This window comes from Phoca vitulina, unplaced genomic scaffold (assembly GCF_004348235.1).
Source record: "Phoca vitulina isolate PV1807 unplaced genomic scaffold, GSC_HSeal_1.0 scaffold21, whole genome shotgun sequence".
Lineage (NCBI taxonomy): Eukaryota > Metazoa > Chordata > Mammalia > Carnivora > Phocidae > Phoca > Phoca vitulina.
Window position 1 is genome coordinate 8,794,579 of NW_022589724.1, and position 72,089 is coordinate 8,866,667.

Here is a 72,089-nt window from a genome sequence, read left to right on the forward strand (position 1 = left end):
CTATGTATATATGCAATGCAGGTGTTATTAAATTCTTGTTTCTCTCTTGTTAATCTGCCTTTAGTTGGTCTAATCTGCAGGGCCCTAGCCAAGGAACCTAAGATGGATGGAGGAAAAAAGTTATTTTTCTCCCCATCAGTGTAAAAGAGGAAGTCGCCAGGACTTTTAAAGGCTTAGATTCAAATGGCACAGCATCACTCTCACTGATCTACTGGCTAAGGTCCTGCTTTTGATGTGGGAGGGGACTATACAAGGATGTAGTGCCAACAAGCCTTGTTCATTGGGAACATTTTTATGTAACTATTACATCACCCTTTTTGGTTTTCCAGAGTTCTTACGGCTTTTCTTTTAATCAGATTATTTTGAAAAGATTTGGAGGAGAGAAAAAAATAGTGAATTCTTCATTTTAATTCACCATCTTCAAAGTAGAAGTTGAGTATGTGCTTTGAAAATGGCTATGTACATTATTTCGGGGTATTTATATCATTCTCTTTTTATATATATGTATTTATATCATTCTCTTTTTATACATATGTTTTGTGTAATACAACATTTACAATAATCCTCATTCTCCAATCCTGTCAATATCACTTAATTGAAAAAATATTTTTTCTTTGACAATGAAATCCCTTAGAATAAGTATATTCAATTCCATAATTCAATAAACATTTTTTAAATGCCTATTATGAGCTGGCCCTACAATTAAGGTGCAGGGTAATATTTCCAATTCAATAGTCAGTAACTACAAAGCATTTATTTTTTTTAAGTGCATTGAACTCTTGTTAAATGCATGGTACTGAGGGATATAAAGGATTATAAGACACAGCACTCTTCAAGGGGCTTTGCAATATGGAAAATTATCAAATGTAATAAAAGTGAACATCTAGTATCCACATGCAAAAGAAGGAAACTGGCCCCTCCATAACACCATATACAAATTTGACTCAAAATGGATCAAAGACCTAAACATAAGATCTAAAACTATAAAACTTTTGGAAGAAAACATAGGGGAAACCTTCATGACATTGGAAGTGACAACAATTTCTTGGACATGACACCGTAAGCACAGGCTACAAAAGGAAAAATAGACAGATTGGACTTCATGAAAATTAAAGAGCTTTGTGCAACAAAGTACACTACTATGGTCTGAATATTTGTGTCCTGTCAAAATTCACATGTTGAAATCCAAACCCCCAAGGTGATGGCATGAGGAGGTGGGGCCTCTGGGTGGTGATTAGGGCATCAGGGCAGAGCCCTCATGAATGAGATTACTGCCCTTATAAAAGGGACTCTGGAGAGAGCTCTCATCCCTTCCACCATGTGAGGACACAGTGAATGAAAAGACTGCAATCTATAAACCAGGAAGTGGGCTCTAACCATGCACTGAATCTTCCAGTACCTTGATCTTGGACTCTCCAGCCTCCAGAACTGTGGGAAATAAATGTCTTTTGTTTATAAACTACCCAGTTTACAGTATTTTGTTATCGTGGCCCGAATAGCCTGACGGATACTATTAATAGAACTAAAAGGCAACTCACAGAATAGGTGAAAATATTTCCAGATCACATATCTGACTAAGGATTAACAACCAGAATACATAGAGAACACCTAGAATTCAACAACAAAAAACACCCCAATTCAAAAATGGGCAAAGGAATTGAATAGACCTTTCTCCAAAAAAGGTACACAAATGGCCATGAAGCACACGAAAAGATGCTCAGCAGGATTTGAATTCTTGAGAGGCAGAAGTGATTTGCCCACCACATTGGCAAAAAAAGGAAATTACAGAGCCTATTAAGTGTTGGCTCGGGCCAGGGGAAAGTGGTCATCTCAAACAGTGTTGATGGGAACATACATTGACATGGCAATGTGGATAGAATTTTGGTAGGACCTATTAAAAATACACAATCTCTACAACCCAACAACTTTACTTCTTTGCATTTTTCACAGAAAAATTCTTCTTCTTTTTTTTTTTAGATTTTATTTATTTATTTGACAGAGAGAGAGACAGCGAAAGAGAGAACACAAGCAGGGGGAGTGGGAGAGGGAGAAGCAGGCTTCCCACCGAGCAGGGAACCTGATGCGGGGCTCCATCCCAGGACCCTGGGATCAGGACCCAAGCCGAAGGCAGACGCTTAACGACTGAGCCACCCAGGCGCCCCTCACAGAAAAATTCTTAGACATGTGCACAGAGGAAGGAAACTGAAGCACAGGAAGATTAAGTAACTTGATCAGAGTCATCTCATAATTGACATGAGGGTTAAAAGTCAATCTATTAGGCATTTAGAAAAACACCTGGGCACATAATAAGCACTACTAATTGTATTTTTGCCATGAATTTTCTGTATAAACCTTTTATGCTTTTGCTTAATTGGATCACAATGCATTTTTTTCCAATTTGTGAGTAATTTATATATTAAGGATATTAAATTTGTCACATGTTGGAAATATTTTCCAGTTGGTTGCATGCTTGTTATTCTGTTTACATTGCTATTACATGATGAGGTCATGAAATCTTTATGTAGTCAATTCTATTAATTATATATAATTATATATATGTCTACATATAATTATATATATAGCTAGTTTATATATAAACTAGAAACTATAAAACCAATTTCATACAACAATAACTACACAAGAAAAGATGTCAGTGGGACAACTACTATCTAAACTTCAAACACTTTGGGTCCTGGGGCTCTTCTTAATTAATATATAGTGTAACAACTCTGCAAAACACAAGCGGGCATATATTGCAAAACCAGAAATAATCAACATGGGTCCATGGAAAAGGAACCCACACTTTCCATTTAAAGTTTAAAAAAGATGTTCTTTAAATGCTCTAAATAGAGTTTCTTCAGAGAAGCTCATAGAATTATATTAATTTATTCATAGTTTCCTTTATGACAAGATAACATTCTAATTCTAACACAATTTTCAGAACATTTGGCCAATACATAGACTATATAACTGGCTGTGGAAGAGAGAGCTGAAAAGATGCTGAGTCCCTGCATCCATCTCCCAGCCCACCCAGAGTTAATCAAGCTTCACTGCCTTCCTGAAGCCTGCCCCAATCCCAACACATCACACAGCTCCTTGCTTGTTTCTCCTAGTAATCTCTTGAGGGCAGAGACAGCACGAACTAGGTAGGGCCTGGCATATAACTGCTTCCCAATGAATACTGGAGGATAAATGATAATAAACTAATTAACAAATAAACATGATTTCAACAAAAAGCCAACTATGATTTTTAGCTCCAAAGACAAGTCAGGTATACTTGAAATAAACCCATGAATTAAAATCAACTTTAGCTGGAAATGAAAAAGCCTGTCAAATGAGAAACAGAATGTTGAGCTGGGAAAAACGCGAAAACAAAAGTACCAAAACTGTTTAAACATATTGGACTTTAGCAAAAGATCTATTTCACAATTTATTGCTAACAGTTTTCTTAGTCTTGCAAAACTAATGAGAAAATCAGTTCAAATGAGAAAAAGGAATGTTGGGGTTGTGTAAATGATACTGTTTAAACATAAAACATGTGAATGCCAGGCCTTTGCCCCACTGGCTGGGTGACTACACCATTAAATCAACTTTTCAAGTCATAGTTAGATAGATAGGCTGAGGAAAGTAGTTTTGGAAGTATTCATGTAGAGTGTATGAGAACTGAAATTTGAGAAGTTAAGAACCAGCTATATAGCTAAATGGCTTTCCAAAAGGTTGTAAACTCACTAGCAAACTATGGAAACATCTTTCCCACACACTTTTGGTATTTGGGGAGGTTACGGAGTCTTAATTGTTAATTTTAACACAAAAGTATCACCTTGTTTTAATTTGCTTTTATTCATGGGTGGCTCATTTTCCCTTGCATTATTAATTGAGTTCTGTTTCTGTTTCCAGGCACTTTTCCTGGTGCTTAAAGTATGTGAGAGAGCAAAGCAGACCAAGAGCCCTGTCTTCTAGCAGGGGAGACAAACACTACACAAGAAACACAACAGATAAATAAAGTAGCATGTTAGAAGACAGTAAGTTTAATAAGGGAAAAAAGGAAAGCAGGGTAGGGAGCATGAGAATGCTGGATGGGGAAGTGTGGGGCATTTTGTCATATTAATAAGTAGGATAAAGGGGTCAGGGATAGGTTTCACTGAGAAGGTGAAATTCAAACAAAGATTGGAGGAGGTGAAGGAGAGGGTTTATCTATCTACAGAAGGGTGTTTCAGGGAGACAACAAAAGACCAGGGTGGGAGTGGACCCGGCCAGTTCAAGGGACAGTAAGGAGTCCAGTGCAACTGGAACACAGTGAACTTGGGGAAATGCGTAGCTAACAAAGTCAGGAAAGTAATGAACAGGAGGAAGGGCATTGTAAAGACTTGGGATTTTACTGATTGAAGTGGGGAACCATTACAGGGTTTTGCGTGTAAATGAACTCATCTGGCTACTGTATTTAGAATAGACTTTAAGGATGCAAGTGTAGAAATATGATGGGCACGTGAACGGAGTGACCATGGTGGCAGAGATGGAGACTAGGCATAGTCTCTTGGCATGAACTCTCAGTAAGGCTGATCTAGTTACCATCACCTCTGAATATCTAAACTGCCAGAAATAGAGACCAGTATTGAATTCTCAGTATAGTACTATTCTTTAAATGATCAACCGGCCACTTAGTGGGAAGTTGACTGTGTTGGGCCATTTGCATACTGGAGGGCCAATTTGTTCTCACAAGAATAGACACTTATTCTTGGTGTAGGTTTACATTTCCTGCCAGCAGAGCTTTGGCCTGTATCATCATACAGGAGTTTACAGAGTACCTGATCCACAGACACGGAACCCCACCCATCATAGCCTCCAACCAGGGGGCCCACTTCACAATGGAGGTTTGGGAATGATCCCATGATCATAGGACCTGTTGGTCTTTTCATATACCACCCTTTCCAGAAAAGCCAATCTGAGAGAGCTTGGTGATGGTACAGCTGAACTACCATGTCTGAGGCAATACTGTGCAGGAGGGTTTCATTCTCCAGGATGCAATCTGCACACTGAATCAGAGAACCCTATAGGGCACTCTGTCTCCAGTAGGAAGACCAGTTGGGTCTAGGAACCAAGGCAGGGAAGCAGGAGTAGTTCCATTTACCACTCCCAGTGACCCACTGGGTACCTTTCTGCACCCTTGGAGGGGCACCCTACAGAAGCAATGACCTTGTATCAAGAGCACTACCAACCACAAAGAAGAATAAATTCCCTAACTTCACTCTTTTTGCTCATTCCTATGTCCTGCAAGGACTCCCCAGGAAGCCAGTTGTGGTAGTCCACATAGGTCAGCCTTCTTGGAACCAATTGCTGGGCAAAGAAGAGGGAAGAAAGAATGATGGGGAAAAGAATGAAAGCCATCTGGCACCATTCTCTGTAGCAACTCCATTTCTTCTGAGCACTACTGATCCTCTTCATGTGCTTTTTAAAAAAATACCACTTATCACCTGATAGATTAAAAATATCTTTGATTTTTAGTTCATTATCTATTTATCTACCATCCCATGAGAATATAAACTCCATGAGGGCAGGGACTTTGTTTTCTTCCCTATTGTATCCCCAACACCCAGAAGAGTTCCTGGCATGGAGAGTCTCAATAATTATCTGCTGAATGAATGGCTTGAAGTCTGGCATTTTTGCCCTAGTATTTTTTAAGTCAGTAGTTGCTACATCTCAGCTTGCTCATCTTCTTCCCTGAAATCATTTGACTGATTTCCAAAAACACAAGCAAAATTACCTGGCTTGTTCCCAAGTACTTGGAACCAATGACTCCCATCCATCTTTTTATCTTGGCCCAATAGCTCTTGGAGAAGCCCAAGGCCTATCCTACAAGGCCTTGCTCACAAGCATCCTCACCTCGGTGGCCTTTGTGTTGGGAGGGTCGGGGGTGGGGTCCTATCATCTGTCATGTGAACTATGAGACTCTAGGTAAAGGCAACTACGTCTAACAAGGAGGCATACAGCCGGTCCAACCTGAGCTATTGGGCCAAGAGTGGTTATGTCTGGCATACAGTTTTACCAGAAATTAAAAGAAAACAAAAACAACTTTTTATCTGAACACTGTACTTTAGAAAATGTATCAGGTGAATCTTTCAATTGGCATTTAAAATCTACTGTTGCCACAACTATTTGGGGGATACATTCTTGTACATACCTGAAATATGTCTAAAGACACTCAAAACAATTATTATTTCTAGGAAGTGGGCAGGGGGATTTATTTTCAATCGATCCCTTTCTATACTGTTTTTTATTTATTTTGCCATGAGCAAAAGATTTTTAAAATATATACACTAATATATAGAGAGGCATCTCTCACCTCCCTTTTTCTGCAGATGGATAATAGCAGTTGTAGCAGAAAAAAGTTTTAATATTATAACAAATAAAGTTATAATGAAATACATTTAATATTATAAAAATAAATGAATTCTAATTTAATTATAATAAATGAATTAAATTTATAATAAAACTATAATAAATTATAAAATGGTTTCAGATAGTTTCTTACAACTGTTTAAATTTCAACTAAATTGACTCATTTTAATTAAAGTGACTTCACTATTTTTTCAGCCAATGTATATTAAGCATTCACATTGTGCTAGACTCTAAAGATAACCATTCTGAACAAGATTGACATAACACTTGGTCTCATGGAGCTTACAACTGAGTTGAGGATTCAGTCAACATACACTACTGAGCACCTGTGTTCCAGGCACTGATCTAGGTGCTTGGGAAAGAGCCGTAAGGCAAGTGAGTTCCTCTCCCCACAAAGCAGAGAGGGAACTGAGTAGTAATGTGAGACAGACCATAAACAAGTTGAAAAATAGTAATTTCAGGTAGATCCATGAAAAAATTAAAGCCAGGGTAATGTTGTACCTATCTCATGGAGTTTTGTGGGGGCTCAAATGAGGTTGTCCTTGTAAAGTGGATAGTGCCTCACCTAAAGAGTTAATATTTATCATTTATCATTTCAGTTATTGAAGAAGTCCTCTCTAAGGAAGTAAAATATGACCTGGAATTTGAAAGATGAAAAGGAGTTAGCCATTTGAAGATGTAGGAAGAGAGAGTTTCAAGCTGAAGTGACCTCAACTGCAAAGTTCCACAGGTTAGAACCAGCTTAGCCTGTTTGAGGTACGAAAGAAAGGGAGGTGCAGAGGGATGACGGTGAATGAGAGGGAGAGAGAAGAAAAGAGATGAAGCCAGACAATTTGGCAGGAGTCAGATCATGTGTACTCTTCAAAGCCAGGTAAAGAGTTTGAACTGTATTCTAAAGTGTAATTAGGTATTAAGAATAGATGGGACATGATTTGAATTATGGCTGAAAAAGACTACTCTGACTGCTGGGGAGGCTGCTGGGGGAAAAGAGTAGAAGCGGAGAGACCAGTTGGGAGGCAGGTGAAGCATAATGATGGATTAGCCTAGGGTTGGTGAATTAGAAATGGTGAAAATGGCTGAATTTGGGATGTATTTTGGAGAATAAAATTGACAGGACTCGATAATGGATTACATGTGGTGGGTGAGGAAATAGGAACAGAGGAGAGATTTACCAGGGATGATGACTAGATTTCTGGTCTGAGCACCTGGGTAGATGGTGGTGCCATGAACTAAAATGGGGGAAAACTGGTAAAGGGGCAGGTTTCATGGGGAAGAGAGGTCCAGAGAAAAATCAATGGTTCTGTTTGGCCATGGTAGGCCTCAGCGCTTGTTATACTCTAAGTGAAGGTATTATATAGGTAACTGGCTAACTCTATCTACAGCTAAGGGACAGGTCCAGGCTGGAGGTATTTCAAAACAAAGGACAAGAAGAGATCACCTGGTGACCAACAGTAGACATACAGAAGTGCAGAGAGCAGAGGATTAGATATTGAATTACAATACAGGGACATCTGTGCTGTGAAAGGGGAAATGCCAGGTTAGTGGAGAGGGAAGTTGGTCAGGGAAAGTTCCATGGAAGGATTATACCTGAGCTCTTAAATACAGGAAAAACCAAGCAGTGACACTGTATCAGTCAGGATGATGGCACAAAGATGTAATTTGCAATTGGTCACATGGTTAGTGATCTAACTGTAACTTTCCTTTTGAATCACCTTATGTCAAATGGTACCTTAATAAGAGGCAGAATAGCCCAGCACCTAGGAGCACATGCTCTAGAGTCATTCTGCTTGGGTTAAAATGCTGGATCTGTCACTTACTAGATGGGTGACTCCAGGCACATTACTCAGCATCTCTGTATTCCACTTTTTTTATCTGTAAATGGGCATACTACAAATAGCTAACTCCTTATGCGATTCTCACTGTTCCTTGTCTTTATATACATTATTCAATACCCCCCTCCAATAATCAATGGAGTTGAGTGCTATTATTATTCCTACCTTACTGATGAGGAACTGGAAACACATTTACCCATTCCACTAATATTTATTGTGTGCTTGCTGTCAGACACGTTTCTCCATGCTAGAGATACATCGGTTAACACATCAAAATCCTCGCCTTTGTGCAGCTTCAGTCTGGGGCTGGGAGGAAAAGATGACAAAGATAATAAATATCTGTATTATATGGTAACTGGAGGATGATAAATGCTATGGACATAACAGAATAGGATAATGGAGCTAGGGAAGCTGCGGTTTTAAGCCGAGGATCAGGATAGACTTCACTGAGAAGGTGACATTTGAGCAAAGATTTGAAGGAGTTGAGACAGTGAGCCACCCAGCCATCTGGGTAAAGAGGACTCAGAAGCGGGTACAGCAAGTGCAAAGGCAGGCCTTTAGGCGGGAGCAAGTGCCTAGTACCCACCAACAACCCCAAGAGCCAGGGAGAGGAGGGAGATGCGGTGAGGCTGGGGCTATGTATCCAGTTCCAAGAACTGTGACTTTGACTTCTCCGTGACAGGAGCCACCGGACAGTTCTGTCCACGGAGGAGTGAGAGAACTTGACCTCCTCTGTCCGTCCTTCTACTTAGGCCCAAGGTCCACCTAGGCAGTCCGGCACTGGGGTCTGTACTCTCAGGAGTAAAGAATCAGAGTCGCCACCACAAAGGCTCATCCACATAGAAAGCTCCCGGTAAGCTCCGGCCCAGTACCGTGGTTACCACGAGCCTTTCTCTTAAACCCCGCCCCAACCTACCGCCCTCCAGTTTCCCCAGCTCCAGATTTCGGCATCCATTTAGCGCGGTCTCCACGTAGCGCTTCCCCGGCTACGGGTTGCGCAACTCAGGGAGCCGGGAGGAGTCTGGACGTAGGCGGAGCAGCGGCAGGCGGGAGAACGCCCCGGCTGCAGACGCCACAAGGAAGCCCCGAGAGCCCTCCAGACGCCCACTGACTGCGTCTGCGCACGCCCGATCCAGGCCACCGACATTCCAGAGCCGCAATCCGCCCCGCCCCGATTCCGGGGCGGAGTTCTTGGCCGCGCCTGCGCACAGCCTCGCCGCACCCTACGCCTGCGCGGTTCGCCAGCCCGTTCCCATCCCCCAGATTTTTTCGGGTGGGGGAGGGGGCGCGTCTCGGCGAGTCACGTTGATGGCGGCCACCAGCCTGTGGTGAGCTAGCGGATTCTCTGCTTGTCTCGCAGAGCCCCTCGTGCCTCCTGCAGACTCAGTGGCCGGCGCCGGGCGCGTGAGGAAGCACGGCGGCCAGAACTCGCGAGGAAGGCCGCAGTCGCGGAGGGAGCGGCGCGGCCCGGGCCCAGGGCTGGGGGAGAGGCCGCTCCGCAGGGCGAATGTGACAAACCCCCACCCCCACCGCCTTCCTCCCTAGTGCGCGAGGAGCGCGGGCGACCCCGGGGCCCCGCCAGGCCACAGACCCCGCCCAGCGGCCAGCACCCGGAGCAGGCCCGGCAGCGGAGCTGCGCCCCGGCACCATGCTGGTCACCCTGAAGACCCTCCAGCAGCAGACCTTCAAGATCGACATCGACCCCGACGAGACGGTGCGAGCGGCGCGGAGCGTGGGGCCGGGCGGGGCGGAGGCGGCCGCGCGCGGGCCGCAGGGAGCGCGAGGGGCCCGCCGGGCCTGGGCGGGAGGCGGTGCGGCTGTTCTGTGCCCTGGGCCCGGGCCTCAGCCCCGGAGCAGGGCCCGGCAGCGCGGCCGAGCGGGGAGAGCCCTCAGCACACCCGGGAGCGCGCGGCGAGCGTAGGGCTTGGGCCCCGGGCGCTGAATAAGGCCTCCTGGTTCTGGGCACGGGCAGGGCCCGGGGTCCCGGATCTGGCGGTGTGCGGCCCACCCGAGCCTTCGGAGTTGGCCGCGGGCTTTGTGGCAGGAGTAAGGGGAAGCGGTGGCCGGACGCCGAAGCCCTGGTGGCAGATGGCGTGGAGCACACGGCCGCGGGGCACAGGAGGCCTGGGCCTGAGAAGCTCTCGGTAGTGGGGCCGGGGGGGAGGGGAGGTCAAGGCTTCGTTGATGATGGTAGTCGGCCTTTATGGGTCCTTAGGTGCGGGAGGGAGATGTAGGCGTCGTCACTACCCGAGGTGGATCCGGTTAGGAGCTAAAGTCTAGGACGTGGTAACTGGAGAGAATGAGCTTTAAAAAAAGATAGCCGGTTCCGTCAGCCCCAGAGTGAAAGGTGAGTGGTGAGTGGAGAGGGGTGTTGAAAATGAATGATTTGCCCCCTCCTCCCCAGAATTGGTGACCCTTTTATTCGCATATGCTATCTTGAATCCTGTAGCCGCAGTTCTCCCGCCACCGAGCCCACACCCACACGTAGATTGCACTTCCAGGCCTCTTTGGTGGTGAAGATTTTTTTGTGTTAGAGCCCTTCATATCCAGGCTCAAACTCACCTCCAGATTAAAGACTCCTCTTGTGTTATAAGTCCTGTAATGTAGGTACTTACCCTGCACTCTTCCCCCAGCCCCCAAATAATAGCATTTCGGGGGAGAAAAAAAGAAAATAAAAACTTTGAATCTTTTCTGCAGTTAAACCCTCGAACACTTCAAAAGTCCACGTGGTAGATTTTCGTGCCATCTTCTGTATTTGTGACTGCAAAAGAGCCACTGTGTTGAAGTCAGTACAACTTTATGCCAAGAATCTAAATATGCCACCGGTGTACATCAGCTTTTCTTTTGGAATTGTGGTTCTGTATATCATTAAGATTGTCATGTTTAGTTTAAACCAGCTGCTTTCTGCCCATCTATATTAAAAAATAGTTGATTCTGGCTTTGGTGGAGATCAGGGGTCTTGGTGTTAAATAGATCAGTTCCATTTGTGCCTCTGTAACTTATTTGCTATGTACCTACCTGCCTTTCGGAGATGTGAGGATTAAATGGTATTTAATTGGTGGTCAGTAAATGAAATCAGTGGTTAACGAACAGATACCTTTGGGTGAGGATATAGTGTTATGTTTTACCTGTCTCATTTAATCTGAAGTTTTTTGTCTCTTCAGTTATTTAAGAAACATAGTTCCCAATCTTTTTGGAACTGTGGCACAAAATAATTTTATTGCAAGAATATGTAGAAGTATGCTTTGTGATAAATTCTTAAAGGTACAGGAGATAGCAATTATAGATGAGAAACTTTTCAGTGTCCTCAGAAGTAATTGACAATGCCCTGTGGATTGATGTAATTAATAGAAGTCAGATTTTTCTTGAATTTTTCTTTATTGCCAAGTGTGTACTAATAAGTTAAAGGATGAAAGTTTAAAGTGCAACTGTTTAATGTTCTCAGACAACACTTTTCATAAAATGTCTATTTGACTTTGGTTCTTTGCAGTAATATTGGTGCGGCAGGAACTTTCCCAGCTTACGGTATTCAGAATTAACTCCAGAATTATTGAAACCTAAAGGAGTTTTTGTAAATACCTGTGGGTTTATTGAAGTTATGCAGTAACTTTTCTACAGCTCCACTGAATGTTCTATGATATTTGGATAGCTCTTTCGGCACTTCGTGCATTGATTATCTTAGAGCCAATATTGTATTTGTATATACTCAATATATTTGTTGTTTACTGGTTTATTTCTAAGGAATATCTTGAGTTACAGGATTTATAAATATACTTCTAAAAGTGTATTTTCCGAAAGACCATTGTTACAGAAAGTGACTTCAGCTTCTTATTCCTATTTGTCTAAATATATTTTTGTTCTTATTTATATAAATATAAAAACTAACATTGTTAGTCTGGAGCAAGAAATGAAGACAGGAGCATTTACATTAAAATGACTTGTAGGATTTCTTTTTTTTTTTTTTTTTTAAGATTTTATTTTTAAGTAATGGTCTACACCCAATGTGGGGCTCTAACTTACAACCCAGAGATCAAGAGTCCTGTGCTCTACGGGCTGAGCCAGCCGCCCCTTGTAGGATTTCATTTTAATGGACTTAAATTTCAGAGATATTTATAGTGGGTTTTTTTGTTTTGCTTTTAAGGTTTTATTTATTTATTTGAGAGAGAGAATGAGAGAGAGAGAGCACATGGGGGGGGAGGGTCAGAGGGAGAAGCAGACTCCCTGCTGAGCAGGGAGCCCAATTCAGGACTCCATCCTGGGACTCAGGATCATGACCTGAGCCGAAGGCAGTTGCTTAACCAACTGAGCCACCCAGGCGCCCTTTAGTGGTTTTTTGAGTATCTATTTTGGATACAGTATTTAGGTAAAATTTCTGTAAGAAAAGAAACAATGAAAGTTAAAATAATATAAGGAGACTCTAAGTGTCCTGTTGTGAAAATTTGTTGTGAAAACTAGGTAACCAAGGATATTAGAAATAGATCTAAAATAAAGAGGAGAAAATAGGATTTTAGTGAGACCTGTAGGGAGTTCCACATAAAGTGAAGAACAGTTTTTGCTCTCAGAGACCTTGATTTTGGCTCCTCAAAGGTTTGTCCTTGTTTGATTTTTACCTAGAAGGAACTAAGAAAATTAAGTAACTTGAAGTGGCCAGCATAGAAACTCTGGTGAGCTTGAGATGAGCAGGAACAAAAATGAATGCAAGAAAAGACTGAGATAAGAGGAATCATGGGAGTGATTCATTTGTTGAACATGTGTATGTTTAGCGGTCTTTTGAGTGTCAGCACTGGAGGAGTACAGGCACATGTGGAATGTGGTGGGTCTTTTGGGAGCCTTATTGACCTAGTAGCTCAAAAGCTATAGAGCAGATGTACAAAGTGGGGAAAGCAATGGAATTTGTTTTTATATTGTTCGTGTTTGCTTTAGTTTTTGAATGCTGAAAGTCCTCTCCCCCTTTTTCAGCTACCAAAATTTTCTTAACACTTACTAGCCATTTTGTATCATTTACTTGACCATTCCCATGCACCACCTTTAGTGTAATCAGTGCAAGTCTTTTTACTGTTAACGATAGTAATCTGTCTCCTCTTATAGTCAAACAATACAGAAATAAAATGAGAAGGTTGGATGGGAAGACCATTGCTAAAAGAGAATATTCTTAATTGTGTGGTTTTATTTTAAAGACATTTTTTTATTTAAAAAAATTGGAGAAATTTAATCTATATAAAGCATTCTGTGATGTCTAATAGACTACTACTTGTATAAAATTTTAAAAAATTCTGAAAGTTGGTGATGTGATGGATGGACATATAGAGGAAAATGGAGTACACAGTTTTTTTAAAGCTCAAATCCAAAGGCACTTAATTTCGTTTTGCGATTACTTCAACCCTTAATTAAGAACAAATATATTAAAAAACAAAAATTGAGATGATTGTAATACATTGCAGGTTTTATTGTATCACTAAAAATGATGACAAGAAAGAGTTATGTGATACTCAGATTTAATTCTTCAATATGCTAACCCTTGTCACTGTTGTGTGCTTTCAATAAGTGGAAGAACAATAGTAAGTGTGAGATTAGACTTTAAATGAAGAAGCTGAAATGCAATTATAATAGTACGTAAGTGACATCAAAGCTATTGTATGTATATGTTGGAATTTTGGATAAAAGAACTGTAAAGATATAGTAGTTTTAATTATAGAAAGCACATTTAGTGTACTGTAATGTGTAAAGAAATACCTTGCTTTGTGGTTTATTTGTATAATATTGGTGATTATACTGTAAAATATTGTTTAGTACTTTTTCTGTATATGGTATTTGTTAGCCGTCATTTATTAGCAACTTGTTCCTGTTGTGGTTTACTGTATTTTAATATAGTTGTGCTGGAGATAGTACTTTATTATAGAAGTTTCCTAGATTATTAACACATTCAGAGTAATAAATGTATTAAAATACTGTATTACAGGGGCATCTGGGTGGCCCAGTCGGTTGAGGGTCTGACTCTTGGTTTTGGCTCAGGTCATGACCTCAGGGTTTGGGATGGAGCACCGAGTTAGGCACTGTGCTCAGAGGGGAGTCTGCTTGAGATGCTCGCTCTCTTTAAAGCAAATAAATAAGTCTTTAAAAAACTATATCGCAGAGATGAAATGAAGGTTTCTTGGCATATTGGTAAAACATAATACGGGAAGTACCTGGGAAATCAGATACGGTTTCTGCCAGACTTTTGCTCTTCCTATACCTAGCACATAGTGGGCATTTAATAAACATCTTTTGAATGAATTGAATGCATTCTTTTAGTGATCCCTCAGTATTTGCATGTTGATTTTTATTTAATATTTGTTGAGTACTTACTAAACTTTCAGTCCTACTGTCACGGTGCATATGTTACAATGGAATAAATCCGTTAAAAAAAATTTTAATAACTAGATAATGCTAAGAGCTATGTAGAGAATTGAAATAGGGTGAGGTAATGTGATAGTGTATGACTGGGTGGCTACTTTTAAATTGACTAGTCACTGAAGGCCTTTTTGAATACAGTGACATTTAAACTGATATCTGAATAATAATAAGTACTCAGATGGGGAAGAGTGTTTTCTGTAGGGAAAGACCTTTAAGAGTGTGTTTTGGGACTCAAAAAAGGCTTGTATTGCTAATCTAGTAGGTGAGGGAGAAGAGAGGTAATCAGAGTTAGCCAAGGGGGGTTTTCAAGGTAAAATAAGAAGCCTTTGGGGAATTTTAAGCAGAAGAGAAAATTTTCTTTTATGATTTTAAAGGTTACTTTGCTGTATGGGAAATGGATAATAGGATGAGCAAGAGGAATAGCAGGGAGACCAGTTAGGCTTGTATAGTAGTCTTAAACAGTCAAGGCTTTAACTAGGGAAGTAGGAGCCACAGATATGAAGAAAAATGGATGGATTTGAGATGTGCTTGGGAGTGTAGAGTTGAGAGAATTTTTGATGGGTTGGAGTGGGGAAAATTGAGAAATTGAAGATTAAGCCTAGATTTTGGTTGTATAAATTGTGTGAATACTTATGGTCTTTCCTGAGATGTGGAGGGCTGGGAAGGGAGTAGGTTTGGGGTTGTGGTGGGAACTCAAGATTTAAGATGCCTATTAAGCATTCAAGTAAAGATGACAAGGAGATTTGTTACGAAGCTCGATTCCAGAGAGAAGTTTGGGATGGAGATAGAGCCCTGACGATAGGCAGCCTATGTGGTTGACTTCAGTCCATGGGACCAGATGAGATCATCTAGCAGTCTTTTTCAGTGTCCATTGCTTGTGTAATTTGAACCCTAAATTATCCACTATATGTAATTAATTGTATTCTACTAGAATTGAAGAACCATGGTGAGAATGTAGCTAGGTAATAGAATGGGGCCTGGGGTTGAAGCCTGTATTTGGAGATTGAGTAGTGAAGAGGTCAGTCAAGGAACAATCTTTGAGGTAGGAAGAATCCAAGAAAAGAAAATGTTTCAAGGAGAAGGAAAGGATCTAATGTGTCTACTGCTTGAGAGTTCAAGAGACATGCCCTTTGGTTTTGACAGCTTGGAGATTATTAGTTACCCTGACAAGTAATTTCCATGGAATGGTGGAGCCAAAAGTTATGTTTAAGTGGATTGAGGAATGAATGGGAGATGAGGAAATGTAGATAGTAACTATGGACATATATTAGTTATCTTGACATTGTCATTTTCCCTGATGTAGCTGCTTTTATCTTTGTGTTAAAAACATGTGAAAATGATCACAATTCTGATCTTCACAGCATGTGGTAGACATTGTTTAAAAAAGACATCCACACCAGAATTGTGGAAAATAATGTATTAGTGTATGTTTTAAAAAGAAGAAATGAATGCCAGCGTGATTAGTAACTTGCTGCCATCACACAGTCAATGGCTTTGGTAGTTTCAGTATCTATGAAAGATGGTCTTGCCTCATACCCTGGTCTTGTATTCCTTAATCTCTCATCCAGTGATATTTCCTTCTACACTACCTCAATTATTCAGTCCCATGACTGGTAACTAGATCGTACTGCCAGTAACTGTAGCTATTCCCCCATCCCCAGTAATCTGTTTTTAGTAACCTACTTTACCTTTCTTCTGATTCCAGTTCTTATGAGACCTATAATTCATTTGATCCACACTTCTTTTTGCTGGCTCTCCCTTCATGTTATTGCTTCCACTCTTGCCCAGCTAAAATAGGGTCAGTGATTATAATCACTCTCTTGCAAGGGTCAGCATAGCATGTCTCTTGAGCCAGGCCGCCTGAGTTTCAATCCTGGCTGTAGCACTTGCTCTGTGACCTTGGGCTAGTTACCCAATAATATGTCTGTTTCTTCATCTTAAAATGAGAGTACTGCCACTGGCAGTACTAACCTCACATGGTTGTTTGGAAGGTTTTACGAGTTTGAGAGCATACACATAAAACCGTGACCGTGCTTGACAACATGGTCCCAATCTCACTTCATTGTTTTTTCTTGGAAAACCCCAAATGTGATTAAATTCTGTTTTGTTTGTACTTGGCACTTGTGTAGCTAGAAGACAAACAAACACATAGCCACATTGATTTGTCTCACTTAAAGTTTGTGAACATTAACTGTAATTGGGCCCTTTGTACTGCCTGTTAAGTGTACTTTACTAGTGTACACTTTACTAGTCCATCCATTCACTCTTCCACTGTCATAAGCAGATTTCATTGAATGTCCTCATTTTCAGCCAATAACCCTAGCTTTTAGATTTTATTGAGATTTTAGATTTTATTGAGAATATAGAAACAGTCGGGACAGAACTTTTGCAGAGTCCTACCAGAGCTACCTACTTCCTATAGTCCCCTTTTGTTGGGGGTTGGTATCTATTAGGGGTGGTGCTAAGGCTGGTGCCTCTACTTTTCCACTATACCCTATACTTGGTCGTCTGTGAAGGACCTCACTCCATCTGTTCTCCTTTTCTCTTCTGCCTCATTGATTTTTCCATTCTAGAATATTCAGATATTTTCCTTATCTTAAAAAACCCTCCCTTGTCTCAGTATCCCTCTTTGGCTACTGCCTCATTTCCTGGCTGCTCTTCATAGCAAAACTTAAGGGTAGCTCTTGAGTCTGTTTACTTGTTTTTATATCTTGCTCACTTTCAAATACATCACACTACGGCCAGGGGTGAGTTTTTTCCCATTTTGTATTTGTCCTTTGTCCTTGAGCACTTAAATCTTTTTTCTCATTAGTAAAATAGGAGTATTAATAATTTGCCTGCCTTTTTGAGTTGGTGTGAAAATCAAATGAGATCATGGATCTGAAAATTTTTAATGAATTGTGAAATTAAAAATAAACGTATACAATTTTTTTAAAACAAATCCTGCTTTTTCATCGGTTTTCCATTATTTTGATCAATGCTTTCACTATTTTAAAAAGATTTGTATAGATGTGGTTTCCTCTCATTGTGTCAACTTGATATAATCACCAATTTCAGTTTTTAAGAGTGGTGTTCTGCTTTTTTTTAGTTTGGAAATTGTGAGATGATTTGATAGGTAATGTATAAAATTTCTGTTACTTTTGTAAAGAAATGTGCTAAATTTGAGCCTGCCATAGCACAGAATCCTGCTGAAGGACATCACACCATCTGTTCCCTGTAAGTTTGGATAAATTCCTTATATAGTGTCTCCAAGAGCTAATTTTATAACTCAATGAACTTTATAAAACCTTTAAACATTACATAAACCTTTTCTAGCAGAGGAAGTAGACTGGCTACAAATGACTAATATATATGAACAGATCCTAAATACTTCAACAGGTGGATAAAAATTATGTGTCACTCCCTCTCTCCTTTCCCCCTCAAACTTTTGGTTGAATTAGGTAGGTGGCTTTTTTGTAGTGTGTTAGATCCATTCTCTGCCTATATAGAAACTTTAAAACTTATAGGTATCTTGAGATTTCTACTTCTCTACTTAGTTTTCAAAGTCTGTGTCTGTTTTTATCTTGTTGAAATCATACCGTTAAGAATATATTTTGGTATAGATTAAATTGGCATGAATAGTTTGGCTTAGGAGCCTAAATATCATAGTTTCTATGGGAAAAATAGATTCTGGATTTCAAATTACATTTTTTTCAAAGATTGTTTGTTTGTTAGTTTATTTATTAGAGAGAGAGAGTAGAGTGAGATAGAACATAAGTGGTGGGGAGGGGCAGAGGGAGCGGGAGAAGCAAGTTCCATGCTGAGCAGGGAGCCTGACAGGGATCATGACCCCTGCTGAAGGCAAAGGCTTAACTGACTGAGCCACCCACATGCCCCTCAGAGTATATTTTAAAATCATAGCCTTTTGGATCATAATCATAATTTGAGAATTGATGGCTTTTATTTACTGTCTACTCACATATTATTAATACTGTACTCTCAGTAATAAAAAATCTCTTTTGCTACATTTTTCCATTCTGTGGGTCTAGTGGGAAGATTTTTCCTGTTGCACTAGAGTCAGCTGATTCTTTATAATCAATTCTATTTTTAGAATTAGCGGGAGACTACTTTGGGGGAGGAATCCAGGAAATACTCCTTGGTGCCTGCCACTTTCTCAAATGGAAGTATACCACCCAAGGAATCCCCCCCCCCCAAAAAAAATGCATTGCCCACAGTGTAAATCTGTGAAACCCTTTTGCTTTGGGACTCTCCTTTTGCTAATGGCTAATAGCCAAATTTTGGTTGCTCTTAATTATTTTTCAAAAATTTAGCTAGGTATTAGACTACTGCCTCAGACCTTTCTCTTTTTATTTTTCTTTTTTAAGTAATCTCTGTGCCCAGCGTGGGGCTCAAACTCAAGACCCTGAGATCAAGAGTCGCATGCTCTACCAAGTGAGCCAGCCAGGCGCCCCAGACTTTTCTTTTTTAATGAAGACTCCTCCCAAAATTGCAGTGTATTCTTTTTTTTTTTTTTAAAGATTTTATTGATGTATTTGAAGTAGAGCAAGCTAGAGAGAGAGGAGAAGCAGGGGGAAGGGGCAGAGGGAGAAGCAGACTCCCCACTGAGCAGGGAGCCTGATGTGGGGCTTGATCCCAAGACCCGGGGATCATGACCTGAGCCGAAGGCAGACGCTTAACCGACTGAGCCACGCAGACGCCCCAAAATTGCAGTGTATTCTTGTATAATATTAGTAAGCAATGGTTGAGAGGGGGTGCAGTGATTTTTTTTTTTAATTTTTTAAATTTTCCCTTAAATTACTAAAATAATCCAGGCTTGTTACAGTTAGTAAAGTGTATAAAAAAGCAGAAGGCTTTATGCTCCTGGTCCAGGTAACCACTATGGACTCTATATGCTGCTAGACATTTTTTTTGTGTACATGTAACACATAAACATAACTACACTGTTTTTTAAAAATCAACTAGCTTTTGCCCCTTAAAGATAATTATAAATGTGTCATTTATTCATATGTGCATGCATTCAGTGAATACCTTGCATGTATAGTGATTGTTCTTGTATTGCATTGTATTCAAATGAATGTACAATAATGTATTTTACCATTGAATGTTTAGGGTTTTCAGTATTATAAACAGTAGTGTGGTACACATATTTTGTTCATGTATCTTTGAAGTATTTGTGTGAACATGTCTTTAGCCTTGATTTCTAGATGTAGAATTGTTGGATCAAAGGCGTCAGTTTGCTTCAAAATTGCCTGCATCAGTGCTCACAAATATCATCTTCCACATGAGTAACTAGCCAGTATTCAAATAAGAGATGTAGCACAGATTAAATGAGTTAAATATTGTGAAGCTCTTCATATACTGCCTGGCATGTGGTAAGTACATAGCACCCATGAGCTGTTACTCATTCAGCCACTGTATTTCAGGGCTACCCATTAAAGCTTGCATAATTTTTTTTTACTACTTATAACAGTAATAAGGAACAATACAGTTACAGCAGAAATAAGGAAAATATACTGTAACATTGAGGAAGCTGGGTTATCATATGAATATTCAATTGCTAACCTAATCAACAAGCTGTAGTCCTAGAAATCTTGTGCAAAAGTGCTGTGTAGGAGGACTGAGGTGCAAAACATTATGTTACTGTCATGGGGATATAATTTGTAAGACATTTTGATATCTGAAACATAAAACTTAAATTTGTTGAATGGAAAAGACTACTTTTAATGGTTATTGGCCTGGACTAGGGTAGTGCCAGGGGATGCAATGTAATATTCACATGGGGAAATAATTAGGTGGTAAGTTGGAACCACTGGATGAATGATTTGATGTGAGGAATGTGGAAGAGACAAGCACCTCATGGGAATGGGATGAAAAGGGATAACTGATCAGCTTTTGTGTTGGCACTTTTTAATAGACTATTATTATTAATTGTGATTGTCTCCCTTTTGGGGGGGGAAAAAGCCATGTCAACCATGTTTAATGTTAGATAAAGAATATGTTTTTCTTTTGAAATGCACACAATTTCATAAGAGAAGTATGCGGCTAGGAAAAAAGTTTGGTTTCTTGATAACAATGCTTTGTTGATGGTTGGGTTGATGATAAACTCATTCTTCAGGGGGAAATAAACAGCAAAATGAAAGTTTAGCAAAATGAAAGGATAGCCTTCGTTATTTATTGGGACTGTGGTGATCAATTCTAGATCCATCCTGTTTACTACTTAATGAAATAGGAGCACTGGCATGGGGCTCAGCGCAGTTAGAGGAGTCATAACTGCATGTGTTGCTGGTCATAACTTTCCCAAGACAAGCCATGTGCACAGGTGCTACCTCTTCTTTTTTTGCAACATCCAGAAAGAAGACCTTTCTTAATAAGCTGTTTTAAAGTGTGTTCAATTTGATCAGGTTAGGATTTAGACTTACTAGTCTATAGGCCATCTTTCAGCAAATATATTATGGTTGAAATGCCTATGGGATAAAGTAGAGACTTAGGTATGCATGGCTAAAGTTGACAGGGCTAAGAAGTGACACCTGGATGTTTATTAAAACTAAAGGAGATGGATTATCTGGGAAGTTTATATAGAACAAAAGGCAGCCTTGGGTATAACCCTGAGTAGCACTTAAAGGGCTAGCCAAGGAAGAGCATTTCACAAAGCCGTAAACAGAGAGATAGGAGGAAATCCAGAAGAGCATGGCCTTACGGAAGCCAAAGGAAAGCACTGTAAACAGGAGAAACAGGTTCAGTACTGTTTAATGTGACAAGTCAAGTAAGGTAAGAAAGGACTAAGAAGTGTCTGGTTATGATTTTTGCTGAATTTGGTGATAACTGGTAAGAGCAGTCTTATGGAATCCTGGGGATAGGGAGAAAATAAGCAGCAGAATGAGAATAAAGTCCATTCTTTTGTCAGCACTGTATAGTTGAGTAGTAGGTCTGGTGTTACCAGTAAGTTCTACAGTGTGTGTAGTTAATTTTTTGAAAAATGCGTGAGACTAAGGGGAGGAGAGTGTAGCTGACAAGAGATATGGGGAGTTGGGAAGATTTTTTTTTTTTTTTTTTTTAAGATTTTATTTATTTATTTGACAGAGAGAGACATAGCGAGAGAAGGAACACAAGCAGGGAGAGTGGGAGAGGGAGAAGCAGGCTTCCCCACTGAGCAGGGAGCCTGATGCGGGGCTTGATCCCAGGACCCTGGGATCATGACCTGAGCCAAAGGCAGACGCTTAACGACTAAGCCACCCAGGTGCCCCAGTTGGGAAGTTTTTGTTTTGTTTTGTTTTTTTAATTTTTTTTTTTTTTAAGATTTTATTTATTTGACAGAGAGAGAGACAGCGAGAGAGGGAACACAAGCAGGGGGAGTGGGAGAGGGAGAAGCAGGCTTCCCGCGGAGCCGGGAGCCCGATGTGGGGCTTGATTCCAGGACCCTGGGATCGTGACCTGAGCTGAAGGCGGATGCTTAACAACTGAGCCACCCAGGCGCCCCTAAACACTTACAGTGTTAGTCTGTGATTACTTTTTTAGCCAAATTATATAGATAGTGATGTCTATAGAGTTCTCATTGTTATATTCTTAATATTCTTTAATCACCGGTTTGGTTTCTTTGGAGCAAAATGATTGGAGGTGTGTGTTGTTGTTGTTCTGCTTTTTTTTATTCAGACATGATTAGTCCAGTGTACCATCATGCTTCACACCCAGCATGGGGCTCAAACTCACCACTCTGAGATCAAGAGTCACATGCTCTACCAACTGAACCAGCCAGACACCCCAGCAAAACTCTTTAATGTTTGGCTTAATAGAAGATAGATAGCTTCTCACCTGCTTCTGCATTCAGTCTTTTGTGGAATCACATGCTTTGTAACCTCTGGAAAACTCAAGTATATACTTGTGAGAAAATTAGAATGGAAAAAGGCAAATAATGTCTTTGACCTTGCAGACCACTTGATAAGGTCTTACGAACCTTTATGGCTCCCTGACCACACCTAGAGAATCATTGCTCTAGGCGTTAGCATCCATAGCAGTGCAGGGATTTAGTGAAATGATCTTTAAAATTTATGTTAGAAATTTGGATATATCGTATCTTTTATTTCCTGCTCTTATCATGAAGTGCTAGTTGAATGTATAGGTAAAATCAGAACTGTCAACATTAATTTAAAGCAAGGGCCGACTGTAGAGTTATTGAAGTTGTGAAGTCTTTGTTCTTCTTTATTCTGAAACACACATAGCAGAGAGTTTACCATATGATAAAGAACATTATGTGAAATTGAATAAGGCCATGGAATTTATAGCCTGAGTTTACTGATGTTGAGATCAGATTCTCTGAGTGCCTTTTTTTTTTTAAGTTGTTCCTTGTGTTCATTTAACCTTTGAAATTCAGAACAATAGAAAATAGTGGACTTAGATTCTTGTGATGGATTTCTGCTTTGGGGAACATCAGAATAGTGGTGATGCTGTTGACTCATTTCAGGAAGATCAATGCAGCAAGGGTAATTTATATGGTGTGTGCAAAATAACTCTGCTTTAAAGCTTGAAGTCAGAAAGCTGTTTTGGGTTTCAGCTACTACGTAGTAGCTGTGTGACCTGGGGAGGAGATTTAACCTTTCTTCTCATCTATAACATTGAGTGGATGATATTCCCATTTGTCCCAGAGTTTTAAGAATTACTTGAAATTGTGTATGTTAATGTACTTAAAGCTGTATAAGCATTATCATCTTTTTTTTCTTTTGGAAGATACATTGTTGCTTTTTAATTGTACAAAGGGACCTTCTCTTTCTCTCTCAGGCGATTTTTCATCTAAAGCTCAGAACTATCAACTTAGACAATTTTCAGAAGTATTCTGGGAAATTGAAGGAAATGGAATTTTCCCCTTTGATTCTTGTGTCTTTAATGAAACTAGTACTCTCTCTTTGTATCCCTATCAGGCAGTCTTTCACCTAAAGCTCAGAACTATCAACTTAGACACTTTTTAGAAGTATTCTCGGAAATAGAAGGAATAGAATTTTCCCTCTTGATTCTTGTGCCTTTAAAGTAATGAAACTAGTTCCATTATGTCTTCTTGCCTCTTTTACTCCTCTGCCACCCTGCTTTCTGATCAGTGTCAGAAATTGATTGGACTCATTTTCAGAATACCTTATAATGAGCCCATTGTCACGTAATTTTAGGAATCAAAGAGACCATAAAGATCATCTGTTTCAGTCCCTCGTACTTCGTAGATGAGACTGATATTTGAGAGAAACCGAGCTACTTGTTTAAGATCATTTAAGTGGTACAGTGGTCCTTGGCCAAGGCTGAACTTTGGAACCACCTGTAAAGCTTTAAAAAAAAATACAGATGTTCACGCCACATCCCCAGAAATTGTTTTAATTAAAACAGTCTTTTATGAAGATTTATGAAGATTTATGAAGGTCTTTATGAAGCCCCCTCGGGTGTGATTATAATGAAATGTATCCCACTTTTAAAGTGAATCATTTGCCATTTAACATTCATATTTAACTTCTATTATTATTGTAGAAGTGACTATTTCATTTCTTAGGCCTTTTAGGTTAGAGAGTTTTTCTTTACTTTTTTACTCTGTGGGAAATAAGGCCATAAACTATAATGAGAATCAAAACTTTCTGATGTTGAAATCTTTATTTTGAATGGATTTATCAAGTCAACTGGTAAAGTTTTTTCTTTTTATCTGTGTATGTCTAGCATCTGTGGTAAAACAAAGTTTATACCTATTATGCCTAGCGATATGTATTTTTTTTTTTTTTAAGATTTTATTTATTTATTTGACAGAGAAAGACACAGCGAGAGAGGGAACACAAGCAGGGGGAGTGGGAGAGGGAGAAGCAGGCTTCCCGCGGAGCAGGGAGCCCGATGCGGGGCTCAATCCCAGGACCCTGGGATCATGACCTGAGCCGAAGGCAGACGCTTAACGACTGAGCCACCCAGGCGCCCCTATTATGCCTAGCGATATGTATTAAGAATGAGTTTTTTTGATATAATATTGTAAAGACAGGATCTTTAAGTTTTTGGAAGTATATTTAATAGTTAATATGCATAAAATTTTACCTTGCATTATTTATTCAAATTCTGGATTGTCATTTGTTGTTTAGACTTTTTAGAAAAAAATCTTTGTTTTTCCTGTAGGTGAAGGCACTGAAAGAGAAGATTGAATCTGAAAAGGGGAAAGATGCCTTTCCTGTAGCAGGTCAAAAATTAATTTATGCAGGTATGAATTAAATATTGTAAGTAATATGCCATCTTCTTGCTTACAGTGACAGTCTTTGGTTTTAGAAATTGTCATCTTATAAATTGTGTATACAGATTGAGTCTTTCAGAAATATATACGGTGTTAAAGCTCTTAAGATGATGTTTAAAAAAAAAAGGAAATATATACGGTGTTTGTGTTTGATATCTTTCAGTCAAATGTTAGTGCCTTTTTACCCGACTATATTTCCGTTTATATTTATCTTGGCTGATTAGTTAATGTTTTTCTTTGGGGAAAGTATTAATTGATAGAATTGACATTGGTGATTATTTTAACTTCAGTTAATGTGTAAGACAAAGGTTATGGGGCTTCAAATAATGTGTTCTTTTTTTCTTAATGTACTAGGCAAAATCCTCAATGATGATACTGCTCTAAAAGAATATAAAATTGACGAAAAAAACTTCGTGGTGGTTATGGTGACAAAAGTGAGTTTGAGCCTTGTTCTGTATATCTTTATGCATTTGAGGGTTTTTTTTTTTTTGGGTTTTTTTTTTTTAAATAATGATCCCAACTGTGTATATAGTTTGTGCACATCCATATGGCAGGTACTTAACTGTTAAAAGGTTTTAACAGTCTACTTTGAGTCAGCCATAAAGTTAATTATTTTGTACATTTATAGCTTAAACATAACTTTAAATGAAACAGATAATAAAAGGTCATGTAAAAATTGTTAAGTTTTGCTGGAGTAGTAAAATCGGTAATTAAGTAATTTAAAGTGTGATTCTTAGTAATTGAGTAAATAGTTCTTATTTTGTGTTTTTAATAAGGGTGCCTTAAAGGGACTTGCTAAATTATGTACTAGGTCTGACTGACTCCTCAGGCAGAAAAGACATGTAAAATCATAATTTCAGTGATATTCCTTAGTTGAGGGGGTAGATTTTTAGATGCTAAAAAAGGAAAAGGCAGCTGAAGAAATGATAGAATGATAGTTGTGAGAAAGGTTTTGGTTTGGTGGTGTTTTTTAGAGGGGAAGGGCAGAAGGAGAGAGAGAATCTTAAGTAGGCTCTCTGCCCAGTGCAGAGCTGGACGTGGGGCTCAATCTCAGGACTCTGAAATCATGACAGACCAAGATTCGGACACTTAACCAACCAACTGAGCCACCCAGGCGCCCCTTGAGGAAGTTTTTTAAAGGGAATTTTTTGTGACTTGTTGGATTGAAATATATTTGGGACAGTTTATAAAAGTCAGAGTTTTTCTCTAAGGCAGAGAATGAATTTGGGTTCTTTCAGAGGTTCTGTTATATTTTTGTTTAAAGATACATAAGCATGCAGTGGAGAGTTAAATAGGGATGTGGTGGTACTCATGACATGAATTTTTAGGATTGAGTTGTCGTAATCTGAGAAGAACAGTATACTTGTGACACTGAAAATAAGTTTAAATAAGTAATTGAAAAACAGTTTATCAAAGACTGAAAGAATAAATGAGGATTTTTTTTTAAGTTTAAGGTACTATATGCAGTAGAAAATAGTTGAGCAAGTAAATTTTAATTAACTGCATATTTTTGTCCTGAGAAAAAGCAGCTAAACATAGGTATTGGATTTAAAAGTTTTTAATCCATTAAGAACCATAGTGATTTTGTTATATTAAAGCACTTATACTCACTAAATGTTAAACTTTACATATAGAGGAACAGAATCATGTGAGGAAACTTTGTCTCAGTCTAGTATTTTTAACTGTGATAAAATATACATAACACAAAATTTACCAGTTTAACCATTTTTAATTGTACAGTTCAGTGGCATTAAGTACATTCATGTTCTACAACCATCATCACCATCTGTCTCTAGAACTCTATACCCACTAAATGGTATCTCCCATTTCCCTCGCCCCCCAGTCCCTGGTAATCACTATTCTACTTTCTGTGAGTTTAACTACATACTTCATATAAGTGGAATCATACAGTGTTTTCCTTGTGTGACTGGCTTATTTCCCTTAGCATAATGTCTTCCAGGTTCATCCATGTTGTAGCTACATGCCAGAATTTGTGTCCTTTTAGGGCTGAATAATATTCCATTGTCTCATCTAGTTTTATCATGTATAGTACATAATGGAAAATGTGGTAGCCACATATTTGGATAGGTATGTTATTGGTGTTATTTCCTTTAGTATTATAATAACCTTGATTATTTAGAACATAGCTAAGAATTAAGCAGGATAGGTCTCAGAATAGATCCATGCATTTGAAGAATAGCTACTTAGAGCCAAACCTTTTCTTATTTTACATAGGATTCTAATGATATTTGTGGTTATTTTATTTTCAAGTTAATAGAAGCCAGCTATTAGAAGGGGAAGAATTGGGCATTATGGAAGCAATGAGAAATGACCTTATTATAAAGAGACAGGAAAAAGTTATTTAGATCAAAAGTAAGCAGAAAAACTTCAAAAAGCAGATGGGTTTGATACCATTTAGAATGAGGCTTAAATAGCTCTATGGCAACAGAGACCTTGAGGGCATGGAATGTGACTGTATTATATTGATCACAAGTAATCTTAAGGGAAATAATAAATGAGCATAGTAATGCATTTAAATTTCATTTCATCTAGACTGGAGTTTTAGAACATTAATAATTTGCAGAGTATTGGCAGTTTAAAAGTTACAGGGCCAAACACACAGAGACACAGGTCTCTTAGAATAAAGAAAGGAGGGAATGAACGCTGCTAGTATTTCTTTTAATTCCCCTGCCCTACCTTGGACAAGCCACTCTTTCTCCAGTGTGCTCTATACCAGCTCAAATCAAACAAGAAAGTTATTTTGGTGACGCTTTTAAATGACAATAAATACTTGAAAATTATAACCAAGGAACTTAAAGTGTAATGCTTGGGGGTGGTGGGACAGTAATTATATGGTTCTTTTCTCAGTACACATTCTGTATATTTCTGAGTAGTGGCTGCTTTTGGTTCTTTTTCATATTAACTTGATAACAAAGACTGAAACTATTAGCTAAAGCTAATTAAGGTTGATAGATAATATATATGCTGTCACTGGCTTTGAAAGAGTAACGTTAAGTAGTGATTCAGATGGATAATATTGATCGCTTATTACGTTACTTTATGAAATTATTTTCAAGTTACAAGTTTGTGTTAGTGTTAGTTTGTAGCCTCCTGTAACCATACAGTCTGCTTAGAGATCAGGTAATGTATTTTATCATAATCCATTGTTTTACTTTTTTAATGTGTTTAGCCCAAAGCAGTGACAACACCAGCACCAGCTACAACCCAGCAGTCAAATCCTGCCACCACTACCACAGTTAGCTCCTCCACAGCCCCAGCTGTGGCTCAGGCCCCAGCCCCTGCTCCCACTCTGGCTCCCACTCCTTCCCCTGCATCCGTCACTCCAGCACCAACGACAGCATCTTCTGAACCTGCACCTGCTAGTGCGGCGCAACCAGAGAAGCCTGCAGAAAAGCCAGCAGAGACACCCGTGGCTACGAGTCCAACAGCAACTGACAGGTAAGACCTACAATCTAGGAAATCATATCTCAACACAAGTTCATGACAAGAACTTAACGCGAGTATTTATTTTGATGATTGTTTTGATCAAACTTTGTTTCTGCTACGTTAAACTTTTTCTAAACATTGAACTGTGACTAAAACAGCATGCTTGTGCCTGTTTCAATTTCCATAATCCAGATTTGTATACTCTGCATTTTTTTCCCGCAGGGGGAGGGGAAAGAGGGTCACAGTCATTATTTATTTTGTGTAGAAAAATTAAGAAATACAAATGACTTATAAGAATAAAAATAACTTGCTATTTTATTATAGTTTGACATTATAAATAATTTGACCTTGACCCCTAATCATTATTTATATTTGATCTATATTCTTTTCTGATCATTGTCATTTATATTGTAAATATCCTTCCATGCCACTAAACATTTCCAGTTGCTGTGTAGCATTGTGTTTGGATCTGACATTTGTTGGCACTTAACCTTAGAAAAATAACATCTTTGGGTATTTTCCTCATCTGTAAAATGTGGATGACATGGGGTGCCTGGATGGCTCAGTCGTTAAGCGTCTGCCTTCAGCTCAGGTCATGATCCCAGGGTCCTGGGATTGAGCCCCGCATCGGGTTCCCTGCTCAGCAGGAAGTCTGCTTCTCCCTCTCCCACTCCCCCTGCTTGTGCTCCCTCTCTCGCTGTGTCTCTCTCTGTCAAATAAATAAATTTTAAAAAAATGTGGATGACAATAGGACCTATATCTTAGAGTTGTTGTAAGGATTAAATGAAATAATGTAAAAGCTGTGAAATAGCACATGTTCACAGCAGAGTTAAGTATCAACTATTGTGCATAATAACCTACTACCTTTTGTTGAACATATGGATTGTTTGAATTTTCCACTGTTTTATCTATATTTTTGTGAACTTTTGTAGAAATTTAAATTTTACCAGTGTAGATCTTTAAAACAAAAGAAAAGGTGCAGGATATTTGAGGAGCAAGAAATATTTTCTTGTGGGAAGTTGGCAGGAGTATTGAGTAGTTTATGACAAAGGTTTTTTTCCCCCCAAGGATAAATAAAATAACCAAAACAAGTGCTTTGGTTCTCTTGGGTGGACGCGTATAGAGAATTTCTCCTTTATCTGAGAACATGGGTAGTATTAAGTCCAGTGTGCACTGGCACTGTTTGTCTTTTGTGACTTCAGTACAGCTTGGGACCTCAGTGGCAGTAGTTAAAGTCCTCGGAATCAGAACCAGATGGAGTAGAGATTATACAGGAATTGGAAACACTGATAGGAAAGCATGTTTGTGATAAATACAATGATTAGAAAAAAATTAGGATCCTTCATTTTAGTGTTTGCCTTTATGTCTGGTTACTGTGTCTGACGCAGTCCACAGTGTTTGGAGAGGTTTGAGTGATCTGATTAATTGGTCACTTAGGGCCTCTTTCCAAGGAATTGATTCCCTACGAGGAGAGCATAGGCTCAGGAAATAAAATACTTCCCCTATGCCTGCTTGCTGAACTTTGCTTTAGGCATTCTGAGACACTGTTGCCTAACTTGATGCTTCTCCCATGTATATTTAGAAATGCATTCAACACTCTTACCTAGTGGGAGAGAACCTAGACTCAGGTTAAGCTGTTCTATCAAAAGGTTGTTCGTCAGTTCTGTGTATGGGAGGGAACTGAACAAATTTAACACATTGGTTTTCCAGATCATATAAATATTGTAACTGTAATTAAATATGTCTTCATTCAGTGCAGTATATTTTATTTTCTTAAATGTTTTCAGCTTTTTGAAAAGCTCGTAGTGAGAATTTCAGAATTGATGAATATATTTTAATGTGCTAATATGATCTATCCAAATTTCTTTATTATCTCTTTTTAAAATTTCTTTCTGGGGGTACAGTTTCATTTACCCATTCTCAAGAGTCAGTATTACGTTTTCAGACCTACAGAAGTTGCATAAATCAGTAGATGGTCAGTGATACAGAGAGCAGATGCTAGAGTTACTTACTTGGTTTGGCCTTATACACCAACTGCTTACTTTTATTTCCCCACATTATCACCTTAGAGAAGGATAACATGGGAAAGGAATGATGAGAGAAGCTCAGAAAACTGGCTGCTTAAATGTGCCTTAGTCCTTTCATCTGTATTGTACAACGTGGAGTGTCCTATAAAGCACGAAACTTAGTGAGATAATTGTCGAGAGACATGTTGGTATAAATTTGAGGGACACCAGAAAGTTTATTCATCACCACTGGCCTGACATTTCATTAATAGGCGTTTGTGTCTTTAGGCCAATTTTGTTCTTTAAAAACCACCAGTTACAATGCAAATTCTACTAGTTTATCTTTACCTTAGAGAAACTGCGCATGTGCACAAGACTACATTATTTATAGTTAAAGGCAAATTGGAACCAACCTAAATACATTAGTAAGGGAATGACTTGACCTGTAATTTATTCATATTAGAGAGCAGTGCTACTCAAAGTGATAGTAAGCAGCATCAGCATTAGTGGGAGTTTGTTTGAAATTAAACCCCTGACCTAAATTAGAATTATCTGGGGGCGGATCCCAGAAATCTGTATTTTAACAAGCTCTCCTGGTAAATTCTTGGGCTTCCTAAAGTTTGAGAAGCCCTAATGTCCAATACTACTGGCCAGTTAAAGTATGTAGTATGTATCATATTGAGTGAATGTGGTTTCAAGGCTTTGTTATCAAGTGAGAAAAACAGATTACAAAACAATATGGGCAATAACCATAAACCAAGCAAAAGCTACAAAACAACATATTCTATGGCTGTGTATAGTAATGTGTAGAAGAACAGTAGCAACGGGACAGCACACTGATAACTGCAGATGGGGAAGGAGAAGTGGTGAGGTGGAATCAAGGTTGAAGAATTGTGGTTCGGCCATACCTCACTCTTATCTGAGATATGTAAAAAGAAATTTCAAAGCAGTGTGCAGAACAGCACAAATTATCCTGTAAGAGAACTGGAATGAAGGAGATTAATCCTGCCAGGTAGTAAAGTGTATTATACATGGTGGTAATGATTGCAATAATTTACAATGGCTCTTATTAGAAAGACTGCTTAGGTAAATAGATGGTAGTCTAGAAACAGACCAGAATACATACCTGGGACTTAATGTAAGATAAAGATGTAATTTCAAACCACTGTGGGGAAGATGCTGTTGGGATTAATGCCTAGCCAGATGGAAGAGGGAAGATGGATCACTTACCTTGTACTCATAAAAATAAATTCTAGATAGAGAAAGAATCAACATAAAAGGAAACCATAAACTAGAGAACATGGGAAAAATAAAAATAATCTTAATCAAAAAAGTCATAAAAGGGACAATTGATAAATTTGACTACAGAAAGAATTTAAAAGTTGAGAACCAAACTAAAAATTCCCTATGAATAGCTTGATTTGGTCAATTAAGTGGAATACTGTGTGTCTGTGGGGAAAATTTGAGGTCATTGTTATGCTAACATGAGATGATTAAGTTAAATAAAACACACCCAAAGGTAAGACATAGTCATTGTTACATAGAAACTGGTAGTAGTGATTGTTCCCTGGGTAGGGGTCTTGGGCAAGAGAATTATTTTTTCTATATATAATTTTTTCAAAGTTTTGCCTTCTATATAAGTTAGCTTTATTATCTAGTTAATGAAGATAATTTAAAAATTACACCAGAAAATTAGTTTAATCATATTGGATGTTATGATGCCAGGCACTTTGCTAAACACTTTACCAGCAGTAACCCTACATACAGCACTTTGGGATACATGGATATTATTGTTGACATCATTGTATTGATGAAGAAACTGAGGATTAGAAAATAATTTATGAATTCAAACTTAGATATATCTCTTGCTCTTCCTGTGCTACAGGTTGGGGGGGGGAGTGCGGAGGAAGAGGGAGACAATCTTAAACAGGCTGCACGCTCAGTGTGGAGCCTGACATGGGGCTCGATCTCACGACCCTGAGATCATAACCTGAGCCGAAATCAAGAGTTGGACGCTTAACTGACGGAGCCACCTAGGCGCCCGTACTGTGTTTTATTTTTTAAAATTGGGACAGCGGTATAAGTGTGTGTTGTGTTGTATGTATGTTTTAATCTAAACTGCTAGCTGCTACCTTTACTACTTTGTAAATTTCAACTTATTTTTCTTTGGCCTACTCTTCATGGTCTTTCATAATCTTGTTTTTGTCTACTTTGTTTTCCAGACTCATCTTCTGCAGTTGCCCAACAGAAACTTAGTCCTTTTAAATTGGTTTACTTTCGGTTACAACTTGGATTTTATCACACCTCTCCGTTTTTTGCTTTTGCCATGTTCCTTGACTTGAATGTCTTCTTTCAGCTCCTGTGTTGAAAACTTACCTATAAGACCTAACTGAAATTCTGTTATGTAAAGATTTCCCAGGCCTTTCCAGCCTAATGTGGTTTCTACTTCGGCTGTTTATTGTGTACAGGTTCCCCCCACTATTGGAAAGTAGAGCATTCCTGTGAAACCTTTTGTAAGCTGAAGTGGCATAAAGCAAAGAAGCAATTACCATAAATTTATTTGGAAAAAGTTTTGATCATTCCCAGACCCATAAAATAACCTCTCAGGCTTTTCGGATACGTTAGAACACACCTTGGTAATGGAGGCACAAAATAAATTTAGATGAAGCACAGATGCTCACAGACACAGCTCAGAATTGATGCTGAGATGCTAAGTACAGTTCTGGGGAAGGAGCTTGGGGGCTGCTCTTGCTTCTCAGGGTGTGTTCCTCTATAAAGGCTTGCCGCAAAACAAATGAAACACTACTTTCACTTTTCTCATAAAAGCAGAAATCCTCTTCAGAGAAAATTCTCTTCAGATTTCTTCTAGTTAATGAAGACGGGTACTAATGTAGATCTTTTGTAAAAGCAAAATGTGGTGGAATGTGAACTTTGGAAAAGTGGAGGATACTTGTACTGTTCGGTATTTCTTCTATTGTGACTTGACTTACAGATTATTTAACCTATCATTGTAAATTCTTTTAGGGAAATAGTTGTGCATTACCTTTTTTGTATTCCTTAAATGGTAAGCATTCTGTTCAGTTGTTATTTTATGTCATTGGACATTTAAAATGATGCATTTGCAGAACAGTATGAATATAAAGATTGAAAATTCTTCCCAAGCCATAAATGTTATGGAAAAAGCTTTGGGGTTTAATGTAGAAGATGGTTTAAACACTGTAGCCAGACCTTTACATTTAATTAAAATCAAACAGTCTCTTTAAAATTTGGACAGTTACTAAACTAATGTAAGTTTTATATACTTTCTGATACAGTTTTCTAAAAACCTTTTGCAGTACATCAGGAGATTCTTCTCGGTCGAACCTTTTTGAAGATGCAACAAGTGCACTTGGTAAGTATCTACATTGTAAATAACCTTATAAGAGATAGGGAAGAGGTTCAAATTTCTTTTCTAGATCATGAAAATGTGTTCATTTTCATGGTTGTTTATAATCAAGCTGTTAAAATGATTTAGATAATTATTCGATTAATGTTACTAAAGACTTTGTGAGTTAATGTGTTATATATTGAATCCTTTAAATTGTACTATTAGAGTTAAGCATATTCTTTGGGTTAAAGCAGATAATTTTCCAAATGTGAATGTTAGACGAGGTCTTAACAAAGTTTGAACTGTGTACAGGTTTATTACAAAATGTTTGTGAAATGGGTATAAAATGTTACTAAATCTGTCTTACACTTTATCTTTATTCCAGTTTGAAGCCCTTTTGGGTCCCATCTCTGTCTTGTTGCTTGTATGGTACTTGCAGTGAACGTACCTTTCTGTCCCAGCTTTAACTATTGGATAATGCTTTTTCATCTCCCCTTCATACTTAGTCTGTCAAAATCAGTTTTGTTTTTTTCCCTATTTTCCTCAAGAGAGCCTCATTAGCTCTCCCTTGTGTTGTCCATTGTCTCTAGTTTTCCTGAGTCATTTGCCCTTGTACTATTACGATCTGAAGAGTATCATACTGCTTATAGGCATTTCTTTTTGAGTTTTATAACTTGATTAATTAGGCATGATTTTAGGAGGTGTAGCTTGATGACTAGGTGTGGGAGCTCTGTACTCTGACAGCCTGTTAGTTTGTACCATGACTTATCAGCCACTGTTAAACCATGATCACAATAAACCTTTCTCATGGAGTTATTGTGAGAATTAAATGAGAAACATCATGTCAAAATAGTGTAGTTCAGATGCTCCACAGCTCTTAATTTTGTTTATGTTGATGCTGATTTCTGTACCTGGGAACTAGATTACTGAAAGGGTATTGGCACTTAAGTGACTTTGTGCTAGAATCATATGAATGGGTAATTAAGAAATAAAAATACATTAACAAGTCCTTTATGGAAGGGGAGAGGAAAAATGATTACTCTAAACAAGATAAAAAATATCACATTTCCTCAATGATACTTAGTTTTTTTAAAATATACTTTCATAGCTATTAAATGCCTTTATTGAAAATTTTGCAGAAAAAAATAAATCATTCACCTGTGCCAGGGAAATGGTGATGCAAAATGACAGGGTCCCTTTCACAGTTGAACTTTTCATTCACATGGGGGAAAGAAAGAAGGGTGAAACAAAGTAAATTGCAAATCATGATTAATGATTTTAAGGAAACTAATGGCTTCCATAAAGAAAAATGGAAGGGGGGCGCCTGGGTGGCTCAGTTGGTTAAGCGACTGCCTTCGGCTCAGGTCATGGTCCTGGAGTCCCGGGATCGAGTCCCACATCAGGCTCCCTGCTCGGCGGGGAGTCTGCTTCTCCCTCTGACCCTCCTCCCTCTCATGCTCTCTGTCTCTCGTTCTCTCTCTCTCAAATAAATAAATAAAATCTTTAAAAAAAAAAAAAAAAAAAGAAAAATGGAAGGTACTTATACTTAGGATAGTTAGGTAGTACATCTCTGGGATGTATTCTCAGTTTAAGTTGAGAACTGGAGCCTGCGAAGGAATTGACCCTCAGAGAAGCTGCGCGCGCGCGCGTCTGTGTATGTGTGTGTGTAAGTGTGTAAAGGTTCTGGGACTGGTTCTAAAAGGTATGGCTTGTGAAGTGAACTGGAAAACATCAGCTTGGTTGGAGTGTGGTGTACAGAGATTGTTGAGTATTGGGAGCCCAAAATGAGATGAGGTTTTCTTTTTAAAAAGCTTGCTTTTCCAGCCGGCAGAATAGATTATAGGCTCGGGGGCAGGAGAGGAAGCCCAGTGTAATCCAGATGAGAGATTGTTGTGGCCTGGTCTTCAGTGAAGGCAGTGGACAAAGAGGGAAGTAGGTAATTTTGCACTGTAATTCAGAGATAGGACCTAGCAGATACGCTGGTGGATAAAGTGTGGAAGGGAAGGGAGAGGGAACTTGGCAGTCACCAGGGTTCCTGGCTCTTGTGCTTGGGTGGATAGAGCTGCTAGTTATTGAAAGGGAGAAGTCATACTGGTGGGGTACATCTGAGGGGGACATCTTTCGAGATTCAAAGTCACGTGTCAGTATTGACTAAGGAGTGGGTGGAATGTGAGAAGTGGACACAGCCTGTGCAGATAGCTATGGCTGGAAGGGGAAGGCAGCAGACAGATGGACCAGTTCCTCAGAGAGGAATTGAGATGCGACCAAGGGGGTAGGCTTCTGTTTTTAGGATGACATTCTAGGGTATAGTTAACTGCTGATCAGGATAATTAAGTGGAGAGTGAAGGATGGGAGGTGGACAAGAGAGAGGATAACTAAAGGGTCCAGTTCTTTGAGGAGACAAGAAAGGGATTGGTACCCAGAAGAGAAGTAGAAGAAAAAATGGTTTAAGTGAGGTAAGTTTAGTGTAGAGAGTTGGCTTTCTTTTGGACTGTTGTCCGTGGTCTGCCATTTCTGTGAAGAGCGAGTTTGGGTTGGAGACAGCCTGTGGGAAGTGACTTCCTGGGATAGTAGTGCTTGGGGCATTGCACCAGCTCTGTATGGTATATGAAAGTCTGACTTTACTGCTTCTAGCCTCCTTTTTTCCTCCGCTTTGATAATAAAAGATATCAAAGGAAAACTGAAGTTGTTGCAGTAGAATCGACTGCCTGAAACGTCCCTCCTACTTGTTTTCAAAAATTAGTTCATCTGTCTCTTCCAGGTTGCCTTCTCTGACCTGCTAATTCTGTTCTATATTTGTCATACATTTGTATCTGATGTTTTTATTGTACTTACTAAACATACTATGTTAATTTTCTGTTGCTACTATTATTGATAACTTACCACAAACTTCCTGGTAGGAAACAACAGATTTATTATCTTAAGGCACAGTAAGTTAGGAGTCTAACATAGTCCTCACTGGACTAAAATCAAGGGGCTAAATCACTGGGCTACCATCCTTTCTGTACATTCTAGGGGGAGAATCTGTTCTGTGTCCTTTGAACGCTTCTGGAGGCTGCCCGCCTTCCTTGGCTTAGAGCCCCTTCCTCTGTCATCAAAGGCAGCAGCATAGCATCTGTGACCTTGCTTCTTTCCTCTTGTCCTAACATCTGTTTCTCTGACCCTCCCATCTGTTTTCCTTCTACTTCTAAAGACCCTTGGGATTACATTGGGCCTACACAGATAATCTGGGATAATTTCCCTATCTGAAAGTCAGCTGATGAACAACCTTAATTCCACTTTGCCTTGTAACCTATTATATTTATAGGTTCTGGGGATTGGCAGGGGGGCATTATTCTACCTACCCCATATATGTTGTAGTTTGTGCTGTTATTCATCTTTGTACCCCTAGTCCTGTAGTGCCTGAAACATTACATACATATACACTCAAGAAATAGGCGGGAAGTGCATATTTATTAAATGTTTCCTTTCTTTCCCTTCCTCCCACCCCACACACCTTTTCTTAGTGACAGGTCAGTCTTACGAGAATATGGTAACTGAGATCATGTCGATGGGATATGAACGAGAGCAAGTGATCGCAGCCCTGAGAGCCAGTTTCAACAACCCCGACAGAGCAGTGGAGTATCTTTTAATGGTGAGAAATATTTCACTTTGTTTATTGTAGTTTAATACCAAAATATCAAAGATTTTTAAGGAACAATAACAGTTCACAGGAGAATGAGAATATATGCTAGTAATTTACGTAATGCTTTTATTTTTCTTAGTTTGTTAATATTTTGTGTTGGTAAAATGTAACCTCTTCCAAAAGATTTTGATGTGATTTTTAGTTAGGAAACAACATAGCTAAATGAGTTGTAAAATTGGCTGTTTGCTACCCCATTCATGTTATCCTCAAAGGATGACAGTTTGTGTGTTTGGGGGGTAGAAGGGGACAGATTTTTTAAATCTAATCTACCATTTTAGTAGCTTTCTTGATGGCCAGCATACTCCTGAGTGTACTTTTTTTTTTTTAAGATTTTATTTTTATTTTATTTGACAGAGAACACAAGCAGGGGGAGCTGCAGGCAAAGGAGAGGGAGAAGCATGACTTCCCACTGAGCAGGGAGCCCGATGCGGGACTCGATCCCAGGACCCTGGGATCATGACCTGAGCCAAAGACAGATGCTTAACCAACTGAGCCACCCAGGCACCCTTCCTGGGTATACTGTTGAGGGCAAAAGTATCAGTTGGAAGCCCAAGCCCAATTTTATTTGTCTTGTACTGTATACGTTTTTGTAATTAGTCGGCAGCTTTTAAAAATGAAGAGATTTCACTTACAAATTCAGATAGCTAAGAAAAAGAAAAAAAAACTGACATCCTAAATAAAAACTTGGAAGAGGGGTGCCTGAGTGGCTCAGTTAAGTGTCCGACTGTTGATCTCAGATCGGGTTTCAGTCTTAGGGTGGTTGTGAGTTCAAGCTCCGAGTTGGGCTCCACACTGGGCGTGGAGCCTATGTAAAAAATAAAAAACTTAGAAGATTAATTAATTAACTAATTAATTAATTCAGAGAGCTGGTTTGTCTGGACAACTTGGGTTCTGGATTTTTGCAAAGGTTTAGGAAAAATTTTAGATCATAGACTGTTTAATTCATTATCTTCCTCCCATCCATTTCCTGTTACCTGACATAACATCGTTGCATTTAATTCAGTGTGTGATGTTATTTGCCTGGTTCCATTGGCATTTGAGTTGTTAGCTTATTTATTGTCAGTAGTAGTCAAGGGATTCTCAGAAACATTTGTTTCTAATGCCTGAAGTGACATCTAATGCCGGCAGCCATTACCCTTAATGTGGCTCATTATGCATAATTTGTTATATGTTTATGATTTTGACTTCTGATTTATTGGGAAATGGAAGCATTTACCATTATCATCTCTTACCCAAATGTAATATTTCCTTCTTCATTCTCTTCCTTCACAATCTATGTGGATTTCATAAAGACTTCTTTAATATGTTGTATATGAAAAGTCTTGTAAATCATGCATCAAAATAGTGTTCCAGAAGTCTCAGTGCAGTTTTAAATTCTAATAACTTCAGAAGACAAATGCTATAAACTTAGAAAATATTGAAATATTTAAGGTTCTTATATCTATAACTTTTGTAAATTTTGAATAATCAACGTTCATTTTTTGTATGGGATACTTTCTGGAGGACGCTTTCTCAGAACCATGGATCAATAGAGGAGATCCTTCTTGCTTGGCCACTGTTGCCACCTGCTCTGTTTCCATTAGATTTTTTTCCCCCAGGGTTCATTTCAGAACTGTACATGCATCAAAACCTGTTTCTTTGGATAATTTTAAGCCTAGGGTTACAAATGCAAACCTTTCTATGACAGAGCTGGTGAGTTTCTATGAAATTCAAAAATTAGAGTAATATATAGCGTAAAAACCAAATATATCCAATTTTAATAAGGTTTGTATTGATATTTAAAAAATTTTTAATAGCCTTTTAAAGATGTACGTTATTCCTTATATACAAACTTAGGATCTTTGATGTTAGATATAATGTGTTGCTATATGTAAACATTGTTTTATGCATGTTTTAAATTACAAATCTCTTTATACCTTAGATCTGCACTGTCTAGTAAAATAGCTATTAAGTACTATTGAGGACAATTAGCTATTTTAATTTAAAAAAATTAAAAGTGTATTAAAAATTAGTTTCTTTAGTACAGCCACATTTCAAGTTCTCAGTAGCTACATGAGATTAATGAGTATTTTATTAGACAGCACAGAAACGGAACATTTTTGTCATAATGGAAAATTCTGCTGGACAGTGCTGCCTTCCATTATTGCAGTATGGGTTCTTCTAGACCACGCTCATGTCATTTCTAATGTAATTTGAATATATGCAGCTTTCAGATTAAGTCTTAATCCTTTACTTTTAATAGAAGCAGACATCTGTTTGATGCTTTTGGAAATTAGACAAGCACGTTAAATAGATCAATAAATCTTTTACTTTGTATAGTATTGAACTAACTTTGAATGACAAGCTATTTTAAAGCAGGGAAATTGTATTGTAGGGGATCCCCGGAGATAGAGAGAGTCAGGCTGTGGTGGACACCCCTCCTGCGGTCAGCACTGGGGCTCCTCCGTCTTCGGTGGCGGCCGCTGCGGCGACTACGACGGCATCGACAACCACAGCGAGCCCTGGAGGTTAGAGTGGGCTGGGGCGGTGCGGGGCACAGTCCTGACTTTCTCGTGTGAGCTGAGGCTTTTTCCTGGAGCATCTGAAGGACTCTTCACACAAGTTTTCTATCCATTGATGTTAGAGAAGGGCCCAAAACAAATTCTCTCCAGGGGCTATTGCATACCTTCTCACTGAGACCTCGGCGCCATAGTTTGGGCAAAGGGCACATTCTGTTTAGCCTGTTCTGAGGAAGAGATGCTTCCCAGTTCGCATTTTGTGTTAACATTCTGAAGTGATTTAGAACGTTTGCTCACCTTGTCTCTTCTCTTTCCCTATGAATGTCATAAAGTATGTGTCATTTCAAAGCCAGGACTATCTTAGTGGCTATTATATAGCCAAAGAAATAAAGCACTGAGAAGTTTGAAGACTTGGGTCTAGAGGTGAAAGCCAGTCTTGAATTCACCTCTCTTCACTGGTCGGCACCCACCCTTCCATTGCCGAAGGTGTGACTGCAGAGGAGGCCCTGGAGCCTGTGGGGGGCCCAGGAGTTACTTCCTTCTCCTTCAGTCTCCGTTCTGTGTACAGTAGTGATAAAGTAATTTAAACTGATAATTTTGAAGAGGCCCTTCTTTGATGCTTTTCCTAGCTCTTCTTACGACCGTCAGCTCTAGTTGACAACAAGCCCTGAGCATTTTGTGTACAGTCTCCCAGAGGACAGGCTTTCATTTCTATGGAATTGGCATAAGAATGGGAAGAAGAGGCCACTGCTTTGGTTCAGATACGGACTGCTGTCCCATTTAGCAGCCCTTAATGGATTAGTTTAGTTTCTGAGTCTCATTTTCTTCATCTGTAAAACCAGTGTCACAGAAGGAAGGGTACTTCTCATACTCATGTGGCCATTTTAATTTGGATAATTTAGGAAATAACATCTAAAAAATTCTCATAATTCATTAGTAACCTCAAAAACATAATTATATGCAATTTAGTATAATCAGACAACCATCACTACCCCCAAAAAGTTGCAAGTTCTATCTTGGCATCCTTAATATTTATTATTGTCATGGGATTTTGGACTAAAGAGTTCTAAATGTATTAGTACTAGTTTGATTTATAGTTTATTTTATTTTTTTAAAGATTATTTATTTATTTGACAGAGCGTGTGCTCACAAAGCAGGGGGAGTGGGAGAGGGAGAAGCAGGCTCCTCGCTGAGCAGGGAGCCCCATGCAGGGCTCCATCCCAGGACCCTGGGATCATGACCTGAGCCAAAGACACTTAACGACAGAGCCACCCAGGCGCCCCTACTTATAGCTTATTTATCTCAAGCTTTTATAGATTATAAATGTTTGAAGTTTAATGGTAATAACCGAAATTGTTTTTCTAATTGTAATTTAAGTTTGTATTAATAAAACTGCTTCTGATCTGCATATCTGAACTCTTTTAAATATTATCTTTCATTTATTTAGTTTAGAATTTCTCAGGAATTCAAGCTCAGATTGTTTTTGTTTTGTTTTGTTTTGTTTTTTTCCTTAAAGGTTGGGGTTGTATTATAGGTGGATTTTTTGGTTTTGTTAGTTCTAGGTATATATTTTTCTTAGGAACAGTATTAGTACTTTTTATTTTGATAGAGTGCATGCAGGTCATAAATTCTCATTATTTGATGATATTGACGCCCGGGACAATTGTAGGAAAACTTCGTTCTTTCAGTGTTCTGTACTCTCTATCTTTGCTAATAGGAGTAATTTCTATACTATAAGACTTGGACGTTTGTACGGTTGAAAGATTTTTGTCATTATTCATTTTTATATACATCTGCGAACTCATCATATTTTTTACTTGTCAGTGTTTGCTGTCTAATATTATGATTGAACCAGCTCTTTGTATATTAATTGCTGCTTTTGTTTAAAAATGTTTATGTGTTTTTTAGGACATCCCCTTGAATTTTTACGGAATCAGCCTCAGTTTCAACAGATGAGACAAATTATTCAACAGAATCCTTCCCTGCTTCCAGCATTGCTACAACAGATAGGTCGGGAAAATCCTCAATTACTGCAGGTAACTATTTAATCAGAGTTAATTTCAGAAGTGGGTTTGTAGAGTATATCATACTTTTTTAAAGTCCATGTGTACTCCCTTCCCCTCCACAAGCTCTAGTAAACTCTTCTTCCAAGGTGCACTCAACAGAATATGCTGTAGATTAGATGTACTAAAAAAAGAGTGGGGGGGGGAGGTTAATTTAAGTTGGTCAAATAATAATTTGGGGAAACTATTAAAGAATCAGAGAAACTCTTTATCAAAGAAACCGTTTATAAAATCTTTTTTCCCCAAACTTATTATAGTGGAGCATTGCCTCTTAGAGACATACCCATGGGTTTATTTAATGCTCAAGTCACGAAGTATTCTGAGTTTTATACAGCGTTGTACTACCTACTAGTGTGGAAGATACAGAAGTTTTGTTTCTTTTTATAGTCCCCAAGTAGTTTTTTAACATTGATTTGGGGGGACGGGACACATTTATGAAAGAGAATTTCAATTCTCTTATTTCTTCACTGTTTGCCTCACTGAAAAGTACCGAGTTTCTTTAATAGTATATAAGAAATTACATCCTTCCAAAGATTAAATAATTCAGAATCAGTCTAAAAATAAGGCAGTTACAAAATTCTAGCTTTCTCTCCTATTTGTATTTAGAATTCTTAGTTTCCTGAAGATACTTTATATCATTGTATTGTTGTTCTTGTTTTTTTTCCTGTCCTTCAAATTACCACAGCAAATTAGCCAGCACCAGGAGCATTTTATTCAGATGTTAAATGAACCAGTTCAAGAAGCTGGTGGTCAAGGAGGAGGGGGTGGAGGTGGCAGTGGAGGAATTGCAGAAGCCGGAAGTGGTCATATGAACTACATTCAAGTAACGCCTCAGGAAAAAGAAGCTATAGAAAGGGTGAGTTGAAGTAAAACTGAAAATTTAGTTCCGTAGTCCACTAGCCACATTTCAGATGCTCAGTAGTCACACGGGGTTGGTGGCTGCTGCGTGGGGTAGCACAGATACACAGTATTTCTGCCCTTGGAGATAGTGCTGTTGGACAGAGCCAAATACAGCATTGTCCTAAGGATTGCTGTAAAGACCATGTATTTTCATCCCTGCTCTCACATCGTGGCCTTTGTGCTAGCCAAGGGACTAGTAATGAATGCCAGTCAGCTTTATAAGATAGTTACAAATATATTTTAAAAATTAAAGATTTCATTTATGTCTTAAAATTTATGAAGAAAATGACCTGGGGGGAACCTGGGTGGCTCAGTCTGTTAAGCATCTGCCTTCAGCCCGGGTCATGATGCCAGGGTCCTGGGATCGAGCCCCGTGTCGGTGGTGGGCTCCCTGCTCAGCGGGGAGCCTGCTTCTCCTTCTGCTGCTCCCCTACCTGTGCTCTCTTGCTCTCTTTCTTTCAGATAAATGAATAAAAATCTTTAAAAGAAGGAAAATGATCTTAAAGTGAATGCCTAACTCAAAATTATCCATTTTTTAAAATTTTACTCTACTACTGTCACTAAAATGTAAAATAGATATGTATATGAATTATATATAAAAAATATGTACATTGACCATCAGAACCTGATACCATAATTCTGTTTCCATCTTACTAGGTCAACCAGTTCACTGCAGTAACTTAGTTTATATGATATACTCTGACAAGTCATTCATTTTTCTCTAGGCTCCATTGTTAATATTTGTAAATATGGAATCACGGTACTTGCCCCATCTTATCTTTTGAAGTGTTTTGAGATGGAAATCTGTTAAAGTTCATTTTAACTTAATACTTAGAAAATCATCTGAAAGATAATTTGTTCATATTTATGATATAAACATTTCAAGTGTTCAAGGTTTATAATTATGTATTTCTTAAAAGAAATTTTATGTATCGTGCTAATATTTCTCCCCCTCAAAAAAGGGAAGTGAGTGAATGACACTTGCCTCAATTGTTCTATAGCTTTTTTTTTTTTTAATGGTTAGGGATATCCGTTCTTGATTTCTGTTTTGGAGAAGAAATTTTTTTCTTTTGTTGCTTGTGCCTTTGGTGTCATACTAAGAATCCACGGTCAAAGATTTACTCCTATCTTTTCTCTGAGGAGTTTTATAATTCTTGTTGTATTTAGGTCTGTGATCTATTTTGAGTTACTTTTTGTTTATAGTGTGAGATGTAGGAGTCTAACTTCATATTTTTTGCTTGTGGATATCCAGCACTGTTTACTGAAAATTCTACTCTTTTTCCATTAAATTGTCTTGGCATCCTTTTGAAAATCAACTGGCCATAATTGTGAGGGTTAACTGGGCTTTCCGTTCTGTTCCACTGATCCATGTGTTTATCTTACGCCACTACCTCACGGTCTTAATTAATGTGGCTTTTTGTAGTAAGTTTTGAAATCTCGGGTTTTCTTTCTCAAGATTGTTTTGGCTGTTCTGGATCCCTTGCATTTCTATATCAATTTTAGAATCCACTTGTCTGATTTCTGTAAGAAAAGTGAAACAAAAAGCTGGGATTTTAATACTGTGTTTTTTCTGCAGATCAGTTTGGAGAGTATTGCCATGTTAGCAGTCTTATCTCACCAGGCCATGAACATGAGATGCCTTTCCATTATTAGATTTTTTTTTTATAATTTCAGAAATGTTCTGTAGTCTTTGGTTTGTGCTTCTTTTGTTAAATTTATTCCTCAGTATTTTTATTCTTTTTGATGCTGTTATCAGTGGAAATGTTTTCTTAATTTCATTTTTGGATTGTTCATTGCTAGCTCTATAGAAATACAGCTTACTTTTATGTGTTGATCTTACAACTTGCAACCTTCCTGAACTCATTTATTAATTCTGATAATTTGTGTGTGTTTCTTAGGATTTCCTAATTGTAGAATATCATTTGCAAGTAGTTTTAATTCTTTTCCAGTATGGATGCCTTGCCTTCTCTTCTCTTCTCTTCTCTTCTCTTCTCCCCTCTCCTCTTCTCTTCTGTTTTCTTTTCCTTTCTTCCCTTCTCTTCTCTTCTCTTTTTTTTTTTTTTTTTTAAGATTTTATTTATTTGTCAGAGAGAGAGCACACAAGAAGGGGGGGAACGGCAGGCAGAGGGAGAAGCAGGCTCCCCACTGAGCAAGGAGCCCGATGCCGGCCCAGAACTCTGGGATCATGACCTGAGCCGAAGGTCTGACTGACTGAACCACCCAGGTGTCCCTCTTTGTCTCTTTCTGTCTCTCTCTCTCCCTCTCGCCTAATCATCCTGTTTGCAGCCTTCTGTGTATTTGTATTGTTGAAGTAGTGAGAGCCAACATCTTTGTCTTGTCCCTGATCTTAGGAGAAGGCAGTAAGTCTTTGACCATTAAGTATGATGTTAGCTATGGGTTTTACTAGATTTAGATTCCCTTTATCAGGTTGAGGGAGTTCCTTTCTGTTCTAGTTTATTGAGTGTTTTTATTACAAAAGGGTATTGATTTTGTCAGATGGTTTTTATGTGTTGAGATGATTGTGTGGTTTTGTTCTTTTTTTGTTAATATGCTTTATTAATAACATTCATTTTTGTATGTTGGACCAGCCTTGCATTCCTAGGATAAATCCCACTTGATTGTGGTGGATAGTCCTTTTTGTATGTTGCTGGATTTGGTCTGCCAATGTTTGTTGAAGATTTCTGCATCTGTATTCATAAGGAGTATTGGTCTGTAGCTTTTTGTGTGTGTGATGATTTTGTCTGGTTGGGTATCATTAATATTGGCCTCATTAGAGAATGAATTAGGAAGTATTCCCTTCTTATCTGTTGGTTAGAAGAGTTTATGAAGAATAGTTTTAATTCATTCAGCAGTTGGTAGAATTCACCAGTAAAATTATCTGGGCCTGGCTTCTCTTTTGGGGAAATTTTGTGATTACTAATTCAGCCTCTTCATTTGTTACAGGGCTATTCAGATTTTCTGTTTCTTGAGTCAGTTTTGGTGATTTTGTCTTTCTAGGAATTTGTATTTCATCAGCGTTATCTAATTTGATGGCATACAATTGTTCACAGTATTTTCCTAAAATAGTTTTTATTTCTCTAAACAATAGTAGTGTTCCCACATTTCTGATGTTAGTAATTTGAATTCTGCGATTTCTTTTTTTTTTTTTTTCACCTGTTTGTTCAGCTAAAACATTTGTCAGTGTTGTTACTCTGAAGAAAAAAAGAACCAACTTCTGGTTTTACTGATTGTATTTTTCTAGTCTCTATTTTATTTATTTTCTCTCTAACCCTTATTCTTTTTCTTCTTCTGCTTGCTTTGGATTTTGTTTTCTCTTTTTTCTAGTTTCTTGAGCTAGAACCTTAGATTATCTATTTTAAGATTTTTCTTACTATAGATAGTTACAGCTATAAATTTCCCTCAAGGGACTGCTACAGCAGCATCCTATAAGTTTTAGTGCATTCGGCGGTGTTTTCATTCATCTCAAGTGTTTTCTAATTTCCTTTGTGATTCCTTCTTTCATCCATTGGTTAAGGATTATGTTAACTTCCACATATTTTGAATTTCCCAAATTTCCTTCTGTTGCTGATTTCAGAGTTCATTGTGTTGTGGTCAGAGAATGAATGTACTTTGCACAATTTTAATTCTCTTAAATGCATTGAAGCTAGTTCTTTGGCCTAACATCGTCTTTATGGAGAATGTTTGATACATACTTGAAAAGAACGTATGATCTTCTGTTGTTAAGTGTTCCGTAAATGTCTTTTAGGTTAAGTTGGTTCATAATGTGGCTCAAATCAGCTTTCTTGTCCGTCTTCTGCCTGGTCGTTCTGTCCAACATTGAATGTGGGGATAGCAAAGTCTCCAACTACTGTTGAATCACCAGAACCTTCAGTTCTCTCAGTTTTTGTTTCATGTGTTTCGGGGTTCTCTTGTAACATGTGTTTATAACAAAGTCTTCCTGGTGGTTTATCATCATAAAATGTCTTTGTTTTTAGTAACAGTTTTTAATCTTAATGTGTATTTTGTCTGATATTAATGTAGCTACTCCAGCTTTCTTTTTATAAGTGTTTGCATGGTATATATCTTTTTCCATCCTTTTACTTTCAGCATATTTGTGTCTTTGAATCTAAAGTGTGTGCCTTATAGAAGCATATAATTGGATCGTGCCCTATCTACCTTTTACTTCAGCTAGCCCAGCTTTAATCTGGACAAGACCTAGGTAACAAAATCATTTTTGAGTTTTATCTTCTCCTTTCATGGATGAATAGTTAATCATGCTGAATTGAGACTTAAGGTCATTTCTTGGTATAATAGTCTAATGCAGGTGGTTTAGACAGTTGAACAGAGGCTTCATAAAAAATACTTGGTTGACAAATATATAGTACCTAGTGAATTAGATAATTGACCTGAGTGCTTAAAGACTTTTAAAAGCAGTGATTTTGGAGTCACAGTAATAGACTAGGAAAACAAAACTAAGTGGCTGGTATCACCATTTAAAATGCTGTAAAAATTAAGCAGATATAAATAGAACACCGTATGTCTTGATCTTAAAATATATCACGTAATATTAATAATTGATCACCCATTTTTCTAGTATGTGAAGTGTTTCATAAGCTGAGGAGATGGAGAGTGATAGTTGACCTGACTGACCTTCTTTATAAATAATTGGATGAAGTTGTTAAACTCCTCTCCTGTTGCTCTCATCTTTATCTCCCCCCCCCCCCCCCGGCCTTACATAGTAAAAGCTGTTTGATTTACACATTTCTGTAGGCTGTAGGGTCATTTATTTTTAAACCATCATAGTCAGCAACTAATTTTTAGTGTTAGTGCCATTGAGTGTTAGCAGAGTAGCTGTTCGTCTAATAGCTTTAACTAGGAACAGAGAATTTCATCGGTGGTTGATAAAGAGGTCTAGGCTCCATCTAGCCGCTCGGGTTGGACAGTGAATCCATACTCAGGTAGGCATGTGTTCACATAACGTCTTCAAGAGTTTTTTGTGCCTTTCATATTTTCAATGCTGATCTGCCCCTATTGCTATGTTGGAACCCATGTGTGTTTTCTCTCTTTTCTTCCAGTTAAAGGCACTAGGATTTCCTGAAGGACTTGTGATACAAGCGTATTTTGCTTGTGAGAAGAATGAGAACTTGGCTGCCAATTTTCTTCTACAGCAAAACTTTGATGAAGATTGAAAGGGACTTTTTTTTTTAATCTCACACTTCACACCAGTGCATTACACTAACTTTGTTCACTGGATTGTCTGGGATGACTTGGGCTCATATCCACAATACTTGGTATAAGGTAGTAGATTGTTGGGGGTGGGGAGGGAGGGATCTAGGATATAGGGCAGGGATAAATACAGTGCATGTCTGCTTCAATTAGCAGATGCCGCAAATCCACACAGTGTGTAAAATATTATACAACCAAAAATCAGCTTTTGCAGGTCTTTATTTCTTCTATAAAACAGTAGGTAACTTTTCCTAGGTTTCACTCTTTTTAGTGTACTAGATCCAGAAATTTAGTGTAATGCCCTGCTTTATATTTCTTTGACTTAACTTTGGTTTCAGAAAGAATCTTTGCTACCTAGAATTTACAGTCTCTATTTCATGGCAACACTGGATAATGGCTTTGTGAAATTGAAAGAATTTTGGAGCAACTGTAAACAGAAATGCCAAATTATTGATGGTTATTGTTGCTGCTTCAAATACATATTGAATTAATGTGTAAGAAAGCCCATTCTTTCATGTTAAATACTTGGGGTGGGGGAGGAAGAAGGGGAACCTTTTCTTAAAATGAAAATAATTACTGCTATTTTAAAATTTCTTGATCATCGAATGTGAGACCCTTCTAACATGATTTGAGAAGCTGTACAAGTATAGGCAGAGTTATTTTCCTGTTTACATTTTTTTTTTTTTTTTTTTTGGTTTGTTTTGGGAAGAAATTGGTAGGTGTCTAATTACTGTTTACTTCATTGTTATATTGCAGTAAAAGTTTTAAAGCCACCATTGCATGTTTGCTTTTGATGTATCCCTTTGTAAAATTAGCACTTTGGGGCCAATGGAGAAATGCAGCATTCACTATCCCTCTCTTCCCCATCCCTCTGCAGAAATGTGTTTGTCAGTAAGTCGTGAGTTCAAATTGCTGCCTTTTTTTAAACCCACAAAATGCTGATTCAGTTCAAAAGTAATGCAAATGTTCCAAAACTGGGTTTCTGATATTTGTAAGTGTTTTTCCTTATTAGATAAGAATGTATGACCATTAAAGTCATTAGGATTATATTACTTTCAAAAAGAGGAGGTGGACAAAAGTATAATCCAGCATCTTTTATTGCATTGGAAAGACTGGCGGAATCTTCTGGAAGGGTTGGGAGATGCAGCTGGAAAAGTACTTTGGAAAATATACAATCAAGAATATCTCATGGCATATTAAAAAAAAATCTTAATAGCAGTGTTGGCTTTTATTTGGATTTTTTTCAACTGTTTTTTATTAGAATCTCCTTCATTGGCATTACTATTTGATCGTAAAGAGGGGGAATATGTCTACTTGTTCAGTTTTTCAGATCTTTTTTCCTCAATATAAACAAGACTGTTTAAAGGAATTATTTTTTCCCCTACCATCTGATACTGAGTAAAGAAATGAATTTGCACAGATTTCTCCCTGCGTAATCTCTTGCAATAATCCTTAGCAAAGTTTGGGGATGACTTTTAAGCTTTCACGTCATGCACTCGTACCTGTCTCTCATGAAAATAAATGAGACCATGGTTTCTCCCCACAGTGTTATCATGTAGTTTAATCTTCATGTGTGTACTCCTTAAACACGGCACACCTTTGGACTTTGTATTACCTGTATGTTTTATAATGGATCATGCAAAATGTCTCAGGAGAATAAAACGAGCATTTGTAAATATGTTCCTCCTTCAAGACAGAGCAATGAGTTGGGAAGAGGGTGGCATTTCTGGTCGAATAATGGAATATTTTCATTTATTTTATGTCATTCTGTCTGCTACCTAATTGCTCAGCATAGCGAAAACTGGAAAAAAGGAAAAAAAAAAAAAACCAACACAAAAAAACCCCAGCAGCAGCCTCTTTTCTCTGGAAAGTGACAGCAGAAGTTGGTGGCACGGAGTTTTTGTCCTCAGACAACAAAACCACAATTAGTGGGATTAATCATTACAAGAAAACAGTTGAGGCCAAGTTTTGATCATTCTTTACCTTGTTCTATCTGCTTAAAGAATTAGCCAAGACGCTGTGAAAAAAATAGGCTTTTTGTGACCTTTTGCTGTTATCTTTTAATTTACAAACAGTTTTGGTAAATCTTTTAATGTAATTGGCTCTTTGATTTTGGAATTTTTACGTTTGAGGTATTCTGTCATCTATTTCTTGAAATATTTTTATTGTTTAGTTGCTCTATGGAAAATGTGAGGAAGCTTAAGTTTATATTTGTTAAATTCTTACTGCCATCCTCTAGTCAAATATGTCTTTACATTGTTTAAAAATACTGAAGTGTTCCACCATATAATTTTTTCCTGTACTACATGGCTAGGATTCTAGAGAATTAATTATAAAATATTTTCAATATATCCACCATTGCATTTCTCATTTTTTAAAATGATCCTTTTGCCATATAGAATCTTAGATTGAGAGTTAACGATGCTTCTGTCACCCATAGTTCTGTTTTCTTCAGTGATTGGCATGTAGGGGGCCAGATGCTACGTCAGTTTTATTGGGTCTCCTGTTTTTCTCAATCAAAACATCAACACAGCTGGAATACTTGATGGACCATAAATCAAGGTTCAAAAGGGCTTTTAGAAATTGTAGTTCAATTCCCATTTTTCCCATGCTCTTGTATTACAGCAGCCAGCCTAATAAGACTGGTACAAAATATTCAACCAAAATTAAGCAATTTCAGGGCATAAGAACTTCCTGACCAAGTCTGTTCTGGTGAGTTCCTTAGCCATGAGGCTTGGGTACATGTCCTTTTAGTTGACCTCCCATGTCCATTTTGTTCTACTTTCATCTTCTAAGCCAGGGGCTGGCAAACTTCAGTCCTATGAGCTAGCAATGGTCTTTACATTTTTAAGGGTTTTCAAAAAAGGATTTTATGATGTGAAGATGATTCAAATTTTAGCGTCTATAGTTTTATTGAAACACAACCATGCTTATTTGTTTACGTATTGCCTGTAGCTATACTTTTGTGCTGCAGGTTTGCTGTCGAATAGTTGGAGCTGAGACTGAGACCTACAAAGCCCAAATAAGTAATTACTGTCTGGCTCTTTCCAGAAGAAGTTAGCCACCCCTGTTCTAAACTGTGACTAGCCCACCCTATATCAAAGTATATGATGCTTTCTGTTGCTTTTTTGGCATCTTGGCCTCTTGACTTTGGGTCTTAGCTTCAGTTTGGTTTACTTGTGACCATCACAGGTTCTTTCCAGAGGAGTGGTATCAAGCAGTGTGTTCCATATGTGCTTGCCTCACATGTATGTGGGGGCTTAAGGTACCATCTTGAAATTAATTCATTGCTGTTGCTGCGCTACCTTGCGCTTAAAGTCAGAGAATGCCATTCAGCACTAAACACTCAGAAGCACCCAGCATGGCGATAAATTGGCCAGAACAAAGCAGTCAGATGAATACATCTGGGAATCTTTGGGCCCTAGGATCAGAGTTGAGACAGTTGAAGGAAGCACCTTAACCACGGCTGGAAGAAGAGAGTGGGTAGAACCCCAGAGGGGGAGTATAGCTGCTGGACCTGTTTGGGTGGCAGACTAGTTTCCAGAACGGTGTGTGGGTCGTTTGGGAATGGGAGGGTGGGAGGGGCGGTGACAGGGAGAGAAGGCCTGGGCTTGCTAGGAAAAAGATCAAGCGCTGAAGCAGTGTTTGGGGAACCACGGGGACGGTGGTGGTGACAAGTTGGCTGTAAAAGGCATTTCTCTCATGATGTTCAGTAGGGAAAGCAATGGTCCCCCGGGGAGGGTTTTCAGTGGAGAGGAGGCTGGATGACCAAAGAAACATCAGTGGTGACAAGTTTGCTTCATGTGCATGGTGCTGCCAATTCCAGAATGACTGGAGACCAGGACTCTGCCATTGAGTTTGAAATTCTATGACAACATTTAACTAGTAATGAATTCTTTTACCAGGAGTAGCGGAACTTGTCTTCCAGGAGCACAGATGAGAAAATAGCCATCCCAGACTTGTGGCCTACAAAGAGACCACTTAAACTTCATTTCCATTCTTTTTGACCTAGGCCCTCGTCCTTTCCCAGCTGGTTTGCCATGAGTTATTGATGTTGAGAGTGCGTAATCCCTCCCCAGGCATTGAGGTGGTCTTCAGAGCACCTGGGGAAGCTGATCTCAACCCTTGCTGCCTCTCAAGCAGCCTTGTCTTTTTCCCCAATGTTTTGGACAACTATTAACGTTGGCCGTGACAAGAACATTGGGAGGCTTTATCCTTTGTGCTAGCCAATGGGCCTTCTGCGTGGAAGCCTGTGGAACTGACAGCTTCCATCTCTTTAACAAAGTCCACCGTTGCCTCAAAACTCCTAAAGGTTCGGCAGTAAGTTCTGGAAGCCAGTCTGGGTTTTAATTTGCCTGCAATAGCGGATTAGGAGGATACTTGATAAATTATTCAAAAGTGATTGACTATAAACTGGATGAGAATGATTGGGGCTGGTGATGCTATGCCGTGGAACAGCTGAGGTGGAGGTCTTGAACAATGTTAGGAACCCTGGAGTGATTTTTGCAACTTTAGGAGGTTTTTGGGGGTGGGAGGGGGTTCAAATGTCTTTTTTGGTCAATTAGGCCTGCCTGTGCTGGTTTGATAGCAGTTTTGCTAATTTTTATTTTGTTTCCAGTTCTAAGGAAACTAAAGGAAAGTTCAATAGTTTCATATGTTTAACTTTGGTGTTAAAATTTTTAGACCGTGTTTGCATTTTTGCAAAGAGCGTTAACAGCTTTTCACCCCTAAACAATTTCACACTTACAGAAAAGTCCCAGGGACAATACAAAGTGCTCCCAATTACCCCCGAACCCATTTCAGTGTGCGGGTGTCCCAGTAAGTATCTTCGTAGCAAAGGGACTGGATCCAGGATAACAAACCATGTTTATACCTTCCTTAGTCCTTACTTGGTCTTCATGACCTCAACTTTTTATTTTAACATTACAGGACCGTTGTTTCTTAGGATGGCCCTCAATTTATGTTTGGTTGTTTCCTCATGACTAGGCTCCAGTTCTGTGGTTTTGGAAGAAGTAACAGAAGTGCTGCTGTGCGTTTTTTTGCTGCATGCCATGAGGGATGTCAGCTTGTCCCACTTCTGGTTCACTCTGATTATTCAAGGATCTGCCCAGCTTCTCCACTGAACAGTTGTTACTCACTGTCCCTTTGTATTTAGTGTTTTATGATAAGGTATTTTGAGACAGAATATCTTATTTCTCATGAAAATTAGGCCCATTAATTTTAGTATCCATTGATTTTCTTGCCTGAATTACTACTAAGATGGTTGCCAAGTGATTTTCAGACTGCATAATTTCTTGTACATTTATTAGTTAGCCATCTCCTGGATTCTGGCGTTCTTTCCCCCGTTGACAATCTGCATCGGTATGGGCTCAGATCGCTGTTTTATTCGGTGGTGTATAATCCATTAGTGTTGCAGTTTTGATGCACATTGTCCCAGCCTTTGCCTTCTGAGGGCTGCCTTCTGTGCTTGGCCTGCTCTTACCACTCTTTCGAGTCCTTCCTTCCTTTGTGCCATAATACTGTGTTCCAGGCTCTCGTCCTCCCTGTGCCCCAGCCCTGGAATTGGCCATTTCTTCGAGGAGCCCTGGTTCCCTTCCAGGGAGATTGTATTTAGAAACCACAACTTGGTGCTAGGTGTGCCCCTTGCTACTGGGGTCTCGCTGCTCCCAGGTCGTCGGGGCGGGTAGACCCGTAGAAAGTAAGTGTACGAGCGTGCACGCACAGTTGCGTCTGAATTTCCGTATCTGCTGATAAGTTCACACGGGTACTTATCTGCTGATAAGTTCCGTAAATACTGATAAGTTCACGCTGGTACTTTTCATTGCAGTCCAACACCCCAGGACCCAGTCTAGCTTCTCACTGTCTATGGTCTACTTTCTTGGACAGGGAGAAACTTGGCTCTCCTCATGCTCTGTGTGTAACCCATCTCCTTAGGCACTCGGGCTCCTTTCTCGTTTGGGCGCCAAGCTGCTAGCTGTGCAGCCACTTCTTTGCGCAGCTGGAACATGAGTATTTTAAGTGTTATTTTTCACTGGACTTAAAATAGAGGTGATAACGTAGATAAGTTCTGAATTCAGCACTCCGGTAATAGCACCTGTCTACTCTGGAGAAGGCCTTATTTGTTCCCATTGTTGGGCCACCAGATCCATCTCTAAATGCCCTGGGAGCTTAAATGCTCATGGAGTTTAAATGCTGGGTGAGTTTTCCCAGTTTCTTCTACTTGGGACCAATGTGCGTTCTAGGTGCCGGTAACACCCAGGGAGCCTGCAGGAGGGGCCGGCTGGGGGAGAGGAGGACAGTCCACACGCTGGGCTCTTTGTGGTCTCCAGTCCCCCCGCCCTCATGAATTGTGCTCTGTCCTGTGTCTGTTTTGGCACAGGGCTGCTTCCCTGATTGGTACATTCAGCAAGTATATATCCGAAACTTTACAAGGCCCCTCTTCCTGGAAATCCGTGCCTCTCATCTCTATCCCCAGAACCTGGTGTAGGGCTAGACCAAAGGAGATGCCCAGTCAATATCAGATACACATGGGCCGTGAACACATAGTCGGGACATCTGTCATCCCTCCTGGGGCTCTGGGCCCTCCTGTGCCTTCTGCCACCCCTTCCGTTCTACAAGCTAAGAAGCTGAGGGACGGTGAACAGTATCTTGAAGGCTGCTGTCTTGTGTCCTCACCCCAGGGACCTTTGCAGCAGATTCCGGAAGACTGACATAATCCAGTGAGCTGGCTGCTTGCAGACACAGTGGCAGCTGGTGACACATTCCAGATGGGTCTCCATCTGAGACTGAGGGGGAGAGCAGACCCAACAGCTGCACTCCCCAGAATGCCAGGCCAAGGCCAGGTCAGAGGGACTTGGGGGTCAAGACCTGGACTGATCAGGCCTGGCTTTCTGCCTTCACGCCCCACCCCAGCTGTGTGACGTCAGCCATGCCTCTCTCCCTCTGGGTCTGGTTTCCTCATCCATCAAATCGAACCTGCCTCGAGTGAGAGGCTGGATGGGAGGGCACCCTTACCAAGGCCAGGCCTGTGTTCTGATGTGGGTGCCGACTGCCCATCCTGCAGTCTGGAAGAAGCTCGCCACCTCTCTCCAACAATGAGAAGGTTGCCACGAGAGGACTGAGCGTGGCTGAGTTACTTCCGAGAGCGCTGAGGGTGTCTGATGCGGTGCCTTTGTCCTCCCTGCTTTAGCGGTCTCACTCTATTCACACGAGGCCGGTGGGCTTCCCACTAGGCTGGGCAGCCCAGCTCACACACTTGGCATTTCGGGCACAGAAAGATTTCATTTCCATGAACTGTTTCTGAGCAATGCTGAATTTTCTGCTGTCAGTTTCCAGGCCAAGCAATTGGCGGTACATCTCATCTCCAGATTACATTTGGCAGAGAACGTAGCCAACCTGCCTGACAAAATGGCAACTGTGCCTCTCACACATCCCTGGCGACTCTCTTCTCCATGTTTTCTTTCCATTTCCCCTGACAGTCTTTCCAGCCTGCCAGAGGCAGAGGAACTCAGATTTGGAAGGGGTCTGTGGGTGCCTTCCAGTGATCAAGCCCAGTGCCTCATTCATGCCTGACCTCCAGCCTCCACTTGAATCCTTCCAGTGATGTGGCACTGTCGGCTCAGACTCCTTAGATTTCAGACACTCTAGTGGTCGTCAAACCCCTCTGCTTCCCAGCAGAGGCCAGACTCAGGCTCTAGTCACTTCTGCCGGTCACTCTGTCAACCTTTCAGGTCTTTAAGAGTGATTGTCTCTCCCTGACCACCTCTCACCCAGTGGCCAAGTCTTGTAGATGCTGAAAAAAATCCTTCACTTGGAATGAATTATGTCAAGTCCCTTCCCCATCCTGATGAACAAAATACTCCAGGGAGGGTCTGAGCAGTATGAACTCTAGGAGGAGCTCTCACCTCCCTTGTTCTGTGCGTGATACCTCTATTGATGCAGCCTGATTTTGAGGTTGCTGGTTTAACAGCCACATCACACCATAGCAGCTATGCTAATATACCGGAGTTTTCAAGGTTTCCATTCATTTGGAGTCCACATCTGATCTGTGTTAAGCAAAAGCAGCCTACCACAAACATGTATTTCCTAGCTCCTGAACAAATGCTGTTTTTACAAAGTCCTTTTCTGGCCCCAAAGGAGAGAGAGAACAAGTCCAGGTGTCTTGCCCTGTGCTAAGTGCTTTATTTGCACTAGTATTGTTGCCATTTTACAGATGGGCCAACTGAGGTCAATCAGGCCAATGTGGCAGAGCCAGGAGGCACACCGATGTCAATTGGCTCCCAAATCACCCTAGGTGCCTCACATTCGTCTCTTCCTCTTTGTGTCCAAGAGTTACGTCTGTTCTTTCTGTGATGATGTTTTGTTTTGTTTTGTTTTGTTTTGTTTTGTTTTGATTCCTCCTCGCTGTTCAGACGGCTCTTCGCTCCTCTGGGGACCTCCCTGCCTGTTGCTGGGCCAGCAGTTCTTACCGGGTGGCTTATGGGCCACTCCCAGGGAGCCTCTGTGAGGTCAGAAGTACTTTTAGAACAACCCTAAGACTCTGCTTGCTGCTTGCACTCCCACCCTCAGGGGCCTGTAGGGGAGTTTGCCTGAGGCTGCGTGAGCCGCGCTAGGACCACAGATCGAAGGAGCAGAGGTGGCCATCCGGCGGGCCTCTCTCGAGCCAGACCAACAAGGAGGTTTGCAAAAACCAAACACAACACCATTCTTCTCTCACTGTCTAAAAATAATTATTTTTCATGACGACTTTTTAAAAATTTCGACATGTGGGTTTCTCTTAAATAAATTAATATTTTTTAGATTTCTCAACTTTAATTTCTGATCAAATACATACTGACAGAACCCACATGAACAAAAAATCTTGGGCTTCTCAACAATTTTTAAGAGGGAAAAGAGGTCCTGGAAAGTTTGAGAACTGCTCTAGGTGACGGTTTTTCCACTTTTGACCAGTTAAGTGACCCAGAAAACACTGGGAAGGTGCCTGGGGCACCGGGGGAGTTTGCCTCTTGTCTGCTGGAGACAGTTGGGATATCAGACACCTGGAACTTTCTGAGGCCCTTCTGCCGTACTGCCCTCCATTCCTACTTTCAGGATAACAAGCACAAGACTCTTCTGCTTGACTTCCCACATCCTTTTCAGTCCAGGCTGCTCCAATTTACACCTTCACCTTGTCTCCTTGACTCTCTACCACATACAGCAGGATTTCATCACCCATGCCTTTTCACACTTCTACACCTTTACATATGCTGGGCTCTCTCTGCTTAGAAATTCTCCCATGTTCCTCTCTCCTCGTGGGAACTCCTATTCAACCTGCAAAACCCACATCACTGTTACATGCTCTGCGAAGGCTTTCCTGCCCAGGAGCCAGGGGAGGCCTGCCCCCTTGTTCTACTCTCTGATCGTGTAGCACACAAAAGGTGCCTAGCTGAGCATAATTGTTTATTTGCACATTTCCTTTTTGGACATTGTGTCAAAGCCAAAAGCAAAACTTGCCATACCAATCGGTGGCAGTAGGAGCTCAGCACCCACGGCTAACAAGGGAACTGTGAGGAATTGTGCTTTGAAGACTTGGCTATGGGGTTGGGATGGGAGGAGGGCGGGTCTGACATTGTAAAGGAAAAGTAAAATGAAAAGCCCAGGTGAGTGACAGGGAAAAGCCAGGACCTGACAGAGAGTAGGCTGGAAAGGTGAATGCCCGCCACCGTGCCCTGACATGCCCCCTTGTGGTGAGGGAGAGCCGTGCGGTGTTTCAGGTGGGAGGGTGAAGTGGCGCGCGCCAGGCAGGGGAGGAAGACCCAGCGCCTCTGGGTCATGGAAGAGTTGAGGTGAGCTGCGGGGACTCCATCCAGAGGGAGGAGGGGAAGAGGCCAGGCTAGAATATCCAGCCCTTCTGGACTTCTATTGCCCATGCCGTGCAGGGCAACGGAGGGAAGGGAACCAAACCTCCAGGCAGGACCGTGAGCACTAAGCTTTATCTGCACTGACTCACTGAGTCCTCTTCGAGAACTGCCTGGCAGATGAGGAAGCCGAGGCTCCGAGACAGCCATCTGCCAAGTTCTCATTAGAACGTAGCCGAGGGAGACTGGGAGCTCACACCTGGCTCCAGGCCACCCCCGAGTCCCCCTTTATGCCAACTTTCTGTCTATACGAGTGTTGGGGGTGGGGAGACAGCGCGGTTTTCTTCTTCGGAGGTGCTCTTGGACCTTGGCCCTCCTGCGACATGGATAGAGGGAGAGGCACACGGAAAGCCCATGGATTTTAAGTCAGATGGGTTTTTTTTTTTTCCTTCTGATGTGTCTTACTGTACATGGAGTGGTATGAGGGTGGAGAAGCCCCTCTCTTTACAAAAATCAGCCTGGGGGCGCCTGGGTGGCTCAGTCGGTTAAGCGTCTGCCTTCAGCTCAGGCCATGATCCCAGGGTCCTGGGATCAAGCCCTGCATAGGGCTCCCTGCTCAGCGGGAAGCCTGCTTCTCCCTCTCCCACTCCCCCTGCTTGTGTTCCCTCTCTCACTGTGTCTCTCTCTGTCAAATAAAGAAATAAAATATTTTTTAAAAAGAAGAAAGAAAAACTAGCCTGTTCACCTTCAGAACCCATCCAAACAGAGACAGCTGGTGCAGCGAGTGCTGGGTCTTCTGGCCCCTCTGAGGGTCTATGAATCACCTGAAGCTCCCTGCTCCGTGTTGGCTGTCCCTGCTCCAGTCCAGGAGCCACCTTCCAACTGGAGGTGGAATGGCTCTCACGTGATTGTGGATTCTTCAAGCAGAGGCCCCTACAGCCCCCAGGCAGAGGAAGGTGCCTGGAAGAAGTGCACCGGCAACATTTCCAAAGGGCCATTCTTTTCCTGTGGCCTGGAATGCTTTTACAACCTTTTTGTGTCCCTTTCTTTATGACTTCACAGAACTAATCATCTCAAACTACACAATGCAATTCTGAGCAATGCTGGACTTGCATGAACCCCAGCAACTGACTGAGGCCTCATAAACTTCCCACTGTGGGCTTGGAACATACACACTACACCAATGGCTGTCTGTCCACCTGTTCTCAGGGCCTTCGGAAAAGGCCTGGCCTCCAGACCTTTGCACATGCTCTAGGGTCTTCCTGGGCACTTCTTCCCCTTGCTCTCCTATTCAGCCTTCTAGAAGATTCAGCCCAGATATCCCCTCCTCCCCAAGCCTCACAAGATCTCCTGATTGGACCAGGAATTTCTCATGATGCCCACACTGGCTGGAGAGTCTCCCACGATCCTCCACCCTGGACCAAGAGTTTCCCATAATGCCCCAGACTGTCGTAGGAGCTTCTCATGATCCCCCATACTGGATGGAGAGCCATCTATGACCCGACCCCCCGCTGCTGAGTGGAGAGCCTCCTGTGGACTCTCCTGTCACACTTGCCACTGACACAAGCTTTGCCTTTGTCTGATTTTTTTTTTTTTCCCATCACTAGACTCTGTGCTCCTTCAGGGAAGGTCTGTATCTTATTCTAAGTACTCCTAGTGCCTGGCATCCAATAGGTGCTCAACACATTTTGGTTGAATAAATGAACCAATGTTCAGGGATTTCAAGTCTCAGGTTAAGGATCACACCCCTGAAGGCTTCCCTGATGCTTGCCTCCCCCCATGAAAAAAAACCCAAACAAACCAGGGAATGGCTTTTATTTTCAAGGTCCCTACAGCAGAGGGACATGGGTTCTGACAGCAGAACTGTGGAACTTTGGGCAAGTCATTTTACTTCTGTAAGCCTTAGTTTCCTCGTCTAAAAAATGGGGATCTTTATACTTGCTCTTCAACAATCTGATGAGCAGGACATTACCATGTATGACAGCAACGAGTGTCTGGCATCAAACTGGTGAGCACTGAAAGCGTACCCATGTATACAGCCAACCACATTGTCACTGTTTACCATTGTCTCTCTCCCCTTGGTGTGGAGCTCCTCATGGCTCTGTCCCTGCTCCAGGGCTGGCTAGAGCTTGTTGATGGTTTTGGTGACCTTTCTGTGTTCCCACAGATCTGCCAGGCAGTTAATATTCATTGAGCCTCTAAGACAAAGCCCAGCACGAGGCACCCCCAAGGGCCAGCAGAGAGAATGATTAATAAGGCAGGACCCAAGACCTCCAGAAGGATCACTGTCTGGGAAGGAGCCTCAGGCAAGTTCTCCGGGATGAAAGGAGCTGTTGGTATCTGCCCATGAACAGCCAAAGGAAACTCGGGACTTAGAATGAGGAAGGGGCTCTTCCCCAGGGCGGTCCAGAGGCTATGGAGGTAGGAGTGATTTTGCTAAAGCCCAGGTCTGGGATGGACAGAGAGGGAAGTGTGGGTGCTGGAAGAGAGGAGTCCTCAGGCAGGAAGAGGCCCCACCCCTGCAAGAACCGACCCTTGATTAGCTGCCACTTCACGGCCATAGATGGTCCCAGCCTGTGACCTAGCTACAGCCGCCTTCCTGGGGCTTGCCACACATTGCTGGATTTTGACCCCTGCTGGTCCTTCTGGGAGGGCTGTCCTGGGCTGGATTCTCCCATGGCCAACCTCCAGTGGGTTGACTAGTGTCTCCATATTCGTGTATCGATTCACTTCTTCCTTCATTTATTCACATAGTATTTGTTGAGCACCAAGAGACCGAATGCTAGACTGAGGATGGGGAGAAAAGGGCCTGAACCCTGCCCGGAGGAGTTCCGGGACAGAGCTTTACCAGCCATGACAAGTACGATAGCAGGTACATCAGCACAAAGATGGCACTTCCAGGGCAGCTGGCAAGAAATCAAGGAAGGCTTCATGGAGCAGGGGATGTGTGAGCTGGGTTACAAAGATTTGGTGGTTCACACAGCAGGAGACATGGAGGAAGAGACACTCCAGGCTGAGAGAACTGCTTTTGCAAAGGCCCAGGTACAAGAAAGGACCGGGCACATTTGGGAAGGGTGAGCTGGTTGGCATGGCGCTGGTGTCAGTCTAAGAGATGGGAGGTTAAGGTAAGACACGGCCAAAGTCAGGCTTTTCAGTGCCATCATGGAGGCTCATACTTGACTTCAAGGTCAGTGGATGCCAAATGGATTCCATGGACAGGCCCCCCAGCCTACTTCATCAAATCCGTACATATTTACTGAGCACCTACTGGGTGTCAGGCACAGCAGGGAGCTGAACAGATCTGCACTTTAGACTTTAAAAGCTACACTTTAGGCAGCTCTTTCTGCCCACGGGTGCTGTCCCTGTGCTTTAATAAAACGACCTTTTTACACCAAATAAATAAATAAATGAATAAATAAAAAGTACGCTTTAATAAAGCCACACTTTATTGTTTTTCATTTGGGGCTTCTGCATATGATTCTATTATGGGGAAAAAAAGAGATTTATCCAATAAAAAGAAACGCAAACACAAAAGAGTCTGCAGCCTATCACTTCATTGCGCAGCCACAGCGGGTTTTGTTTTTTCTTGGTGGGTGGTGGCAGGCGGGTGTGTAGTGTTATTCCTTTATTTTGTTTTTAGCAGAGGAGACGGATATGGTCAGATCTATTTTCAAAAAGATAAAGATAATTCTGCGGTTTCTCAGCCCTCGCTTGCAGCCACAGTACAGGAAGCATGAAGCCCACTCCCCGGAGGGCTGTTTCTCTGGGCCCTGAGCTCAAGGCCGCTTCTCTCTACCCTACTGGGTGCTCCCAAGGATAAGGCTTCTCATCCTTTGGTTCCAGGAGCCAAAAAGAAATGTTAGTTCCTTCTGGGAAGAAACGTGACCTCCTCTGATGCCAGAAGCATGAAGCCAATGTCATCGAAATACCCTCCCAACCTCTTCTCCTTCCCAGGGAAAGAGACAACTCTGAGGACAGCCTGGAGGAGTGGAAAGCCCAGTCTTTTCAATAATGCAGACATGGGGGCGCCTGGGTGGCTCAGTTGTTAAGCGTCTGCCTTCGGCTCAGGTCATGGTCTCAGGGTCCTGGGATCGAGCCCCACGTCGGGCTCCCTGCTCCACGGGAAGCCTGCTTCTCCCTCTCCCACTCCCCCCTGCTTGTGTTCCCTCTCTGCTGTGTCTCTCTCTGTCAAAATAAATAAATAAAATCTTTAAAAAATAAATAAAAATAAATAAATAAATAAAATAAATAATGCAGACATGGGTTCAAATCCTGACTTGGCCACTTATTAGTCATGTGATCTTGGACAAGTCACTTAGATTGTCTGAGCTTGGATGTCCTCAACTGTAATGATAATAATTATCACTCATGCTCACCTCACTCACCAGCTATTAAGACATATTACAAAGCCATAGCCAAAGAAGTAGGCATGGGACAAAGCAGAAAATGGAAGAAAACATAATATTGTGAAACAGATCTAACAATACATGAGAGCTTGTTGTATGAAAGAAGTGACACCAAGAACGAATGGACAAAGGATGGAACCTGTAGTAAATGGTGTTGGGGAAGACAAAAATAAAGGCACCTTATTATGTGTGTGGGTCTTCAGTTACCTTTGGTTGACTAAAGGCCTAAATGTGAAACTTATAACTGTAGAAACTAATAAAAGGGATATACGGACCTGGTTGAGCAGGCGGCACCATCATGGGAGGCGACATCCACCGCAACAGGGACCGAAAGCTTTGGCGCAAGGAGCCCAAGAGCCAGGACATCTACCAAGGCTGTTGGTAAATCTGTACAGATCTCTGGCTGGACAAACCAGCTCTACCTTCAACTAGTTTGTGCTGAAGAGGTTGTTCATGAGTTGCACCAACTGGTGGCTTCCGTTCCTTTCCTAGATGCTCAAGAAGATGAAGCTTGCTGCCAGGAAGACAAAACAACTGTGCTTGTAGGAACTGTAATGGATGATGTGCGTGTCCCAGGGGTCTCCAAAGTAAAGGTGTGCGCATGAGCCACATCAAGGCCAGGAACAAGATTGCCACCTTCAACCAGTAGGCCCGGGACTCCCACAAGGGCTCTGGCACCATCCTGTTCTCTGATCCTCGAAAGGGCCCAGAGGTATACAGGCATTTCAACAAGGCCCTGTGAACCCTACACAACCCCCCCAATCCCTATGAGTGCTCCAAGGACCAGAAGTCCAAGTGCACCAGAGGCCAACAGGCCCACCGTGGCTACAAAAACTAACTTCAGATACTGCCTTGTTATTAAAAAGAATCTGGATGCTGGAAAAAAATAAACTGACAAAAGGAATATAATAAATAGCTCTCTTTGCCAAATCTACTGTGAGAATGAAGACCATTCTGAGCAGACTGTCGACATTCCAGAAAATGTCAACATCACTCTGAAGGGATGCACTGTTATTGTGAAGGGCCCCAGAGGAGCCCTGCAAAGGAGCTTCAGTCACATCGATGTAGAACTCAGTCTCCTTGGAAAGAAAAAGAAGAGCCTCCTACCTGACAAATGGTGGGAAAAAGAAAAGAACTGGCTACTGTTCGCACTATCTGTAGTCATGAACAGAACATGATCAAGGGCGCGTTATACTGGGCTTCCCTTATCAGATGAGGTCTGGGAATGCTCACTTCTCCATCAACACTGTTATTCAGGAAAATGGTTCTCCTGTTGAAATACATCCACAGGGCTCAGATGAGGCCAGGTGCTGCTTGTTCAGTATCTCGAGCCCAGAAAGATGAGTTAATTCTTGAAGGAAATGACATTGAACTTATATAAAACTCAGCTGCTTTGATTCAGCCAGTCACAACAGTTAAAAACAAGGATATCAGAAAAGTTTGGGATGGTATCTATATTTCTGAAAAAGGAACAGTTTGCCAGACTGATGAATAAGATCTAAGTCATCTAGCTACAGAAACAGCAAGATGCCAGATGATTTTTCAGACTTATTTGTGACATCTTAACGATGCAATAAAAGCTGTATTGATTTTTGGTGGAAAAAGGAATGTGAACATTCTTTTAATCTCAGGGAAGGAAAGGGTTTATTAAAGGAGATTCCAGATGGGGAAGAGGAGGTTGAAGTGAGCCCTGGAGAGTGGGGTGGGGCACATTTGCCTTGCAAGTAGAGACCTCGGTATTGTCTTGAGGGCAGGGAAAGGCTAGACCATGCTTCTGGTTCAGAAGGTTCAGAGGAGTCTGGGGAATTGAAGCATTCAGAGGCATCCACCCAGATGTCCCTAACTCATTGGCCAGGATCCCAGGCCTTTACCTTGGCCTACAGACTTGCCCTGGTTGGGCAGTCAACGGTCTTTGAAGTTTAGCCGCTCAGACTACTTCAGGCTTGTCCTGAATTCTTTCCCCCTTCCCTCTTTGAGGGATGCAAGTTTCCTTGGATGCAGTTAAAGGGGCCCTGTGGCTTCCATTCCTGACTTTCCATTATCTGCTTCTTGGCCTCAGCTGTTCATTATCTTTCTGTAGGGGCATCCATAGTGCTTACTATGGCCATCTAATACTGTGATCTTTACAGCCACGGTTACTCAGCCCCCAGCTGACCCCCAAGTCTCCAATGCCTCACTGCCTACTACCACACTCCACCCACAGTTGCACCATGCAGCTCAGCACTGCTACAGTGTGGGGTTTAAGATGTATTTATTTGAGAGAAAGGGAGAGACAAAGTGCAGCGGGGCGGGGCAGAGGGAGAGTCCTAAAGAGACTCCTCGCTGAGCGCAAGGCCTGACACAGAGCTCGATCCCAGGACCCTGAGATCAGGACCTGAGCTGACACCAAGTTTCAGCTGACTGACTGCGCCACCCAGGCCCCCCAACAGCCACAAGTTTTAACATTTGGAAGCCACCTTGCGCTAGGGCCTGCCTGCGCTTCACCCCCCACCAGTGATGGGGTCCTCCTTGCCAGCTGAGAGGGGCTAGCACAGCTCCCAAGCCCCCATCTAATCACCTGCTTTCTTGGACCACTCCCAGCACCAGCTGCAGCAGGTAAGGTTCTTGGCAAGTAAACAATGAAATGGGGTTTGGGTGGGGGCGGGGGCAAGGGGTGGATCAGGGATCAATGCCTGTGAGGAACTGGGCAAGGGAAGTCACTGTGACGCCAGCCTGACAAAGCCTCGGCCGGTCCCCTGGGAGGCCTGGAGCAAGGCTGGCGGGGCAGAGCTGTCCCCCATCTGGCTGAAGTGGTAGAGTCTTTACACCACCCTTCCCCCCATCACTCTGCCCCCGGGGAGGACATGACCTCGGGAAGGGCTGCTCTTTGTGGCTGGGCAGCAAGTCCTTCCATGAAGGGGGTGCTGGGAGCCTTCCCCACGTCAACCACAACCCGGGAATGCACTGTACACTTGAAAGCAGACTGTCCTGATCATAATAACAGCTAACATTTATTTAGTGCCAGCTGAGGCTCGGTGTCGTATATCCTCAAAGGCAGGGACCGTTATCATCCCCATGCTCGTGCGCACAGATGAAGAAACTGAGGCACAGAGTGCTTGAATGACTCGGTCAAGATTGCATAACATGGGACAGAATTGAGATTCATTCTGTCTGGAGATGAAAAAAATAAGTCTAATAAAATTCTTTTTAACTTTTTTTTAAAGATTTTATTTATTTATTTGTCAGAGAGAGAGAGAGCACAAGCAGGGGGAGTGGCAGACAGAGGGAGAGGGAGAAGCAGACTCCCCGCTGAGCAAGGAGCCCGATGCGGGGCTCGATCCCAGGACCGAAGGCAGACGCTTAACCGACTGAGCCACCTAGGCGTCCCAGTTTAATAAAATTCTTTTGGAATTTAAAATTTTCAGGAATAGGTAATACAGAGATCTCCTGAACACCCTTCACCCAGGGTCCCCTGATGTGAACATCTCGCACAAACGTGCTACGCTTGTCACAACTGAGAAATTAACACGGGTGTATTACCATTAACTAAACCAAAGGCTTTACGTGCTTTCCACTAATATCCTTTTACTGTTCTGAGATCAAACCAAGATACTACCTTGCATTTGGCGTCCCACAGATTTGGACTCTCCGGCGTAAACTTTTGACCTGTCCCCTCACCAGCTGCCTGCTGTTCCCACAAAGTCTCTGTGGCTATCAACCCCTCAGGGGCCGCTCACTGCCCCAGGTGTGTGTGGGCAGCCCCAGAATGTGGCCTGCTGACTGGCTCACTGTTTTCTCTGCGTCTCCTCTCTGCTGGCCTGTGGAGGAAACTCCCACCTCGGCTCAGTCATGTGCTTGTTTTGATTTCACCCCTCAGACGTTTCCTGGTGCTCTCCTGTGTGTCTGGAGGTGGGTGCCCTCTCGGGGCTCGCAGCTCCCGGCTCGCTCCCCCCCTTCTCTCTGATCTGCCAGCCGCCCAGGCTCCCGGGCCCTGCAGGTTTGGTGTGAAGAAAAGAGCGAAGCAGGGGATCCCTGTTCTTGCCCCCACACAACGCAGCCGCCTCACAGACCACATAGCTCCCTGTCGTGTGTCTGCCCAGGGTCCTGGGCCCCACGGGTAGCTGCCCACGGAAGGCACATGACCGTTCTGCTCTGGAATGACAGAGAGAGACCGAGCTTTGCGGGCTGGGAATCGGACAAGATCCGGATTACTGCCCTCCACTCCCACCTCTGCCACTCACCACTTACTTGGGAGACTTTTGCATGATTCCACGTCCAGTTTTCTCACGGAACCAATGAGAACAGCATCTTGCTTAGGGGTTAAAGAGGCCACACCAAGGCCCGATGATTTGGGGCTCTGCTGTTTCTCGGCTGTGCGGGCAGGGTCGCGTGTGACTCCCAATCCTCAGCCCCCTCATCTGTACCGCGGGGAGAATAACACCTACTTTTTAGGGCTCTTGTGAAGATGAAGGAAATCAATAAAGACAAAGCATCCAGACCCGGGCCTGGCATGGACACGCTCTCAACTGATACTAGTTATCGGGTAATTTACATGGATGTTTAGAGAGAATCAAATGAGATCATTATTGGAAAGGTGCATTGTAAATAGCAGAGTGTGCTATAACGTGGTTACTGTTATTTTTAAAAACCACTTTATTATATCAGGGGACACAAGTAATCTGTTGGACACTATTGTCTGTCTGGGGCGATTCCCATGGTCAGTACAGCTGGAAAAGGGATGAGTTCATGAAGTCTATAGCCCTTTATGGAGCTCCTATTGTGTGTTACCTAGAATTTTGGGCATGTTTACTTACAGTTTTTCATTTAATCATCACCAAACTGGGATGGCTATTTTTTTTTTTAGACAGAGAAGGGGGAAGGGGAGGGGAGGGGCAGAGGAAGAATCTTAAGCAGGCTCCACACCCAGGGGGGCTCGATCCCACGACCCTGAAACCATGATTTGAGCGGAAATCAAGAGTCAGAGGCTTAACCAACTGAGCCACCCAGGCGCCCCTGGGATAGCTATTTTTATCCACATTTAATGGCTGTCTAAACTAAGCTTCAAATATGTCCCATCCCTCAAGAAGCAGGAATCAGCCTATTTATTTGAAAGCCTCCCATGTTCTGACACTTCTAGGTGCTGGGCCCCTGCTTTAAATGACCCTGCATTCCAGCGGCAGATTCAGTGAACGTGGGGGCCTGCGTTTGCCCGTCTGCTATCAGATCCTCCCCGACCTTCCCTTGCTCCCTGGTGCGTCCCAGAGGGGCGGCCCTGGAGGAGCGACTTTCCCCATCCAATGCCTGCACCGAAGCACCCAGCAGAAGCCGGCTGTGAGGATTACTGTTACTGCTGCCGTTGCTGTTGTTGTCAGCTGCGCCTGGGAGCAGGCTGGCTCGCAGCTGGGGCCCAGGCAGAGTTCCAGCTGCGGGGATGGGGTCGCCCACAGCGGGGGCTCCCCGAGGGCTGCATGTGTTTGGAAGCCTCCTCTCAGAATGCGCACGCTGTGGCTTCCCTGTGCGCGAGTAATGCCGTAATTGCAGCCTTCCCAGCTGTCGGCCATGGAGACAGCCCAGAAAATGAGGTTGGCTCAGTAAATATTGAACCGAATTATGCAAACGAGCTCCACAAGAGACTCAGCTGCAGAGACGGGGTCTGATTGGTGGGCCCAGCTTGCAGGAGACCCCTCCCCTTCCCCACGACCGCTCTATCAGCCAAAGCAGCCCCCTGGGGCCCGTCACATGCTCCTGAGGTCCATCAGGAAGGAGGGTTGAACGGCTTTGCAGAGGTTAGTGGGGAGTACTGTAATGGGACGGGGCGGGGGGGGGGGATGGTATTGAGTTCCTGCCACATCCTCACCTCTCTCCAAAAGAGGCTGCTTTGCCAGTAAGTCTTTGAGGGCACACGGGGCAGGGGGGGTAAGTTGCTGATGCCTCACTCCTCAGCGTGCCCAGCTGCAGATGAGAAGTGGGATGATGGGACCCCCTCTCCAGAGTAAAGCATTTCAGTGGCTCTTCCGACTGGCTGGTCAAGGTCCTAAAACCCCCATGGTGGCTGAATTCACTGTGGAGGAGGTAAAGACTCTAGAAACATGGGTGAGAGAGCCGTGTGGGGCAAATAGAACTCTAAAGCTCTTTTGTAGCCATGGAAAGGCATCCCTGTGGCTTAGCAGGGATGAAAATGTGCCTGGCACGTCTGGTGAGAATGGATGTAGGGGGAAAGTCGAGTTTGTGTACATGATGCTCTCTGGCTGAAGGAGCGGGGCAGGTCACAGCAAGAGCCTCTGGGGAGGAGGGACGGACAGATCCCACTCCTTCCCTGGAGGACATGGGATGCCGGCTGGTTGTGTTGCACGGGGAACACAAGGAGCAGTCCCTTGAGACTAGATGCCCGAGGGAAGCATGGAGTGGGAGAAGCAATCTTCTTCCGGTTCCTTCGTAGGCAGTGGTGGGGTTTGAAGTGACGACTGACAGCTGGGGTAGTGCCACTTTGGAAACCCCAGCAGGAGCTGCTCTGTGTGGCCTGTAAGATGATCCCCTGGGGATGGGTCTGGGTGCTCCCAGGGGATCCCCGCCACAGGAACAATGCACGGCCAAAGGCACCGTGGGCATCACCCACCCCTGCAGGAGCTGGAGCAGAAGAATGAGGGAGACGTGTCTGTGAGCTACGTGAGTCAGCCCAGGGACGTCTGTCCAGAAGAAGCAGGAGACTCGCCGTGGGTGGAAAGGGCTCAGCTCCTCTGTCAGCAAGCAAGGGCATTATATTCGTTTCCCATTTCTGCTGCAACAGATCACCGGAAAATGAGCAGCTTCAAATAACACAGATTTGTTACTGTACAGATCTGGAGGTCAGAGTGTCTCATGGGGCTAAAATCAAGGTGTCAGCTGAGCTGTGTTCCTTTCCAGGGAGCGCAGGGGGGAATCATTTTTTCCTTGCTTTTTCCATCTCCTAAAGCCAACCCACATCCCTTGGCTTGCGGCCACATTCTTCAGGCCTGTGATTCTGTTGTTGCATGCCCTTCAGCTCCGACACTCCTGTCTGCCACCTATCAAGACCCTCCTATCAATGTAATCAAGATTACATTGGGCCTACCTGGATTATCCCCTTATGTTCAGGTCAGCTGATCAGCAATCTTAATTTCATCCTCAACCTTGATTCCCCCTTGCCATGTAATCTGACATAGTCATAGGTTCTGGGGATCAGGATGCGGACCTCTGTGGGGGACGGTTATTCTGTCTGTCATAGGCATCGACTAAAGAAACTGAGTTATTAGTGTTCAGGGTAACGCCAAGACTACCCGCAGGTTGGCAAGGCCTGGGGAAACTAGGTTATGCTTAGGAATATTTTTACCTGCATGAGACTAGCCTGATGAACAGGGCGTATTCAACAAAGCAAGCAAGGCTGGCGACCTGGTCTATATGTGAGATTAGAAATTATGGGCACCGTGTTGTCATTTTTCTAAGTACAACCTCTTGTTCACTATAAACTTTAGAGAATTTCCCTCCCATGGCTTTAGGAAGAAACTTAAACGTTTATGTTGCAGACAGATGAAGCTGAGGCAGCTTTTTGTTTGTTTCCTTGTTTTGGGTTGTTTTAGTGTGACCTTTCACCTCAATAATCAAACCCTTTCTGATTTTACAACTGAATGTTCCTAAGTGTTCCTACTCCCAAATTCATGAGAGATCATCTTTATCTGGGATTATCCTAGCAGTGGGAAGGGTAGACTGGTAAATCTAGGGAAATCAGAGGGATCCAGAAGGAAAACTTGCAACTGGGGAGAGAAACAGATGAGTTCTTCCAACAACAAAAATTCTGGTCTCGCTGCCCATCAGCTGGGGGGTACCTGGAGGCACCTAGGAAGTTCTGTTTCTTTTCCATTTTGCCTAAAATAGTCTTAGATGTGGAGGTCTGGTTTGATCCCCCTCATGGACCTGCTAGGCCACGAGCTAATTTTGTTCTCCATTTTACCCCCCTGGTATGGATCTTGTTCCTCTTTACTTCTCCAGGCTTATTGCTCTCCGCACCCCCTCCAGCCAGCTGTGAGGTCCAAGCACATGGGAAGAACCATCATTCAGAGACCATACCAGCACTCTCACACCTGCTGGCCTTGGCAGCCCCTCCCTGTTTGTTCAACTGGTCACCTTGGAGCCCCAGCTCAAAGTGTCAGCCATTCTGTGCAAAACACGGCTCGGTGCCCAAAGATTGGTGGGCCTCTGTCTGCCGGGAGCAAGGGAGGAGAACTGGAACTAATGAGTCAGTTTTTTAAAAATCATCTTAGAAAGCCTCCACTGCTCACATCCAACCAAGCCCTGCAATGAGTATGCTATGTACATGGTCCCATTTTCTCTCCTGGGACTTTAGGAGACAAAGCTCATTGTGTTCACTTTTTGGCTGGCCAAAGTTTAGAGAAATAGGGAACACGTCCTGAATTATAGAGCTGGTAAGTGCCAAAGCCAGCCCTCTGCTAATCCCCAAACCCACGACCTTAACCTCTGTATAGTACTGCCTGCGCGCCGGAGGCAGAAGCAGAGGGCACGGGCGGTCCATACAGGTGGCCCGGGACCATAGACCAAGCACGGGAACTGGCCTGAGAAAACTCTGGTGTCAGTCCTAGTGGGGCCACTTGCCTGCTGTGTAGTCCTGGTCTCTCTGAGCCTCAGACTCTTCATGCCTGTCTCATTGTTGTGAGGGTCAGGTGGATGGAGCCCATGAAAGCCTAGGGGATCTTTCTCAACTGAGCATCAGGGGATTATCAAGGGGTATTGGGAAAGGCTTGTTGGCAGAAGTAGCAAAACACACACACAAACAGACAGCCTCTGTCCTGAGGCCCTCAGGGCAGACACCAGGCAGATAGAGAGAAGGCACAAGGGGCCCAGCTGCACAAGCACCGGCTTTCTCTAGAAGCTCCAGATGCTGCAAGAACGTAGGTGGGACAGTCCCTGGCTTGGTCACATCCCACTGCTCAGGGAATCAGCTCTGCTCTGCAGTAGGAAAAAATAAAAATGAAAAGCCTCTGGGGAGAAAAATCCAGGCTTGCTGAAGTGATAAATCAGTGGAAGAGATGAATACTCACTCTAGACAAGGATTTATGACTGGCTTCCTTTCACTGAGCCACATAGTGAGCTCATTCAGTGAGTAGAAAGCCCAGCCAAGTGGGCCTGCGGTCTGACAGATTGGGGAGCCCCATCCACATTGGGCTTGAATCTGTCACCATCAGATTCAAGTACCTGAATCTTGGAGTCTCAGCTTCCTTGTTTGCAACACAGAGTGATAACTGTTCTACTACCTACTTTACTCTGGTAGGATGAGTAAATGGAATAAAGAAAATCAAAATTCTTTATAATTTAGAAAGTACCCACTAGTAACACTTCTGTGGGGTGGGGAGCTGGGTAGCTGGGAGATGGGAGTGGGAAGGAACCTTTTCACTGTGTACCCTTTATACGTTTGGGGAGTTTGAACCATGGGAAGGTATTATTTATTGAAAAGCTAAACTTAGAAACAAAACAAAGTTTGCAAGAAAGTCAAAACCGATTCATGCAAATATTAGTGTCCACGGCAGGAGAGCATCCACACCATCATTATTTAAAAGGCTTATTTCCCATAATCTTCCTAGTTTATGCTTACCAGGTACTGAGGAAACTGTGTTCTCAGTCTCCACGATTCCTGGTCTCCCACTGCACCTCACTGCCTTCCCAGCGGACTACGATTTCTTCCGCATCTGCAAGGATCAGACTCCTTGGGGAAAGTGGGTGGAGAAATTTCACCTTCACATAACTGGCCACAGAATATGCAGTAGCCACTTAAGAGGAGCCGAGATCCTTTCAGGTGACCTTGGAGGGAT

General features: G+C 41.6%; 1 protein-coding gene and 1 pseudogene across 2 annotated transcripts; both read left to right on the plus strand.

The window, feature by feature from the left end:
• Positions 1-9,474: 9,474 nt before the first annotated feature.
• On the plus strand, positions 9,475-49,192 carry RAD23B (RAD23 homolog B, nucleotide excision repair protein). Of its 2 annotated transcripts, none has more exons than XM_032418298.1 (10): positions 9,475-9,942; positions 24,747-24,828; positions 25,213-25,292; positions 28,049-28,317; positions 33,647-33,702; positions 37,185-37,312; positions 39,738-39,870; positions 41,770-41,897; positions 42,610-42,780; positions 47,879-49,192. In XM_032418298.1, the coding sequence occupies exons 1-10, from the start codon at positions 9,877-9,879 to the stop codon at positions 47,990-47,992; spliced, it is 1,227 nt and encodes a 408-aa protein (XP_032274189.1). In that variant the 5' UTR covers positions 9,475-9,876; the 3' UTR covers positions 47,993-49,192. The 2 variants fall into 2 exon arrangements, with proteins under 2 accessions (XP_032274189.1, XP_032274190.1); XM_032418299.1 differs by lacking the exon at positions 9,475-9,942 and adding an exon at positions 10,415-10,575.
• Positions 49,193-62,569: 13,377 nt separating this feature from the next.
• On the plus strand, positions 62,570-63,109 carry LOC116640931 (annotated as a pseudogene).
• The last annotated feature ends 8,980 nt before the right edge of the window (positions 63,110-72,089 follow it).

What these genes read in the sequence shown, in the direction of transcription:
- RAD23B (XM_032418298.1), top strand. Translation starts at nt 9,877, where the DNA reads ATGCTGGTCACCCTGAAGACCCTCCAGCAGCAGACCTTCAAGATCGAC. An exon ending in CAGTGGAGTATCTTTTAATG is followed by an intron (nt 37,313 to 39,737) that starts GTGAGAAATATT and finishes ATTGTATTGTAG; the next exon opens with GGGATCCCCGGAGATAGAGA. An exon ending in AAAATCCTCAATTACTGCAG is followed by an intron (nt 41,898 to 42,609) that starts GTAACTATTTAA and finishes AAATTACCACAG; the next exon opens with CAAATTAGCCAGCACCAGGA.